The sequence below is a fragment of the Nuphar pumila genome, chromosome 15 (assembly GCF_984573655.1).
Source record: "Nuphar pumila chromosome 15, dmNupPumi1.hap1.1, whole genome shotgun sequence".
Lineage (NCBI taxonomy): Eukaryota > Viridiplantae > Streptophyta > Magnoliopsida > Nymphaeales > Nymphaeaceae > Nuphar > Nuphar pumila.
In genome coordinates this window covers 74385554-74457642 of record NC_143263.1, presented here as the reverse complement: position 1 = coordinate 74457642, position 72089 = coordinate 74385554, and the positions used below count along the sequence as shown (strand labels likewise).

Genomic DNA, 72089 nt, shown 5'->3' with positions numbered 1-72089 from the left:
GCAGACGAGGTATGTTCTCACACACCCCTCCATATTGTTTCTCATTTGCGTCTAATAGTAATCACATTCAATGAGTGCTAAGGTCCGCTCCTGACCTTGATGACTAGGCCATAAAGTATCATGGCACTCCTTAAGTAGTTTGCTGCGAAGGCTTCCCCACTGCGGCACCAAGATGTGTCCCCTTTTAGTCACGAGGAGGTCATCCCAGAGTCAGAATCATCTAGTCTTTCCTGCCTGCGCCAGAGAGACAAGGTGTTACACTGTTGAGTCCTGTTGCATTCCTTCGCGAATGTAAGCCACTAATGCGCCCTCCTAGTGAACTTTATAAGGCTTCGCTTGCACAACTGTCAGTTCAACCTTATGCAACTCCTTCAATTCAGTCGATCCCATGGGATAAGGGACCCTGGCAAGGGGCTTCACTCTTGGGATCAACTCTATCTTGTGGTTGACCTTGCATCTCAGCAACAGACGCTTCGGCAATTCCAAGGTCATCACTCTTCGAAACTCCACCAATAGTGGGGCAAGAGTCAGCGTCATTACTGCCTTCACCTTCCTTTTTTCATTGTGCACGACAACCAAGAATGCATGCTCTCTCCGCTTGACACCCTTCTTCAATTGTATAACAGATATCATTGAAGTCTTGCTTTCAAGATTAAGGCACTATACCGTGTGCAAAAAATTTGGCCCTATGATCATCAATGAGTTGAACTTCGGCAACATCAACACATTCTTGCTGCGAAGAAACTTCATGCCCAAATTCATTTTGAAATCATCCAGTGACACCACTGAAAAGTTGGCTTTGTCGACCCAACTCCCAATTTGGATATTCACATCCCTTGCTTCACCAAGGATTGGATTGGCCTCAGACTTCACCATCTTGATGATCCTTTGCTTTGGTCTAAGCTTCAAGCCCAACCACTCGGCCTCTTCTCGTGAGACAAAGTTATACATGGCCCTAGAGTCTACCATTGCCATAATAGACTTCTCATTCACAATGACTTTCAAATACATTAGTTCTTTGCTAACCGGTATGCTTTTGACTACATAGTTTCTAACTGTGTTTATGGTTTGCATGACTCCCATCCTAGGTTGCGTGACCTCGGCATCACTACTCTCTACTTATACTGCATTGGTCTGCCCATCGTCCTTCACGAGGTGTTTTAGACATTGCCTTATGATATGTCTATTGCTACAAAACTAACAAGTCACAACTCGACCTTTGTTGTCATTATTGTTGTACTTCTTGTAATTCTGCTTCTTATCAAAATGATGTTGGGTTGACGTCTCACCCTTGTTATCATGCTGGTCCTCCTTCTTGCCTCTGTGGTCTAGATTCTTCCCCACCTTAGTCGATGGAGTGAAGGACTTATGTTATGTATCCACTAGTCGTTCGATAGTCATATATGCATCTTCTAAAGTCTGGGGATTGCTCATTTCCACTTCGGACTGTGCCCATGGTTGTAGTCTCACAATAAACTAGTTGTGTCTGTCTTCATCTGGCATATTGAACGTCCTAATATAGTCTATCAAGGCTCTAGTATGCTTCAATTCCAATACCATCTGATAAGCTTATCGTTGTACATTTCGTGGCATAAAGTAGTTTTGTAGCTATGTTCTGAAGGCTTCAAAGGTATCAATTACACAATACCCTTTTTTCATGTCGTTGCGCTTTTGTCTATGCCTGGCTATCGCATCTCCATCAAGTAGAGTTGGTGTTGTTTTCACCCTAAGATCCTCGACCAATACATTCTGGATGTCCAAGTAGTCCTTCACCTAGAACAAAAAGTTCTTTATGGCCTTGTTATCCCTTAAACTATTAAACTTCGCTGACCTCGGCACATCTATCTTTGATAGCTTATCATAATTTCTGCCATTCAGGGTCACTATTTGCTGCAAAATATGGTTTTTCAACTGGAGCACTCCTACTTCAGTTTGTAAGGTGGTTATTGTCGTATTAAGAGAAGTAACATGTTTCATCAACAAGTTCATCTGCTCTCGCAAGCTCGTCACCTCATCGTCTAGTCCTCTGAACGACTCAAATAAGCATGAAATTGCTTTCTCATGTGAAGTCACATCAACCATTAGTATGTCGACAGTCTTGGCCTTCTGCTCATGGCTCCAAGGCGAACCCATCTCCTCAGTCTCGGTGACTACCTTACTTTTGGTTCTATACAAGTTATATTGGGGCACCACGATGTCTTGCTCACAAATCGCGACATGTCAGTGCGTCTCTCAACACTGACTCTGAAATCCCTTCTCCACCTCGAGAATGAGCCCTGATACCACTTGTCACAGGCTTATTACTTTAATAGGTCAGTGTGATATGACAATCCTTACTTACCTCCACAAGCCTTTTAACACTCACTTGCTACTACGAAAGCTTTGATCATAGAAAGTACAAGAGAGCGAGAGAGGAGAATAAAAAAAATTGCAATCACTCAAAAGCAATTACAACGAGGGTGAATAAAGAAAGATCAATGCATTTATATTCATTCACAATTTTGCCTGCAACCAAAGTGCATAGGTGACCTGAAAAAAGCTACAAGTGACTCCACACTTACATCAAACCAATGCAAAACAGACTCTGACAATACAAAGTAGGTCACGGGGGAACATTTTAGTATTGTGTTTTTTTATTGTCATGTTTTTTATCATAATATATTGATTTGATTTCCTTATCAACTGCATCTCTGTGTGAACCAATTGCTAAATATTTTAGTTTTTTATTCTTTTACATATAATTCTCCTATCTTTAATTTATTTATGTCTCCAAATATTTTGCTGATAAAAACACGATAAATATAATGGTCTGCCCCCTGCCGTTCTATTTCCGTTTAAAAGGACGCCCTCCTTTTCAAGTATAACGCAGCTGCTGAATCTGCACACACACACACACACTAAGGTTGGGGATGGCCACACAAGCCACGGAGAGGCTAGCGAGGCCAGTAGCGGCGGTGGTGAGGGAGGCACTCTACCGTCGGCTTTTCAAGGAAGGGAGCGCCGAGCGGAGCGTCGGCAGGGAGCTCAATCGGTGGTTGAAGGAAACCAGGCGTTTCAAGAAATGGGAGGTAGGCAAATCAGTGAAAGAGCTCCGCAAGCGCAACCGATTCACTCACTCTCTCAAGGTAAACCCCCCTTTGATTTTCGTTTCTTTGTCTTTTCTTCTCCAAATTTTGTGGGTTTCTCCTTGTCGCTTTGTTTTTTATTGAACGGTTGTGAAATTTTAAGTGCGTTTCTGGGCGTTTGTTGTTCCGTTGATGATCCAGATCGTTTTTTTTTTATATTTTTTTGTGGTTTTTAAAATGGGTATTTGGGTTTTGGCGGAAATGATGGTATTGCTACTATTGCGACTCCTCTCTCTCTCTCTCTCTCTCTCTCTTTGTTGCTGATGTTTGCACTGCTCTTATTTAGGCTGTTAAAGTGAAAAAAAATACCAGTATTTTAGCCTGGTACATGGGACTTTTTCTCATAGTTCTGTGTTTTGGTTTCCTTGAGTTTTCTTAGTGGGTCTTTTAATTCAACAAAACTCGCACATTGCATTGTACTCCAGAAATCAGCGTGTGTTTTTTTATGTAAAAGAAAAAAGGAAGCCACTAGGTTTTATGTATTAATACTTCAAAGTGCTCTCATGTACAAACCAGCATGCTCATGTAAGTGTATAATGAATAGAACGTAACGAGGATTGGAGAAAGTGATAGTAAAGTGTCTATAAGTGAGTACCCTAGAAAGCGTGAAAGTCTACAGCCTTTTCTTATGTTAGAGAACATTTCTAGCACTTCAATGTTAATAATGAGACGTGGTGAGACAAAATTATGGGTGTACATGACCACATGCCAGTTATGTATGCAAACACGTTTTGTATGCGTCTATCTTGTATTATTGCCATCAAGTTGGTGAGTGCACTATTTTGTAAAAGCATGGTGTGGCGGGTACATCAGTATAATATTCAATGACGGGAGTGAATTTAACAAAATGCTAAGAAGTAAAGACTTATAATTAGCATAAGAACTGTCAATGTGAAATTATGGATAACTATGTCAACAATATTCTTGTAACTAAAGATCAACTAACCGTATCATCTACTAGTGTCTTAAAATGAAGAAATTAATACCATCATGCTAACATTCTAATAGAAACAAAAGCCATTTGGCATATCTAAGCAAAATCATTAGTTTGGGATAGCATATTCTTTTCTTAATTAAGGTAAGCTTTGATGATCTTCTATCCTTTATGATGGCTGACTACACTTCCTCCTGTATTTGCCATTATATAGTTGCTCGAGGAGATATTTTACAATGGCTTGAATTTACTATGATAATAACAAGTTAACAAAGATTGTAGAGTATATTTATCTCAGGTCTAGTTTAAACAAATGGATCATAAACAATGTTGTATAATTCTTGGAGTCGAACAATGAGATGAACATACCACATCTTTCCTACTATAACTAGTTGATGGAGATGGGCCATTAATAGCCATGAATAACCAATGCTATGATCTTCTTGTTATGCTAGTTGGCCTAAAAGTCATTTTGGTTTCATCATCCAAGTTCTTCAAATGTGTGTCTTCTAATTTCAAAGGATTTTCTCTAACAAGGAGGCCATTGAGTTGATGTCCCATGTCTTATTTGGTCCTTTGGATGGACCAATACACCTAAATCATTCTAAATATGAATGCATATCACATAATCTTTAAATATGAGGAGTGTTACCAAAACACTAGCTTCACTTAGAAAGTGAACTTCTGAACGGTGACTTAGAACATGTTTAAATCACAAACCATGGTTCCCTTGCTGAGGAAAGCACACTTTCATTCACATGCCAATTGTGCTTCCTGCTACGAAGTGAAACATTTTCCTTTAGGTTTTTGGCGCTAAACTTTTGGACATGAATGGTTAATCGTTATTTTAGGTTGTTAAAATACTAAACGATGTCTGTGATATAAGCTGATGAGGATATATTCGTAATTCAGTCAGAACTTCTTAATCTCCTAAATTTCTCAAATTCTATATGTTCTAAAATGTAAACCCTAAGGCCCAACCTAGAACCTTGCTGGTCCTCAAAGTTGACAACCCAGTACCAACTTTTTGGTGAGATTTTGATGTTTTTTCTTTTTAAGATAAGAGCTCAGTTTCTAGGTTTCTTCTCTTGATATTTTATTCTTTCTCCTGCTTTTTTCCGGATAGCTTTTTCCCTTTTACAATCCTTTCAGTTTTTCCCCCTTATCTCCTCTCCCTTGTTTCCTGCTGGTTATATATATATATATATATATATATATATATATATATTATGATGTTTGCATGTATCATTATTTTTTGATTTATAACCTCATTAGGTTTTATTAAGTCTTACTGATTTACTGCACCTTTCATACATATGATATAGTTTTCACCAAGAATGAATGCACCATTCAATGGCTGATTGTTGATTACTAGTGCTTTTGGCTTCACGTAGGCGAGTTGTAGCTTGCATATGAGCTGAGGAGAGATTTTTGGAGTAAGGCCACCCTCATGGGATTGCAACGCTTCATCTTGGCCATTGTACCACATGTCACCCAGTATATGAAGAATGGAAAATAAAATGTGGACATATGAAACAATTATTTATAGATAGATAGTTACATAAAGTATGTTATATATCGTGCTTTTCCACATCTTTTTGTTAGAAAAATGAGCCACAGCAAGGACATTAAACACCATGAATTTGAAAAAGGATAAAACTTGCTGCATAAAGTAAAAGACAAGTGAAAAGAGACCAAGAATCACTTACACCTAGAACTACTGCTATTCAAAAATTAAGGAGATATTTGTCAGGCTTTTTGAATATTTGAAAGACAACATATAACTTGTGTGTTTTCTTTTTTTGTTTTTTTATTGAGATTGAATGATGCTAGCAATTAGTCTTTAACATTTTGAATAGGGGATCTTGGGTTCAAATAATGTAGTGACCATAAGTGCGGGTGTCGGTGCAAAGGGTGCAACACGGCATTTTCAAAAAACTTGGTTTCAGGGTTGCATATATACATATATATATATATATATATATATATATATATATATATATATAGAGAGAGAGAGAGAGAGAGAGAGAGAGAGAGAGATGAACATATTAGGCCCCTTTTTTCGTTAGGTCTCGTTAGGCCCCATAGTTTGAAGTGTTTTATGATAGATCTGAACCGTTAGATGTGTTTATCATGCTCGATTCAGTAGGAATCAACTCTTGGATCATGTTTTTCGACGAAAAAAAGTTTTTTTATGAGCCAGGAAATTTGATGCCTTAATAGCCATTGATTTTTGGATCACCGGAAAAAACATGTATATAGGTCAGATTCCAGTGATCCAAAAGCCGGTTCCCACTAAACAAAACCTATAGATCACATCTATGGTGTTAGATGTGAGAAAAAATACTAAAAACTATGATTTTTGAAGGGGCCTTAAGGAGTGCATTACTCATATATATAGTGTATGTGTAAGTATTTATGTATATAATATAGATAAAATTGGACTTGGTTATTGTTAACCGAGTCCAGTTTCAGATAGAAATAGACCCCTGTATGGTTGACTGCACCTGACACTATGAAAGCCATGTCCAAGTGTCACACCTTTACTGATGCTGGTGCAATAAGGGTTTGTTGCTCTTTTAAAAGTGTCTGTGTTATATAGTGCAGTGTGCTTCATTTGTCACCTTTTTGTGATTGTCTCATGCATACCAGCTGAGCATACAAAGATTGCAAGCCTCATTGATTGAATCCCAGGGGCATGCAAGTTGAGCTCAGTGGGTTATTATATGGGACATTTGTTATGATGATCTTAAGCAAATATCGTCTTCTGTTACAAATACTTTTATTGGTAAGGATGTTTCATAATTCCTGTTAGAACTCTAATGGCCGATAAGGCCAAATTATCTTCTTCTCTATAAATTATCTTTGTTTAGTTTAATAATAAAATGGTATTTGGCATTGAATATAACCACCACATTATAGTAAGGGGTGCTTGCTCTATTTGCAGTATTCTAATTGCATCTGTTTTTTTCTGGTTCAGAATATTGGGTTATTTCAGTTCTCTATGTTGAAGAGTTGTTTCACTGAGCATGTCTTTTTCGGTTGCTTTATTGAAGAAAATCTCCTTGCTGTGGTGGATGGTATGCACTGAGGTTGATTCTTTGTTTGATTTTACAAGAGCAAATCTTGTTGTGATGGCCATCCTTTCATGCAGATGCTTGCTTTGCAAGTTGCTTTCTCTTTTTTTTTCCTTTTTTTGGTATCTCTTACTTTTGGATAAAATTATTTTGATCTCCTTTCCAGTGACAGCAAGCCATGTCACATTTTTGATGGATATATTTGTTTCAAATGTGACTCTGTGACTATTAGAAGCCATTACTCCATGCCTTCCTTGTCCCATGAACATCTATGACATTTATTTATCTCAGCTGCTCCACCACTCCAATACCGCTGATAATTGAACATTAGACTGAAATTAGCATCTTCAGTCTTCCTATATGCGTTTTTTTTCAAGTGTTCTCTCTCTGAGCATTTGTGTAACTTTACTCACTGGAAACTTCCAATTGTATAAGGAGTTTTAACGTTTTCTCTATTGTCTCCTTTAGTCGATTTGAAAACATTATACCTCATGAAGATGATTGTACTCGGTATCTTTTCTTTCTTGGAAATATTATACTCATTATCTGTCATTAATGCAGCTTCTAGAAACAACCTCTAAGAGGGGTATGAATTTGACGGTGAGCGATCAAGCAATTCACCTAGATCTTATATCCAAAACCAAGGGAGTTGTTGCTGCAGAGAAATATTTTCTGGATCTCCCTGAACCTTCAAAAAGCCATCTAACATATGGAGCTCTTCTTAACTGTTACTGCAAGGAGAAAATGACTGAAAGGGCTGAAGCCCTCATGGAGAAAATGAAGGAACTGAAGTTTGCTTCCAGCCCCATGGAATATAATAGCTTGATGACCCTCTACTCTGAAAGTGGCAAGCCTGAAAAAGTTCCAGCAGTGATTCAAGATATGAAGGCCAATGATGTCATGCCAGACATATTCTCATACAACGTTTGGATGAGGAGTATTGCTGCTGTTGGTGACATTTCTGGAGTAGAGAGGGTTTTAGATGAGATGAAGAGGGATGGCCGAGTAAATGCTGATTGGACCACTTACAGTAATCTTGCTTCCATATATGTGGACGCAGGTATGCATGAAAAAGCAGAGAAGGCACTGAAAGAACTTGGGAGTAAAATGGATCTTCATTGCCTCCCTGCATTCCAGTATTTGATCACGTTGTATGGCAGAACGGGTAATTTAGTGGAAGTTTACCGTGTTTGGCGATCTTTAAAATTGGCATTCCCCAAAACAGTCAATCTTAGCTATCTAAACATGATACAGGTGTTGGTTAAGCTTGGTGACCTTCCAGGTGCTGAGAATTGTTTCAAGGAGTGGGAGTCTGGTTGCTCGAAATATGATATCAGATTGTTTAATGTGTTGATCGGTGCATATGCAAAAGCCAACAGAATAAAGAAGGCAATGGCAATGCTTGAGCGAGCAGGCAAGCGAGGTGCGGAACCTAACACGAAGACATGGGAGATTTTCACTGATTATTATTTAAGAAACAATCAAATCAATGAGGCAGTTAAGTGCATCGAAAATGCAATCTCTGCATCAGGAAAGAGTGTTAAAAGTAAATGGAAGCCGGCTCAAGCAACAGTGGAGGCAGTGATGGCGCATTTTGAAGGGCAACAGGACGTAGATGGGGCTGAAAACTTCTTTGAGATCCTGAAGAAGGTTGAGTGCATTGATGCTGCAGTTTATGAGTCATTAATTCGAACGTACTTTGCTGCTGGAAAAAAGAGTCCGGCAATGCGCCAGAGGTTGAAGATGGAGAATTTAGAAGTGAGCCCCGAGACTGAAAAGTTGCTTGAAACAATGTGTTGAGTTATTTTTCATGCACTGATTCTGTTTATCTATGTAATAATAACCAATTGGCTGATCCTTCGGTGGCTGAGCTTAGCTTTTGTTTGTGGTCTGCCATTATCCAGGGATTTGAAAGGAGATCCAGAAAAAGGAATGAGATAGACTTTCTATTTGTTTTTCTTTTTTCTGATTATCGTGATTTATTATATTCTGGGTGAGATTAAGTGTGACTTGCTAAAAGTATTTGTATGTGGTGCATGTTTGTGCACACGTGTGTCTGTGGTGTGTGCATGTGTGTGTGCGTGCGTGTTGAAGACAAGAAAGACTTTGAATTGTCTTTGTTTGAACTAAAGATTCTAACAAGTTTGGTGAAGGTGTGGAGTCAGTGATTTCTTGGTGTTTGCAAGTTGATTCCTGGGTTTCTCACGAGGGCTCTGCACACCTGATTAGGTGGGTCAACTTAAGGCATTCAAGTTGAAATACTTAAAAGAGTTTGATATGTGAATTGTGTGTTCCTGGCTTGAGGCTGAATCAGCAAGATCTCTGGTGGACAAGAGGGGCGGCCAAGTGGCTTTAACCGCTTGAGGGTGGGCCATGTTGCTGGGCATCAATCTCTATCGGGACCCACCACTTGAATAGCTTCCTTCATTGTATATTAAAAAAAGAAAAAGAAAAAAGAATCGATTCTTGTCTTGACTAGTCTTGTTTGTGCCATTTGAACCCTGCAAGTTGATTCAAGGCCTTAATACTATGGAAACTTAGCTCTAATTTTGAGATGACTAATCATGGTTTACTTGAGTCATCCCAGTCTGATTGTGTGCCAGTGACGAGTGTATTCAGCTTATTACTGGACAAAGGTGGACTGAGTACCCTGTTAGAATTGCCTATTCCAAACTGTTTTTGCTGCGAAGAAAAAAACCTGTTCTTGCTGAAGGTGCCATGGACTTGAGCAAGTAGATGGTCCAACTTAATAGGCTACCAAGCTGTGTTCCTGTACTGCATTCATGGACTTGGACAGGGCTTTTCTGGTCCTCCCATCGGTTAGGCAAGTTGAAACACATCAGACCATGGGCATCCCAACAGCATCCACTAGCTAGTGTAGGACCAAACAGATCCATGTTCAGTACAGATTCAAATGGTTCTGGTTTTGGCTTGGGATGTGGGTATTGCACAATGCTATGCAACTGGATATGTACGAAAGATTTGGATACGGAATGACCATCTTGGAAGAGCCCCTCTGGATTTGGGGTCCGGTGAGGATTTAACTTAACCTGTTCTGATTTTGCACAGGCAGAATTAGATCTTTTCAGAATTGGCTTTTTTTTTTTTTTAGTTTTCCCCAGATTGAGTTATGAAAACCCATACAAGATCCAACTTTCTATTAATGGAATGTGTAATGTAGTCCCTTGGTGGATATGTGATCCAGATCTGATCCATCTGCATTGTCAGTGATCAGGTCTGAGTTCTTCCCTTCCAACTAATTTGACTAAAGTCTTTTCATTTTTCATGTTCTAAAAATGCACATCCAAACTATATAGATCTGAGCCCATGTCATAAACACCTTAACAATGCCCAGGTAGCACCAGTGGTCTTTGAATCATGTCCGACCCATCATGCAAGGCTAACTTATAGTTGCCACAAAGCACCTTACAACCCTTGTCACAAACATTGGCAAATATGACCATATTTTCAAAGTATAATCACAAATAAATGCCCCTTTTATTTTATTGCGTTCTTCTTTACATGTTCGTATTCTTTCTTTATTTTTAAAATTTTGTGTACGTTGATACTTTTCATAATCTTCTCAAAAAAACAAAAAATTGTAATTCATTTTGAACCTATATATGTAAAGGCATTTTTAGTGAAAAACACCTAATAAAAATACATTTAGATGCATTTTCAAAATGTCGTTTGTATCATAGTTACCGAAAATTTCTTGTTACAAGGGAAAACTCGTTTAGAAAGCGAAAAACTCCTCGCTTCCATGAAAGGTGGAGAAGCTTTGGGAAATCTGTTTCCAAAATATGGAAAACTTGATTCTCTTTAGTGGAAAGCCCGCTTCTTCTTCGTTTCCCAAATCGTTTCCCTTTCACTTAAAGTTTTCCTCTTGCTTCTTGTCACTTCTCATTTTCCCCTCACTGCTTAGGTTTTAATAATAGAAAATTCTAATTTTTTTATAACAAGCTTGCATTGGCTCGCGCTTGATATTGCTTTCTATGTGTTTCTATTTTATTTTTCACTTACTTGCGTAGTCACTTTATAACCGTATCACACTTCACACATTATACTACATTTTAACAATCTCTTACTGCTTTCACTTCACACATCGCTTCTCGTATCTATTTCGTTTCTTGGTAACTATGTTTTGTATTTCGAGCCCATATTTTCCTCATGCAGTTACATGAATTGACATTCATCTCATTGAGTTACCAAGTGAACCATAAATGCATGCACAAGAAACGACATATATATCTCATGCAAAGAACTATTGATGTCTAGAAAACGCTTTCTAAACCCACTTATCACTCTACTAACTATAATTTGACTTTCTACAAAAAAAAAAAGATTTTCAAAATCTGATAATATTGGTATGAAAATCTGGATACTGTTGCTGTTTTTTATAATCTTGCCTATTTGCAACAATCATGTATTCATGTTTTTTATATTTTTATATTTTAAATATTTTAATTACAGAATGTGCCAATGTTTTTCCAATATTTTCTTAAGAACAAAAATTCCAATTATCGCGCCTCTAAAAAAATTTCAATTATTTGCTGAGAAAATCCTAAGAACAAAGTTTGTGCCTATGGGTGGCATCCATTAGGTTCTCAGTTGTCTGTATCCATTCAATAGAAGTCGAGTTCAAATGGAAGTTTTCCCATGGGAGATAGGTCGTTGATCTTAGGGATGGTTTCTCTGTGTAAATATCAAAAAAAAAAAATGCAAGTTTTCCTAAATGAACCTATACGCTTTACGGCTCATCTAGGTTGAGCCTTCAGCAAGAAAAGCAGAGCTCGTGATGAGCTGAGCTGAACTTGAGCTTGCTTGTTCCAAAAAAAAAAATATTTTATTTTTAAATGTTAGCAATAATGGGAATTTTATATTCAAGGCCTCTAGTTAAAATTTTACCTACAATGTATTATTTAGTAAAAACTGCTAGTTTTTGCTGTTTTTCTTTTCAAATCAAGCCCTATGTATATGATTGTGTTATATTTATTCAAGGACTTTGTTAAAGTTTCAATGATCGCTCATACTGCACTACAATCCTATTAGGGATGGCAGTGGATCGGGCCCCACCCCACCTCGCCCAGTTTGGACCGCTGATGGAGGACATGAAATGAGGATGGAGGTTAAAATCAAAACCCGTGTGGGTATAGAAGCGGGGATGGACTTAGCTTTCCCCCACCCTGCCCCATCCCCGTCTCGATTCCCGCCTTTCCCCGCCCTGCCCTGTCCCCAATCATTCTTTAGGGATGGCAATGGATCGAGGAAAAATGGGACCCCACCCCGCTTCGCCCCATTTGGACCAGGAATGGAGAACATGAAACCAGGATGAAGGCGGGGATGAAAGTTAAAATCAAAACCTGTGCAAAGATGAAGGGCAGGATTTTGAGATGAGGCGGGAGTAGATACCTTGTTACCTGAGCTGCCGCCCCAGTCCACTGCCATCCCTAAATCCTATGATTAAAAAAGTGAGTTTTAAACTGCAAACCAGTCAATCCAAAGTGTAATTATGAACAGCTTGCACCTTTGAGGTGCTACTAGAGAGTACTGTATGGTTGACTGTAGCTAATATAATTTTCCTACAAAGTATAAAACTAGGGATGCAAACGGTTTGGATCAGGAGCAGCTAAATATATGTGGATTCAGACTAGAATCAGACCCAGAACAGCTAAAGATTGCAAAACCCCGATCCTGAATCCGACCCATTTGCATCCCTACTACAAACAAGCAAGTGCGGACCTCCTAATTCTTTGCTCCTTCTTGGCTGGACACATCCTAAGCAACTTGTGGCTCATCCCGTCAGGCCTGGCTTGATGAGACCCAATCAACTGTTCGGGACTGGGTCAGATATCCAACTGAATCCGATCAATCAGATTCAGATTTGGTGTGCAGCTTGCATAAAATCCAAATCTAATGGATAATCTGACCCGATTACATATAAAATGAATCTGTTCGTTAATCGGATCCGATGCAGTTTACTTTTGGTCTGTGTGAATCCAAACCCAATTGAGCTAGATTTGATTGGGTCGGATTCTGTAATGCCTAGATCCGATCCGACCAAGGGGAGGTTGATACGTTAAGACGTTATAAACTTCATTTGTTTCTTCGCAATCGCAGGAGAGGTCGCCCTCTCGTCTCTGCTTGATGAGAGCTGTCGATTCTAAGCATTCGAAAAAATGGGTCTCAAGATTGTCGGAGAAATTGAGAGATTGGACGCTAAGCAACTCAGTTACCACGAATTCGTGGAAAACTATATGAAGAAAAATCAGCCGTTGATCCTAACGGGGTTGATGGATGGATGGCAGGCTTGCAAGGATTGGGTGAAGCAAAATGGTGAGCCGAATCTTGACTTCTTCTCTAACCATTTCGGGGAATCTAAAGTCCAGGTGAGCTTTTCCTTCTTTAGTTTCACTGGATTCCAAGGAAAAACATGTTTGTATCTTTTATGCTTGGAAGAGGATTTCCGTTGATTTTTGCTACTCCTTTTTCTCGTTGCTAAATGGCCACATTCTGTACTTCGAAGTTTGTTATTAGTGTGTCTCTGTCGTGGGGATGGAGTGACAATTTTGATTAGTTTTTGGTGGTGTTTGTGGGCTTTAACATGATTGATTGTGCTTCCTGACATGGTTTCTGTTTCAGATGGTTTGTGGGTGTGTCCGGTTTTTGGAGAGCTGGGTCTATTGAGTTGCATTATAAGGGGTATTTCTTGGTGGGCTTTAAAATTTTTATTCTATTATGGTGGAAAATAGTGGGTTCTTGGTTCTCGGTTCTATTCATGTTATACAGAATCGTTGGAATGCCACTTGTTTTGGTGTAAGTTTAAATGGGTACTTTATGAGCTCGTGAACTATGGAGTCCTTTCTTTTCCTTTTTGTTTTTCCGGTTAATGCTTAAAGTTGTTTTTCCTTGTATTTTATGATTGTTTTCATTTTTAGGATTTTTTCTGATTTTTTATTTTTGCAATTTTCCAAGTGCCGATACGATTTTTACATTGGTTAATGCAGCTGCCTAAATAGTGATACTTTTCAGTTAATGCATTTTCTAACGTTCCCCAACCCACTAGTTCTGATTAAGTCAAATGGCCCGTCAGCTCTATGATTTCCATGACTAACTTTTCTGCTACCGTTCCTAAAGTTTATTACCTACACCGTGAAGGCTATTTTTAGTTTCTTCTCCTGTCTCTTATTGAAGCAAGAAAATTTATTTGATGTTTCAACAAACTGACTTCCTAAATGTATTTTTTTCTAATATATACTTGAAACCCAAAGTTGAAAACGGTGAACAATGGGAATATATGCTGGCATGCTAAACATACTAAAGTTATGTCTATCAATATTAGTTACTGCAAATTATGCCACTTTCTTTTAAGTTATATCGCAGATATTTGTGTGGCAGTTCCATTACCTTGAGTTTCTTAGTGATGGCTTCTTGTGAATTGCTGTGTGCATTCAAATGTGCCATCTGAGTATCAAGGACTTGTACTTTACGTCATGTATTTTTTTTTCTATAGTCTCTCTTCATTTTCTTTTCTAAAAGTTCCTGAACTGCATAACATGCACAAGTTTATTGAGTGGGTTGCTTGTTCTCAGCTATTCCTTTATTTTGTCATATTTCTTCAACAAGCGTTGCTTTTGTATAGGTTGCGGACTGTGGAAGAAGAGAATTTACAGATCAGAAGAGGAAGGAAATGTCTGTTTCAGAATTCATTGGCCACTGGCAAGGACTTCTTGACCGAAGTGGTGACGAGTCACTACTATATTTGAAGGATTGGCACTTTGTTAAGGTAGCGTGGTAATTAAAACTAGTGATTTAATCCCTTTTAGACGTTTGAGCTTTGTATGTCACTGCAAGTATCTTTGATGATATAGGATGTTCTATTGGGCTGTTCTTGTGCTTCAAATAAAAGTGTAGAGCTATAGTACAGCGGAGCAAAGTGGTGGAGGAGGTATACCTTTATTTTTCATAATGATTAAGGGTGGACATCATGAGAGGTAGTTCGTCACTGAAGTTTTGCAGTTCTTTAGAGCCTGAGCCTGATAAGAGTGCTGGATATTTTAGTGAAAGCCCTCTGCCTAAGCCATGCCCTATGTGCATAATGAGCTCCATTCTAGACAGAGGTCTGAGGATTTGGAGACGGGCCTGAGCACGATAAGACTCAGCCCAGGATTTGGGCGTTCTGGCTTTTCAAAGCTCTGGCAGGACATTTTGGGTCCAATGTTAGCCAGCATGGCCCCTTAATTATGATGGGAAGATCTAGATATAGGTCCATTTGTGTGCTGATTTTAGTAACAAATGGTAATCCTTGGACATATGGAAGATATTGGCAGAATCACCATCATTTGTTTTGGTTCTGTTGTGCTATTTATTGTTCCTTCTCATGTTCATCAAAATTGTTTATATGTCTCTCCTTTTTATAAGAAAATAAATGCCATATAGGAGGAGAATTTTTTTACTTTAAGGACTTTGTTGAAGCCAGTTTCATTGGTGATTCTTTAAATTTGTTGTTTGCAATCTATAAGTTTTTTTTAATGTGAGTAATGCTCAATTAAATGTTTTATCATGCTGTTAGAACATGTTAGTTGTTTTGGACATCAAGATTTTGCTTTCATGTTTCTGTTTATGTTGATCAATCATGCCTTAAATCTCCTAAGAATTTTTTTTTCATGCAACCAAAATTATTATTATCTCCATTTTATGTTTTTGTTTTCTAATATTCTTATTGTGATTTGCAGGAGTATCCTAACTATTTAGCCTATGTTACACCACTTTTTTTCTTGGATGATTGGCTCAACATGTATCTAGATAGTTATCATATGCATAAAGATGCAGATGTGGGTCATGATTCATATGAACTGAACTGCTCTGATTATCGCTTTGTGTATATGGGTTCTAAAGGTACTATTGGTGTTATATCATTGCTACTGTTTTTGTTTTCTTATCGTCATCATTATTGTTCCTATGTATGTATGACCGTTCAACTTCTTTTACATCTGGATTCATTATTTTCTGCAGAATAATAAATAAATAAATAACATGCATGTATGTATGGGGAAATTTTTGGTATAGTTAACTGTAGCTGTCATCTAGTAAATCCTATGGATTCTTTCATGATCTAATGGTTATCTCATGGATTACACCATACAGATGTGATGTACATAGTTTATTTAGTAATAAGATATTCTATGGGTCATGTGAATGTGATATGTAAACATGTTCTTCAAGAAACTTCAAAACTCAACTGCCAACTATGCACTAAAATTCCATAATTAAGAAAAATATGGATTTTATGTGAGAACATTCAAGTTCTGAGAATTGAACATGGAGCTTCTCAGATCAAACTTAAATGTTGTCACTCCTTCATACATACCTTTTATAAGAACCAACATTAAACTGTATATTGATGTGAATTTTGTGGAAATTTGCTACAAAAATATATATCCAAGTTCATTAACTAAGTGCTATCATAACAGGCACAAAGATACACATCTTACTGTATGTCATATACTTAGTTCTCAAGTTTCAATATGAGTTCTAAGGAGTTTTATTTTGTGTAGAGATGAGAGTTCTCCTGTTGTTTTGAGGTTGTCAGTGACTTCCTGTTCTCCATTTCTTAGCCCTAGGATTGTTTTCTTTTACTGATATTTGTAGAGAGCTTCTTGCCTTTCTATTAAGCAGCCATCCAGCTTCTTTGACCATTTTATTTACAGATAAAAAGTGTTCTCTGCTGTTGTCTAGGGACTTGGACTCCTTTGCATGCAGATGTGTTCAGGTCTTATAGCTGGTCAGCAAATGTTTGCGGAAAGAAAGTCTGGCATTTTCTGTCACCTTCACAATCTCACCTTTTATTTGATAGGTACCTTCTTGTCCTCTAGCATAAGTTATTCAGAAGGTATATCTATATCGAATGGTTTAAGGAGGCACCATGTAAACTGTGATAGTAAACATGGATTATTATTTTGGTAGAGATGAATATTCCAGTTACTTGCAGGTGTATAAACACCCTCTTATTAAACTTTGCTTCAAACTACATAGGTTGAAACTTAAACACAACGTACTATTGATATTTGGTAATTCAGTTATTCATGGTACAGATCTAAAATAGTAGATTATTATGCATATAAGGACACATAAATATGTGTTCAGCATCTCCTAGCACTATTGTGAAAGATAAGCATATGAGAATCTTCAACTAAGAGGGTTTAGGTTTGTCCTTTTACTATTAGAAAACATTCTGTGGAATATCTAGGAAAAGATACTTTCCAGGGAGTCGTGACAAAGCTAGGTTAACCATTTCCAATGTTGTTGTGATAAGGCTTAAAATCTTTCTGATAAGGTCCGAAATTCGGTGTTTTTATATTGGACACATGCTTTAAACCTTTAAACATATACAGACAGATTTCAAGATTTCTTACAGCCTGTTTGGATGAAAATCCAGGTATTTAGTTTAAGTTAATTTTTTTTTTTGTAGAACCTCAAACTTTTAATCTCAAAAAAGTGGTCTGGCTAGATGTTTTAACTCTATTAGGACTGTTTGATGTACGGTTGACTCCTTTGACCCTCCTCTTTTCTTTATAACAAAATGTTTCCTCTTTCTCGAGAAAAAGAAATCCAAATGGCTGCATTTTGAAATTTGGAAAAAATATTCCGGCTTTAGTTCTATTGTATTTCGCATCTCTCTCTCTCTCTGTCCATGCAAACATGTGTGGATAAATTCTTTCAAGACAGTATGATGTTCTATGCTATCATAAAATTAGAAATCAATCAGCGTGTTTGATCACAATGAGCAATAAATTGAATGAATTCACCATTGACACACACATATCATTGATACGAGTAAATGTGACCATTATGCTTTTGACTTCTCACATCTTACCTTTTGAGTCTGTTGTTTGAACAATGTCAGGAATTTGAAAAACTCCGTGTACAACATTTTTGAGGATGTTTCTGATAGGCAATTCCCTGGCTTTAAAAAGGTATCCTACTTTTTTTTTTGAGTTGTTTCTTGTTAAGATATTAAATTTTACATCCTAAATGATGTGTTTCTGCAGACTGTCTGGTTAAGGTGTACCCAAGAGCGAAATGAAATTATTTTTGTGCCTAGTGGCTGGTACCACCAAGTCCAGAATCTGGTATCCTTCTTAAGCTCCTTTTTAATTTATTTTTGGAACACGATATAAGGGACAAAAACCTAGGAAAGAAGAAGAGAGAAATATAGCTGCTTGTTCAGTCTTCTGCACCTCCCTTCGAGTTTATATACTTCTAATTAGTAGAATCTGCTGCTTTTGCATCAAGTCCTGTTTCAATTCTTCAGGCTTGGGCATCTGGTCATTTATCTCTGTGTTTAATATGTTTAGTGAGCTGGCCTTCAACACGTATCAGGTGGTCCATTTAAGTTAGGATAAAGGAATAGATTGAAAACTAAGGTTCAACCCATGGTTGCCAGTTGAGGAAGCGGGAGCGGGAAGCGATACGGGAAGCGGGAGCGGGAAGCGAGGCACTTTCAAAATTTTAGGAAGCGGGGAAGCGGGGGACCACTTAGGAGCGATTCGGGAAGTGTCTCGGAAGCGACCTAGGAAGCGTCTCGGAAGCGACATAGGAAGCGTCTCGGAAGCGAGGGGGAAGCGAAAAAAATAAAAATAAAAAATAAAAAATACAAAAAAATTGAAAAAACAGGGGAAGCGTGGGGGAAGCGAGGGGAAGCGAGGGGGAAGCGCGCTTCCCATTAAAGGGAAGCGCGTCCCCCATTAAAGGGAAACGCGTCCCCCATTAAAGGGAAGCGCGCTTCCCAAAAAAGGGGGACGCGCTTCCCAAAAAAGGGGACGCTTCCCCCCACGCTTCGGAAGCGCGACGTTCCACGCTTCGGGTCGGGGAAGCGCGCTTCCCCTTTTAGCTAGGCGCTTCCGGTAACTCTGGTTCAACCATGTTATATGACAATCCAGATGAACCAAAGAATTAAACAATACAGGACAAGGCTAATGTGACAAGTTATCTTAAATATATCAAAGGCTAATGATTACATGGTACTTGAGAAATTGAAGTCCATGCTAGATATAGAAGTTGTTCATGGTCCATTGGAGCAACATTTTCTTGTAAATTGATTTTTCATTTTCTACCCCAGAGAACAAAAGATAAGATTAAGAATGTTGGGCTGCTTTACTATACGGTACGGAATGTTGGGCTGCCAAGAGACATCATATTCAAAAAATGAGTGCAGCTGAGATGCGTATGCTGAGATGGATGTGTGGAAATACAATAAAAGATAAGATTCAGAACGAGGAGATACGTAAGAAGGTAGGCGTTGCACCCATTGAAAATAAGATGAGAGAGAATCGTTTACGGTGGTTTGGACATATTCGGCGAAGACCTAATGATGCTTCAGTTAGAAGGATGGAGAAATGAGAAAATATATTAGTTAAAAGAGGTCGGGGTAGGCCTAGGAAGACATGGATGGAGGTGATAGGAAAGGATATGAATGCTTTGAACCTCACCGAGGACATGGCATTGGATAGAAATGATTGGGGGAGAAGGATTCATGTGGAAGACCCATAATGATTTTCTTTTTTGGTTCATATCGCCGACCCCAATTATTTTGGGATGAAGGCGTAGTTGTTGTTGTTACCCCAGAGAACAAAGAGATGGAAATTCTGGTTTTGCCTCTAAGTCTTCTATTGTATTATGTTTTTCTGGTCCTGTATTTTGATGATCTTCTGTATGTGAAACCTTTACTTATCCAATGAGACTCTTTGCTTGGAAAAACTTGTCAATTGAAAATGTAAAATTTAGTGTTGGCGTTATGTGTTTCTTTTGCAAAAGAAGCAAAACTGTTCAGTTGCGTTTGAATGCCTCGGATCTGAGATCTGTGTATTTGAATCTAGCATGAAATCCTGTTCCAAGGATGGATGTAAACAAAAGCTGAATCTCAGATTCTGCTTAAAAATGGGGATCTGAGATTCATCTTTCTTGAAAGTCACATACATGTAAATATCCTATCATATGTAATCTTTTAATTGTTTTCTAGTTTAGTTACATTAGGACTAGTTAGTTTTATTTTTTTGGTTTTTGGACTAGTGCAAGTTTATGCTTTTTGACCAAGTCAAAAAGCAAATAACTTTGGACATCCTTTAGACTTTTGCTTTTTGACCAAGTCAAAAAGCAAAAGCATGTAAGAGCTGTTGGACTGTCCAACGGCTCTAATAGAGCTGTTGCACTCTCCAACGGTTCTAATAGAGCTGTTGGAGGGTCCAACAGCTCTTTGTAGCCCCTTCTTTCACGTATAAATATGGGGCCATACCCCATGCATTATGTATTCTTTTTGGAGTGGGTTTTCCCCACATGAGTGATATATTTATCCTCTTTTCCTTCTTGGTGTATATACTCTTTTGAGTATTTTTTGTGGTTCTTGTGAGTATATTGAATGAACTTTTGTGTTCATTAAGAGATCCTTTGTGAGCTTGTCTTCGGAGTTGCTTTTGAAGTTATATTTCCTTACATGGTATCAAAGCTTGGTTGAAGCAAGTTTTTTGGTGCATTGGGAAGCGTGCTACATAAGTTTTTTGCAAGTGATCTTCCTTGAAGGGGTGATCGTGTGGAAGCGTAAAAAGCTTGGAGAAGTATTTTTTTACTCACTCTTCTGGTAGAGTATCCTTTCACTTTTTGTTTCTCTTTCACTCTTACCTACTTCACTAAAAATTGTAAAATGGATGACAATGATAATGTCACCATTAAGCCCATCAAACTAAATGATTTCAACTATGTCACATGGGCTTCAATCATGAAGCATCTTATATGGGGGAAGGGTTTATGGAGATTAGTAGATGAAACCTACTCTAATCCTTGCAAAGGTTGAAGGGAAAAAAAAAATACCTCTTACGGAGGTAGAAAAAGTTAAGGCCATAGCCACTTACGAGAAAAAGTGGAAAAAATGGCGTATGGAACATGCCAAGATCATGTCTTGGCTTATTTCGAGTGTTGGTATAAAAAAATGCTCAAGTTTAGCAAAATTTGAGCATGCAAATGAAGCATGAGACTATCTTAAGAGAATATATTCTCTTAAAGATATTGCACATGTGTGTAACTTTCAAAATAAAATAAGAAATATGGTTCAAGGGGACAAGAGTATTATAATGGCTTGTCGGAATTATGAGAAGAATTAACTCTTCTTGAACCAAAGTGGCATTGTCCACATGATATTGAACTCCGTCAAAACCAAATCAATGCGGAGCATTTCTTTTAGTTTATCAGTGGATTGAGACCGAAATTTGAATCCAGTAGGTCTATTCTTCTTCATCGTGGAAAAGTACCATCAATTGAAGATACAATAGAGGAATTGAGTATGGAAGAGAATAGACTAAAAGGTAGAATTGCTAAAAGCGATGACGACTCAGTTCTAGCCGTTTCGAAACCTGAAAACTTCGTAAGGACTTATAGACCTAACTACGGAAGAGGAAATGATGATTTTGAGAAAAAAAAATCATTTGCTACTATTGCCATGAACCTGGACATGTGAAAACTCACTGTCCAAAATTAAAAAGGCCCTATGAGAAGAAAGCAACATCTGTCGGACCACCACAAGAATCGAGTGAAACTTTCATTGGAAGTATGTCTCTCGCTCAATTGGTGGAAGCACTTTGACCTCTATTCAAAGGAGCATCTTCATCTATGGGAGTTGCAACCTCTTCCGTGAGCACCTCTGATCCAGGTAAAACTCTATGGCTTCTTGATTCAGGTGCTTCTTTTCACATGACTTCAAATATTGATATATTATCTGAATGTCATAACTCAAAAAGATCAAATGTTTTTACTGCCGATGGAACATCACTACAAATCGAAGCAATAGGGAATTTTGAAAGGGTTTATCAAAATTCAAAAGGATTTTATGTTCCACAAATTAGATATATTCCCAAATTAAATCTCCATCTCCTGTCTGTTTCTCAACTATGTAATCGTGAATATAACATTTTCTTCTCTTCTTGTGATTGTCGAGTGCAGGATTGTCAGCTAGAGAAGCTTATTGGGGAAGGCCATAGAGAAGGAAGCCTATACTACGTGGATTTTTTGGAAATTCTCAAAAATACTTTTTGTTTTAATGTTCAGAAAATGAACTTAAATATATGGCAGAGGAGACTTGGTCATCCTAGCATATCCAAGCTTCATTTGTTTCCAAATATAGAAAACTTTTGTAATTCTGAAACATTTAAGCGTGAAGAATGTATCTTGGGAAAAATGAAGAGATTACCTTTTCAAGAGAGAAATTTTGTTTCATCTCGGCCTTTTGAGTTAGTGCATTCAGATGTATAGGGTCTTGCACCGGTTATGTCTGAAGGAGGTTTTTCGTATTATGTCATTTTTGTAGATGATTTTACAAGGCATACTTGGATTTACTTTCTCAAAAATAAATCTGAAGTATTTTTTCATTTCCAAATATTTCATAAATTAGTCAAGAATCAATTCAAGAATGATATCTCTATCTTTCGCACTGATTCACGAGGAGAGTTTTTATCAAAAGAATTTAATGATTACCTAAAATTACATGGAATCTCACACACCCCTCAACAAAATGGTCTAGTCGAAAGGAAACATAGGCATATCATAGAAACAACAAGAACCCTACTCATTACTCATTTAATACCAAATTTTTTTTGGACCGAAGCCGTTCTAACTGAAGTATATCTCATTAATAGAATGCCATCATCTTTATTAAGCAACATTTCACCTGTTGAAAAACTCTTCAAACAAACCCCAGATTTCTCAAAGCTAAGGGTATTTGGTTGTAAATGTTTTTTTTTTCCCAACAAAAATGACAAACTCTCACCTCGTGCTATTTCATGTGTGTTTTTTGGTTATGCAAGCGATCAGAAAGGCTATAAATGCCTTGATCTTAAAACTAGGAAACTATATGTGTCACGAAATGTATCCTTCTTAGAAAATGAAAGTTTTTTTTGAAATTAAAAACTCTACAGAAGGTGATGAATACTCTTTTCTACTGGACCTAGTTCCAAAGATAAATGAAGAAGCTGATCAAGAAGATCAAAATGTGGTAAGTACTGAATCGTCTCACCCAGAATGCATTCAATATTTCAGATGGGGTAATCTGGAGCAACCTTGTGCTCTAGAAAAATATACTAAAGCATAAGATCATATGAAAACTAGAAGATCATCGAGGATGTCAAAATTACCTAAAAAATTTGTATCCTATGAGTCATTTTCACTAAAGTACCAAGCATATATTTCCCTATTACATTCCTAAGTAGAACCTTCTAACTATGATATTGCAAAAGAACATCCCGAATGGGTTGAAGCCATGTCAGCAGAGTTAAGCGCCTTAGAAAAGGCAAACACGTGGCCTACTTAAGATATTCCACCTATAGGAAGAAACCTATAGGATGTTGTTGGGTATACAAAGTTAAAACTAAGAGTGATGGTACCCTGGAACGATTTAAGGCTCATCTAGTGGCTAAAGGCTATTCCCAAGAATATGAAATAGACTATAATGAGACTTTCGCACCAGTAGCAAGAATGACGACTGTAAGAACCTTAATTGTTGTTGCCTCTATAAAGAAATAACATATATTTCAGATGGATGTCAAGAATGCGTTTCTTAATGGTTGTTTAGCTGAAGAAGTCTACATGGAACCACCCCTGGCATCAAGATTCTTCAAGGAAAAGCCCTTCGTTTACATAAGGCCTTATATAGACTTAAACAAGCCCCAAAGGCCTGGTATGATAAATTTAGTCAAGTTATGCTTACTTTTTGGTTTTCGATTTTGCTTTACTGACACTACTTTGTTCATTAAGAAATCTAATGCAGGTATTATTATTCTTCTACTTTATGTGGACGACATGATCATCACAGGAAGTGATAAACAGGGAGTTGACAACATCAAAAAATTTCTCAAGACTAATTTTGAAATGAGTGACTTGGGTTTCTTAAGATTTTTTTTTGGAATTGAAGTAGCCTATTCTCCTAAAGGTTATTTATTAACTCAATCAAAATTTGCTCTTGATATTATCAACAGGTCTGAAATCACAGATAAAAAACATGTAGATACTCCTGAGATCGTAAATAGCAAAATGAAGATGGATGATGAAGAACCACTTGAGAACCCAACACCTTACAGACAACTTGTTGGGGTCTTACCTTGCCATCACTCGATCGGACATTGCACACGTTGTTCACATAGCAAGTCAATTTCAGTATGCACCCACTGTTGTCCATATGGGAGCAATATTGTGAATTATTAGATATCTTAAAACCTCTATTTGTAGAGGATTTTTTTTGTCTGCTTCTTTTTTCGTTAGAACTAACTACTTATACTGATGCAGATTGAGGATGTGATCCAAATGATCGACACTCAACTACTGGGCTTTGTGTGTTTTTAGGAGAATCATTGATCTCATGGAGATGCAAGAAGCAACAGAAAGTCACTTTTTCATCAACATAAGCCGAGTATAGAGTCCTGACTACAACCACTATGGAAGTAGTCTGGTTAAGGTGACTGCTTCAAGATATGGGTGTTGAGAGCACAAAAGCATCACGGTTATATTGTGACAATAAAAGTTTCATTTACATTGCCAGCAATTGGACATTTCATGAACGGACAAAGCATATCGAAATAGACTGTCACTACGTACTTGAGGAATTTCTACATGGCATCATTGAGCTTACATATGTTTCCTCTGAATATCAACTGACGGACTTCTTTACCAAACCTCTTGCTGCTCCACGGTTTCACTTTCTTTTGGACAAACTTTCGGTTGTTCAATCGTAAGTTTGAGGGGAGTGTTAAAAGTTGTAATCTCATATGTAAATATCCTATCATATGTAATCTTTTGTTTGTTTTCTAGTGTAGTTACATTAGGACAACTAGTTAGTTTTATTTTTTTGGTTTTTGGACTAGTGTAAGCTTATGCTTTTTGACCAAGTCAAAAAGCAAAAAACAAATAGGACTCTCCAACAACTTTAATAGAGCTGTTGGAGGGTCCAACAACTCTTTCTAGCCCCTTCTTTCATGTATAAATATGGGGCCATACCCCATGCATTATGTATTCTTTTTGGAGTGGGTTTTCCCCACATGAGTGATATATTTATCCTCTTTTCTTTGGTGTATATACTCTTTTGAGTATTTTTTGTGGTTCTTGTGAGTATATTGAATGAACTCTTGTGTTCATTAAGAGATCCTTTGTGAGCTTGTCTTCGGAGTTGCTTTTGAAGTTCTATTTCCTTACAGGAGGGTGGTCAACCTGGAGATATGTGTCTAATCCTTGGATCTCAAATCCGAGTTCGGGATCTGAGCAGTCAAATGCACCATTAGTTTCTGACACCTCTATTTATTTTTCTTCTATTTTATACAATGATTGTATCGATGTCCACCTTGGTGATTTATCCATTCTTCTTTCTTTTATGTTAATTTTGGTAATATAACTCATGGTTTGCATTGTGTTCTTTAGTGGAATCATGTGTAAGAGGCACCATCCTTAAATAAATACATAGACCAATAACTACAAGATCACTCCAGAATGAAAGGGGTAAATGATGAATAAACTATATCCTGATACAAGTTTAGAGAATATCCATAACATCATAAACATAGAGAACAGTAATAAACCTAAATTACTTACGGATTCATAGGTCGATCTCTCTTGTTTTGATAAATCAGCTCTTATGGCTACTTTATATCTCTTTCAATCCATCATATTGTTTTCCTCCTAGCTGGTTTTAGATGTTGTGGACTATTCTTTTATAAGAAATATTTGTGTGAAGTAAATATTCTTTGAAGTTGAGAATCAAGGTGGACCTCTGACTCAAACATGTTGATTGAGCTTACTTGGTTGGCTCAAGGCCAAGATGTAAGTTATTCCACTGGTAATTATGTTATTAGAGGGATATACAGTTCCTTCTATTGTTGTTATCAGTATTTGAAAAATGACATTATTGTTTCATGGGTTCAAGTTGACCTACAATAGATTAGTGACCTTCTCAATGAATTGGACCTGCTATCGTTTGCCCTTCACCTTGATAAACTGGACTTGAATTTCCATCCATCTATCCAAGAGCCTCCAATTCCACACAAGAAAGCAAGTTAACCCTAATTCACTCCAAGGGTCAACTCACTGCTTCTGCTGCTTCCCCATTCACAAGCTAAAGATGCATCTGTCATTATGGCTTTCCCTTCAGAGCTTGATTGACTCTGTAAATGCCACTGCTTCTCTATGGAAAGACTGGATGTTTACTTCTACAGCCATCAAATATAGTCTACTAAAAATTGGTTGACCCAATCATGAGATGGAAGGCTGGGACCTTTCTTTAAAAACTCCCAATCCTTTTTGCTAGAATTTTTTACTGTTTCCCGTCATATGCAAAGTTGCAGACTTTGGCCATGTGGGTTGTGGTTACTGGGACAGAAGCCTGATTCCTGGAAAATGCTATAGCATGCAACCATGCTTGAAGTATACTCAACAGCAGTGTATTAGAGTTTGGTGTGCAACAGGTTGCAGGTCTTAACCTAGAGCAAAGAAATATGTTAACTGAATTATGCAGTCATCGTTCCTGCATCCTGAAAGCTCATCTGATTACGGCATGGTTCCTTGCCAATATTTTTAACCAAAAATTTTCTGAAGAAACATTGGTTTGTGAAAGCATTCTTTAATATTTGTAGAACAACTGCAGAGCTTCAATCTTATTATTTTTTCATATATTATCATTTGAAAATATTTAATACTTTTGGATTTCATCCTATTTCCCATTTGAAAAGAATATGTTGCACAGAAGCTCCATTTGTCTCCCGTTCAGCTTCCCCTTATATACCATACCAATCATATTAGGAACCTAAATGGCCTTATTCCCTAATTTGCATCCGTACCCATGTGACAATGAACCTTTTGTAATTTGGATGACAACATTGAAACTGTAAAATATCAGAATCGTCCAAGTTCACATAGAGTTACTGTAATGAGATATTGCGGAAATATAAAGAGTGCATACAAGCACATACAACAATGAATAAAAGAGAAAATATCACAAGTCCACGAAGGGACAATACAAGCACAAGCCTTTAAGAAGGCAACAATATACAAAGCCTCTTATTGAAAAGAGAGAGGAGCTCTCCAAGATGAAAATACACAAGGGGATCACCCCTATTTATACAAGAGAAGGAGAAGGAAAAAGGAGGGCCAAAGGGCCTCAAAAGGAGAGCCAAAAGGGGGCTCCCATAGAGTTGTTGGGAGCCCCCAACGGTCACATTTGTGACCGTTGGGGGCTCCAACGACTTCTATGTTGGAGCCCCTTTTGGTCCTCAAAAATAATAAAAAAAGAAATGAAAAAATAAAAAATAAAAATTACATTTGATCAAAAAAGAAAAAAATAGTTGTTTTCTAAAACAACTGTGAAATTACAAAAATACCCCTATCGGGTATTGATGTAATAAACAGAATATATATATATATATATATATATATATATATATATATATATATAATAGGTACATTTTAACACCCCCCCTCAAACTTTACGGGGGAAGGACGAAAAGTTTGCCGAGAAGAAACATGAACCGAGGAGCCGGAAGAGCTTTAGTGAAGAAGTCTGCCAACTGATATTCTGAAGTGACATATGGCAGAGCAATAGTTCCTCGTAAAAATTCGTCACGAACATAGTGGCAATCCATTTCGATATGCTTCGTACGTTCATGAAAAGTATGATTGCTTGCAATATAGATGGCACTCTTATTGTCGCAACACAGCTTGGAGGCTTCAGTAATATCAACTCCCATATCTTTAAGCAAACTGCGAAGCCATACAAGTTCCATTGTTGTGGTTGCCATTGCCCGGTACTCAGCTTCAGTGGATGATAGTGAAACTTTCTGCTGCTTCTTGCATCGCCAGGCAATCAATGAGTCCCCTAAAAAGACACAAAAACCAGTAGTTGAGACTCGATCATTGGGATTACCTCCCCAATCTGCATCAGTATAAGCAAGAAGATTCAAAGGGGAAGAGGAGGATAGAAATAGCCCTTTATTGATGGTATTCCGAATGTAGCGAATGATTCGGAGAACCGCACTCATATGCACGGTTGTAGGAGCATGCTGAAATTGACTGACTGAGTGAACCGCATGAGTGATATCTGGTCTGGTGATGGTTAAATATGTAAGAGACCCAATGAGTTGTCGGTACGGTGTAGGATCTTTCAGAAGAACCCCATCCTCTAACCGTAACTTGGCATTAATAACCTCGGGAGTCTCTACCTTCTTATCATCAGAAATCCCAGACTTAGAACATATATCTGCAGCAAGCTTCATCTGTGACAAAATATATCCTCTAGGAGAATATGCAACCTCAATTCCAAGAAAATATCTGAGAAAACCTAAATCAGACATATCAAAATTATCTTTTAACATATTTTTAACATTAATAATACTACTTTGATCATTTCCAGTGATAATCATATCATCAACATAAAGCAACAAAATTACGATACTAGAACCTGCATTTTTAACAAAAAGAGCAGTGTCAGTATAACAAGAATGAAATCCTAATTTTATCATGATATCACTAAAACGATCATACCAAGCCTTAGGAGCTTGTTTAAGACCATATAATGCCTTTAAAAGCCGAAGTGTTTGACCTTGCTTAATATTTATTCCGGGTGGTGGATCCATATAAACTTCTTCACTTAAACTTCCATTTAAAAAAGCATTTTTTACGTCAAGTTGATAAATAGGCCATTTTTTGGTTGATGCGACAGCTATTAAGGTTCTGACACTTGTCATACGAGCTACGGGGGCGAATGTTTCTTCGTAATCAATACCATATTCTTGGGAGTATCCCTTAGCAACCAATCTTGCTTTATATCGTTCCAAAGAGCCATCGCTTTTAGTTTTAACTTTGAAGACCCAACGACAACCAATAGGTTTTTTGTGTGAGGGTAGATCAACTACTTCCCAAGTATTGGCCTTTTTTAAAGCATTTAGTTCAACTTGCATTGCTTCAACCCAATGAGGTATAGATTTAGCTTGATTATAGTGGGTTGGTTCAAAATAAGAGTGTAGAGTTATCAAACATGCCCGATAGTTGGGAGTTAAAGAGTCATAGGAGACAAACCTATTTGAGGGTATTGATATTCTAGAAGAATGCCTAACTTGTGGTTCCTCAATGGATTCGGAAATTTGAGAGTATTTTTCGAGGGCACTAATAGGTTTTTCTTGATTTCTTCTTGAGTAAACATTTATATTGGCATTGCTATCATGAACATTTGTATTTGAATTATTATCATTTGAGAGTGTTATGTCAAGAGGGGATACCTCGTGAGTGTCATCTATGTTTTCAAGAGAATCTTCTTGTATGTCATCAATAAGATCATATAAGAATACATAATCAATTTCATTTGTCTCTTCTATTTTATCAAAACCGTTTTCTTCTTCGAGAAATGTTACATCTTTTGAAACATATAGTTTATCATTCTTAAAATCATAACATCTATACCCTTTTTGATTTTCACCATATCCAAAAAATACACATTCAATTGCTTTGGGAGATAACTTATCCCTTTTATGTAGTAGGACAAAACATTTGCAACCAAAAATACGAAGTCGATTAAAATCGGGTGAAAACTTAAAGAGTTTCTCATAGGGAGAAGCATTTTTTAACTTAGAAGAGGGCATTCTATTGATTAGATAGGTTGAGGTAAGAATGGCTTCTGCCCAAAATTTTTTTGGAATATTTCTAGACACAAGCAATGTTCTAGCGGTTTCTATAATGTGCCTATGTTTCCTTTCTGCTAGGCCATTTTGTTGAGGAGTCCTAGGACATGACTTTTGATGACAAATGCCATTTTGGTTTAAATAGTTTTGGAATTCGTGAGATAAGTATTCACCACCGGAATCGGATCTTAAAATAGATATGTTACTTTGAAATTGATTTTGAACCTTTTTATGAAAATCTTTAAAGAAAGTAAATACTTCCGACTTATGACTAAGGAAATAAATCCAAACATACCGAGTAAAGTCATCAACAAACGTAACATAATATGAATAACCCCCTTTAGACATAACCGGAGAAGGACCCCAAACATCCGAATGCACCAATTCAAAAGGCCTTGATGAGAAAAAAGATCTAGTTGGAAAAGGAATAGACTTCATTTTTCCAAAAATGCAATCTTTGCAATTAATTTCTTTTTCCTTACAAAATTTGTTTCCAAAAGGAAAGAGATACATTTTGGAATAACTTGGATGACCAAGTCTTTTATGCCAAGTTTCCATATTTTTTTCTTGGACATAAGAACAAAAAAAGTTTGTAGGGAGATCAAGATGGTCCATATAATAGAGGTCTCCCTTTCTATGGCCTTGCCCAATCCGCTTCCCGGACCGGAGATCCTGCACAAAGCAACCATTAGATGAGAAAGATATTTCACATCCATGGTCGGCAATTTGAGAAACCGAAAAAAGGTTTAAATTTAATTTGGGAACAACTCTTACTTTTGGAACACAAAAATTTTGAGAATCTTTAAAAGAGCCAATACTTGAAATTTTCAAAAAAGTTCCATCGGCCGTTGAGACACAAGAGTCCTTTGAATTGATGCAAACATCACTAAGTGCATTCTCATGAGGGGTCATATGAAAAGAAGCTCCGGAATCAAGGATCCAAGAATACGTACCGGGTGATGATGTCGAAGCAATGGCCGCACCCGATGTGGAGGAAGAAACTTTAAGCATTTGTTGGAGAGCCATAGATATTTGTCCAAGAGTTTCTTTAATGTCATTGTTTTTGCCTTCATCTTCTTTGGAGGTGGTTTCTTCAAGAGAGGCTACTTTAGGCTTGAAGGCTCCCATAAGCTTTGGACAAACGGGTCTAATGTGACCCGGCTCATTGCAATAATGACAAACAATCATTTTTCTTCCTCCATTGTAGTTCCCTTGTTTCCCAAAATGAGGAGGCTTATAGGTTCTAACATTGTTACCCGGTTTGGATACGGCAAGGACTTCATCCACATGCTTACTCATGCCAAGCCTTGTCTCCTCTTGAGTGATTTCGGCAATAGCATCCTCAATAGGAGGAAAAATAGATCTATGGAGAAGTGAGGATCTCACTTGCTCAAATTCGGGGCGTAGCCCAAAAAGAAATTGAAACAATCGCTCTTGTTCCATTTGTTTTTGTCTTAAATCAACATCTTCCATAAAAACCCACTTTGGCTCTAAAAGAGCCAATTCATCCCATAGTGGGTTAAGGGCACTATAGTAGTCTTGAATGCTAGAATCACCTTGCTTGGTGGTTCTAACTTTTTCTTGCAAGAAGTATGCTCTTGCAAGATCCTTTTGGGTATACATACCCCTCATAAAGGACCAAGCCTTATTGGCTCGACGAAATTTAGCTATATTAGCACATACCTTAACCTCCACATTGTTCATAAACCACGCAAGGATTTTTGCGTGATTGCTTTCCCAATCTTCTACTTCCTTTTGATGATTTTCAATGGCCTTGAGACGAGCATCTCCCTCAAGAGCTTTTTCTTGATCTTCTTCCATTTTTGTGAGCATAAGCTTAGGTTCCGGAACGGTCCCCATGACATAACCCCAAAGCTTCTTCCCTTTGAGATTATTCTCCATTGCCGATGCCCACATCATATAGTTCTTTCCATTGAGTTTGAAAGAAAGATCAATCTTTGTCTCCATGATGTTGCCAAGAAGTGAGAAGATGTCCACCAAAATAAGAGATACACGAACCACACCTTTCCTTCAAGAATCGAGTGGCTCTGATACCATGTAATGAGATATTGCGGAAATATAAAGAGTGCATACAAGCACATACAACAATGAATAAAAGAGAAAATATCACAAGTCCACGAAGGGACAATACAAGCACAAGCCTTTAAGAAGGCAACAATATACAAAGCCTCTTATTGAAAAGAGAGAGGAGCTCTCCAAGATGAAAATACACAAGGGGATCACCCCTATTTATACAAGAGAAGGAGAAGGAAAAAGGAGGGCCAAAGGGCCTCAAAAGGAGAGCCAAAAGGGGGCTCCCATAGAGTCGTTGGGAGCCTCCAACGGTCACATTTGTGACCGTTGGGGGCTCCAACGACTTCTATGTTGGAGCCCCTTTTGGTCCTCAAAAATAATAAAAAAAGAAATGAAAAAATAAAAATTAAAAATTACATTTGATCAAAAAAGAAAAAAATAGTTGTTTTCTAAAACAACTGTGAAATTACAAAAATACCCCTATCGGGTATTGATGTAATAAACAGAATATATATATATATATATATATGTATATATATATATATAATAGGTACATTTTAACAGTTACCTCAAATTTATTCGAGGTTGCAGTTTTCCTTCAGGTTATCATGTCAAGTCAAACGTGTGGAAGATTTTCAGCTGATCATTATCCTGTAGACCTATTCCTTTTTAGAGCTTCTATTTTTCATTTTATGTTATTGCTTATGATTTTTCCATTGTCTTAGCTTTGAATAATTCATGTCTTAACCTGAATTTTTTCATTAGTTTTAGTGTCGTAAGGATATTCTTTTCTCTGCTAGGCTTAGGCTTCTGACACTGGCATCCCTTTGACTTGATGCAGGAAGATACAATTTCCATAAATCACAACTGGTTTAATGCTTACAACCTTTCTTGGGTGGTAAGTAGTAGGATCCAGTATCTGAATTTAAGTATACTGAGAGGATTAGAATATCTTTTAATGTGATTATGTCTTTTTGGACTTTTAAACCAAACCTGGCTGGTTTGACTATGCCATGCTAGTTTGCTCACCAGAAGGCATGCAACCCGTGACACACACATGAAGCTGGTTCATAAATTTTTGACTTCATCCTGTGCCATGAGTGGTGGTGTGGTTCTCAGTTTGGTTGTTTGGCCTTCAGCAGTGTGAAAATATCGATTGGATGAGAGAGAATTGGACAAGTTCTTGACTTTTTTGGTTTCAGTGGAACCTGTTAGTGAAAGACTACAATGAGGCAAAGGAGTACATAGAAGACATACGCGATATCTGTGATGACTTTGAAGGCCTCTGCCAACGAAATCTTGCTGCAAACACAGGTAAAATAGATGTTGCTCATGGTCCTTTGCTTTCCTTGACATCTAGCTTATTGGCAGTTCCTTATTGCAGGCATGAATTTCCCAGATTTCTTCATTTTCATCACACGTTTCGCAGTTGTGAACATGACCAAACTCCATCAACTCTTTGAAGATAAGAGATTTAGTATGATTTCATTGCCCAAAGCACATCATTTCACTTCTAATTTATTATCTATACGTAAAGTTGCAGAGGAGATGAAATCAGCGGAGTTTTTCAAACGAGAAAAGCCTGGTAGTGAATTGGTTGAGAATGTAAGTGTCTTTTCAGACATCAAAAAATTATCCAAGGAACCTGAGTTTCACGAGCTTAGCATGACAGTCAATAGAACATACGACACCATAGTTTATTCTCGGAAACCAGATAATGAAATGGCTAAAGCTTTGAGATGCACTGCACAAAACTTTCTACCAATGAAAGATTTGGAAGGTGATGGTGAAGACTCGGATTTTATCGGTGATCATGATTGTGCTAAAGATACGACCTTCAGCATACTGGATCCTGAAGAACTTATCAGAACTATTGACTGCACAGTTAGGAAGTTTACAAGATTTGCTTGTGTGTTGGAACCTAGTTCCCAGTTTTCCAGTGAATGAAACTGAGACTTTGATTATTCATGGAGGCTATGTTGGTTTTGGTTGGTTATGTATCATCTTGTATTTTACCATATTTGGTTAGAACACCAATATCAGAGAAACTGCACAAATACAATTGGCTTGTGTGGAAAGAGGGCTCATTTCATATGAAAATGAGTCCCTTTCCTCATTCCAAGCTGAAACTGACGCACCCTTAGATAGGGATGGCAATGGACTGGGGCGGGGGACAGGGTCTCCACCCCCGCCCCGTCTCAAGATTAGAACCTCCATCCCTGCACGGGGATGGATTTTAACCTTCACCCCCGCCTTCATCCCCATTTCATGTCCTCCATCCCCGGTTCAAACGGGGATGAGGCGGGGTGGGGCCCTGTTTCCCCGTAGTCTATTGCCATCCTTTAGAATGACTGGGGATGGGATGGGGTGCGGCGGGGAAAAGTGTAAGTCCATCCCCGAACGGGGATGGATTTTAACCTTCGTCCCTGCCTCCATCCCCGGTCCAAACGGGGCGAGGCGGGGCCCCACTTTCCCCCGGTCCACTGCCATCCTTACCCTTAGATACGGTTGATGCCTGCAGTTTTCCTGTGAATCTACCTGGAGCAATTGGGTCGGTTGGACCTGGATCTAGCTGAACCAAGCAATTGTACAGCCTGGTTATTATTATTGATTATGTAGCTGGAATCCACTCATATGATGCAATGGGGAAAGTGGAACCAGCAATTGAATGGCAATGTTGTGTTGGATTCGGAGCCTATCCACGTGGGTAAAAGATTTTGGGCTCCGCCTTTTAAGCGAAAGGAGTTAATGGGATTATGGTAACAGCAAGCGACCAATATCCGTATCCATTAACAAAGACATGACATGTCATTGCACTTTACAACACACGCACACAACTGTCATACAAGTGGGAACTCAACCAGGCTTATATTGAACTTTGCAAGGTGCTGATTGGATCAGATAAAGTTCCCCAACTGCCGGACCCAGAGATGGACCCGAAATGAATATGACCAGTTTGCAGCAATAGAGAAGAGCTCACCCTTTTGTGGTGTTCGTCCAAATTGAATACACGTTACTGGATATGATAAGCTCCATCCTGTGGTTACCTAAATTGTCATATCTGATATGAGGCAAACCAAAAATTCCATAAAATTTTGGGCAATAGCTAAAACTCTATAGTGATGTTGCTTTACATTGAGGGCCTGTTTGGAATCTCGGCACTGGGGTGGACGTTTATGCATTTGGTGTTCCCATGGCAAAATCTTGGTCAAATGCCCATGGTGGTTCCGTTTGGATTCTCGGCGCTAGGATGGGTTTTTATGCATTTGGGATGGGAAGTGAGGCCCTTTGTCCTTTGTATTTACACTAAAGGATGGATTTGGCAGCTGCCACTTCCTCAAATGCATAACTCTATAAACGCTCATCCCAGCTACCGATCCCAAACATCCCCTAAGGCCCTGTTTGGAAACTAGGAGCTGAGATAGGAGTTAATGCATTTGGCAAAAACTTGGTCAAACTACCTTGCGGTGGTAGTTTGGAAACTGATAGCTGGATAGGTGTTTGGGCATTTGGGATGGGAAATGAGGTCCTCTCAACTTGGTATTTACACTAAAGAATGGAATCCATAGGTACCATTTTCAACAGGTGGTAGCTGCTAAATCCATGATTTGGAAATTCCCACTCCCTCAAATGGTACTTCCTATCCCAGCTACTAGTTTCCAAACAGGGCCTAATTTAAAAAGTGGAAGCAGCTAGCTGTTAATTTCATCCTTTAGTGTAAATACAAATGAGCTCACTCCCCGTCCCAAATGCATAAACACCCATCCCAGCTACTAGTTTCCAAACAGAGCCTTAAATTTTGATCTAGTTGAAGTTTTGTCACATCCTATGATAGTGAGCAATAAGAAAAATATAGGGTGCTAATCTATGTAAAATATCTTCTTATCAGGATTTTATCGCTACATTTTATAAAAATCTTGCAAACATATCACCCTCTAAGATTCAATTTTTTTTTTTAAATATAAAAGTAATTTTTTTTTAAATATAATTCAAAAGCATGCAAGCATCCCTTGAAGTTGTAATCTTTCAAAAATAGACGGTCAGTTAACAATCATCTTTTTTTGGTTTGTTAACATGCATGATTTTATCACAATACTTTTAAAATATCGTCGATACTTGTGACTGTGGTTCTAGCCAGTGCTACTCATACTTGAACCTGGTAAAGGGTCTCCCCACCAAAGTTCGAATAGTACGGATCATGTTACACTAGAGACCATATTAGATAGGATTTGGTTAACTGAACACCAACCATTTGCTTGCATAGTTTTGATTCATAAAGTCAGCTTTGTGGTCCGAGTCAAAGCACTCCAAAAGGTCAAGTAGAGTTGTTCACCTTTTTCTTTTCCAACTATGCTTGGGGTTCGGTGCTAGTAGGTGAGGATGTTATCCCACCGACTCAGTTGCTTTGGTCTAACTTGACGTCCACGTTAAATTTGCTTCACTTCTATATAATAACATAAACCAGCACTAGATGCGTAGCAACCATGTTGGTTGGTTGGTTTGGTTTGGTTAGTTAATGAAAATAAATATGAATATTTATGGCTCTTGTAGATAGTTGAGAGGGTGACAACTGACAACGTCTCTTAGAATGCAAGGAAAAAACTTTGATGTTGGTGACTAACCATTGGGAATAATGCACCAGATTGAATACAAAATTTGAATTGGTTAGAAGGTTTTGTGTGGTTAGAGGATTAAAAGAAATGAAGAATGTACTATATTTTTTCATGACTCATCAAAGTGCACATTTTTTTTTGGAGTTACAAGAGTATGCTTCACAGCTTATCTTCAAAAAAAAAAAAAAGAGTATGCTTCACAGCTGCATTGTTCTACAACAACTTTTTAAATCTGTGCTTGGATGAGATGAAAAATCTGTTAATTCACTAGTTTTGTAATTCTAACAGTGAATTATGCAAATGCAAACTTAGCTAGTTGGTGATGCTAGAGGGAAAGGAATTTTTGGACCATATTAATTATATTTAACCATCATGCTTTGCACAACTTTGAAGTATCTACGTGTTGGAAGCTTATAAATACTAATGTCACAAATCTCGGTATCTAGATTTTCTTGGTCAGGGAAAACCTGGAGATTGTTGACACTTTCGGGGAAACTCCCAGGAAAATATCAGCATATTTAAAATTTAAAAATATATAAAAACTAAAATATATAAGATAAAACTATGTTCATATCAAGATAAAATCTTGATACTTTAAAAAATCATTATGACCTTGACTAATACTGCTTTGATTGCTTACTTGTTAGTTCTTTACTTCAATAATCATTTTAATAAGATAAATAGGAGGACAACTGTATACATTTGTGATTTCAAACCAACATACTCTCATTAAGTTAAAAATTTGGGTTTATTTTACATTTTTAGTTGTACTCTATTTTATTTTTTGAAAAACAGAAACCCCAGGTGGGGTCACCGACAGCTAGGGCTGGGAAACAAGCCGAGCCGCTCGTGGCTCAGCTCATGTTCAGCTCATAAAGTGCTCGTTCAAACTCGTAAAATAGGCTTGGCAAGAAGAATATGAACAGTAGGTACTCAGCTAGGCTCAACTCGTTAGTTAGTAAGAAATATATTTTAGATATATATTTACATGTATTTTTTTGTAATCCTATTTCTCCCTGCTCTAAATCATTGTATTTTTTTTTTATAAACAAGCCAGCCCGAACTCCGCTCGTTTAACTCACCCATTATGCCCTCGATCTTGGCTTTGCTAGCCACAAGAATGAGCCAAGCTTGAACACTTCAAGCTCAGTTGGTTTAGCTCGTTTACTGGCCCTACAGACACCCAAGCCCTTATAGAGTCCATCAGTTAAAGACACCTGCACACCCGTTGGGAGTTGAACCTGGGAAGAAGCACCTTCTCCCATGCCTGCTGCCACTCGAGAGACTTACTCTAGATTATTTCTACCTTCCATCAAAATTAGTATAGACGACTTGTGAACATTATCAAGCAGACAGGAATTCAAGTCCTGAGTTCAAAACCCACTGGTGAGCATCTTTTATTGCAGGTCAAATCTAAGTGTACTCTTAAACATGCAAGCGGACCTAAGTTTTTACGCCAATGAACTCAATGATCAAGGCGGTTTTTCCAATCATCAAAAACATTGTATAGTTAACCTCTCTCTCTCTCTCAAACACACACACACTCTCTCTTGGGGACTGGGGAGTGAATTTACAAAATTTTCTTTAAGGAGAAGTCTTTAATTGCAACATCAAAGATGTACAAAACAACACAAGCCGTTGTATATTTCACTAATTTCTTTTATAAAATTTACATATCATGAGAAGGTGGTATAAAATTAATTAATCACCTTCCTAAAAATTTAAAAGCAAAAAAAAAAAAAATAGTACAATTTATGGGTAACTTTAGGCCTAACAAAGAACCCCACGCAAAAACCAAATTTTCATTTTTGTCATGGACATCTGACATTCCTTCCAGGCCCCCCATAATAGAAATAATTCCCCCACACGGTGTTAATCCCTCCTTGAATATCGTAGCAATTGGGATGATCAGCTAAAACACGAAGATTGTTTGGAGGAATGAGGTTGTTATCCCAATCAACGACCTGCAAATTCCGGAAATAACTGGATTTTCCAAACCCTTCCCCTGAAAAATGGCCACTTCCCATTTGGGTGTTTGTGTGAATTCCATAAGGTCTATTATTAACAATTTCACCACCAAACTGCACCATGCTAGCATGATCTGCAAGGTGGCTAAACAATATCGACGGCCAATATCCAACCAACAATCCTGAGCCAAATTCCAGCCACCAATTTCCATGTTTTGGATCCTGGAAATAGTAACAAAAGAAGGCGATTATTCTGTGCTTCTCAGAAAAATAAAAGGCTTGATAAAAGAGTAAACAGTATAATAACGGCTGCCATTTTCTTGTGAGATTGAAAATTTTAATTTTCTTGCATTTTATCAGCAAAATATCAACAAAAATTAACAAAAAATAGGAAAACAAATATTTACATAGTAATAAAAATACAATATATATATATATATAACAATTAGGAAAATTAGTTTCTGTTGATATTTTGCTTTTAAATTGATACCAAATATCACGTTTTTTCACCCTTTTGTGTCACTGAATTGAGGCATACTTCAAGAAAGTATAAACTGACATGGCAATTGTTTTTGTTTTTCTTTTCTTACCTACCTTGTATATCATTTTTCTACAAAGTAGGTATGCAATGAATTCACTAATGAATTGAGAATCAAAACCTGCACATTACGTTATGTGATAAAATAAAAGTCATCATCCTAGGTATCTCCATGTCAGTTCATGCTGGTTCTTTGATTTGATATCCAATAGTAGGCCCCACTCAATTCAGTTTTTTTTTTTAGAGGAAAATATTTCATTACTCTAGCAGAAACTCAATCAATGCTCGGCCTGTAAAGATACAAAACACTAAATGCAGAGTTGGTGCTAGTGATAAACATGCACTTCATATTTTTCACCATACCACACATGCAATGTCTTTTGCCTTTTTTTTTATCTATGATGAAAAACCCTTGCTGAAGCCAGAAAAACATCAGGTGAGGCCCTACGACCACCCTGCCTTACGCGGCCCACCTCTGAAAGCTATGGACACACCTGTGTGCTAGTGAAGTTTGATCGGGTGTCTTCACCTCAGAACCTTCACAAGCACCCCGCTGGCCACACGGGCGACCCCACATGCAATGTCACTACCACATATGGTTTCATTCATGAACACCACTAAGCATTTATGTCTGAAATATATACTGCAGTTAAATAAACTAAAACTGCATCCTCAACTATGTTCAAAAGTAGCCAACTTATTCCTCATTATTATTATTATTATTATTGTTATTATTATTATTATTATTATTATTTTGATGGCGAGGAACTCTCAGTGCAAACTGGCTCACTTAATGAGCCCATCCCCCTACGAAGTAAACCTCAGGCAGATCGCATGACTGTTTTCTAGCGATCGCAATCATGTGACAAAATGGTTCTTCGGAGAATCATTATCTCAAAACTAGAGATGATGCATGATTCTCTTTTGAGTAGCGATTTAAACACGTTGGATTCAGCTTGGATATATGCATTACTGAATCTGGCCTAGTCGAATTTCGCATGATCAGAGTTGGATTCAGCTTGGATATATGCATTACTGAAAAGAGCTAAAACGAAAATCTGGATGTAATATTATATAATGAATCCAGATCGGATTATTAATCGGATCTGACTTTCATGACCCAATCCAACTAAACGGATTTGGATTCAGTCAGATACCTGAGCTGAATCCGAATCCTTTACATCCCTGCTATTGAGTGTAAGCAAACGTGCCCCAAATAACCAGAATTTTGTGTGTTTCTAGTTTCCTAACAGTATCATAGATCTTCATCTGCAATCACAATTTGTCTAGTTCCTAAAGGTATTTGGTTCCACCAGGATAAGTTGGTATACTGCATTGTGGGCACAATGCAATAGGCAATAATATGCAATATCTGAAGTTACTCCACCCATTTGTTGAATGGGGAGTACGGATCCTGTGCTTTGACATAGGAAGGATTCCATCCTACATCCAATCCTGGTCGCCCAATGAACGGCTAGGATTGGTCCACATTTTCACTTGGATCTGGACTGATCTCAGCCATCCAGATGCTTCCTTTGGATGGCTAGGATTGACATAGGATCAAACCCCTCCTATGTCAAAGGATGGGATCTTTTTTGTTGAATGGATGCATCCAAAACCGAGAGCAGATCCAGTCATCAGTTGGGTACCCAAGGAAGGGAGGATCAGGTGCAATGTGATTGCAAACTTTTAGTGTGCTGCTGCACCTGATTATGACACATCTTTGCTCGCCCAATGACTGAATGCCATGTATCACACCCCGCTTCCCGATGCGTGGCATCCGGTGATTGGACCTAGTGCAGTAATAACATATTTCCAACCTAATCCGAATTAGAATCGATATATGAAAATATAAAACAAAAAAGTAGGACAAAGAAGATAATTTACCTTCCAAACCATCAAACTGATGTCAAATTGGCCACCATTGTAGGTGGAGATGGGAGAGATGGCTGCACCGACGGCGATCCTGTTGTTGGTCTGGACGAACCCAGAGCACAGTAGGTTGTAACAACCAGTTGTCTGGTATGCGTCCGTCTGTTGAAATTACAAAAATACCCTTATTACTATAGGTCATTGAAAATGTAAGCCACCCAAACACCACCTTACTTGAGTGGGCATATTTTCAAAGCCCACCTGTGCGCCACCGAATTTTCAGTGAAGGCCACATCAATTAACAAGCTTCCTAATCACCACTATGAATTAAAAAGAAAAGGGGGTCATGCTTACCGTCCAATACGTGAAGAAACGGGGGCTGTGGTCTCCATACAACTGCGGACTAACCTGTATGGAAAAAATAAATGAGATTTTTTTTTTATCAATAAATGATAATTAAAAAGTTTTGGTGTTCTCTCAGACTACAGGTTGTAGAGAATTCATAAAATCAAGAAATTCTAGATTCTTGGTAGCGGTAGATAAACGTACATACTATTTAATAGTGGATTAATAGAAAGAGTACTAACTTGCCATCCAGCTTCAATAGTATTGAGATCCTCCCCAAATGCACCAGAGATCACCCACATCTGTGATATACTGAACTCATTGGGATTGTTCACAAATGGGGCCCATACATTCAAGCTGGCTTTGGCTCCATAGTATTGATCCCCAGACACGTACCCAACTGCATGCTGTATTCCAACAATAGGTCATAACATAAAGTCATAATTTTGATGATAATAACAACAAAACATGTATGTTCCTATTGCAGAGGGCCTAGCAGGGCATGTTATTGCACCCACCAACCTAAATACGCAAATCAACGTGGTAGATAGGTTCATCTAGATACAGTAATGGACCTTCCCACCCCAATGTGCCAGCAAGAGTAAGGAGTGGTACCATTCCGGCCATGATAACCCCATGCAGAGTCCCCTGCCGTATGACCTACCTCCAAGCAGTTATAATCCCTCAGCCACCCACCATCGCCCACAGGGAGTTTGCTTTGCCCTTGCGGCAAGCGGCTACTCAATTCGGGGGTATCGAACTTTCGACATCCTTTTAGCTTGAATGAAGTAAGCCGACACCCTTAACCATGTGCGCGGAGCCCTTGTGAGCCACTAATGCCACTTGCATCAGTGGAGATGGAGAATGAAGAATGCAGGCTGCAGTTGCAGGTGACCAACCACTATTGTTGCCTGTGCTCCCATCTTTGTGATTGACCAAGCACACTAGCACAGTGTTATGGTACTGAACAAACACGGCTCATTAAGAATAGTACGCTTGCTAGCATGTGCCCTTGGTTCAAGGGCAGAGCTGCTGCATGATTCCGTGCAATGCAAGCCTTCAACATTTGCTGTGTCCCATGAGTCATCGGCTATACAGAGATCATGACTAATGTTGCAAGACTTCACTCTTTAAGCAACCGCAATAACTAACCGCCCATCCAAGGTGGATGGTTCATACTGTTATAGCAATGGTGAATAAAGAAGGCACCCTGCTAACTTTTGCAGAAGAATGTACCACTGTATTGACTGCCTGTCATTTCAAAGATGCAGCTCACATGTGGCTCGCTTTCTATTTTGATTTTCTGACTTCAAAATTTTATAGCCAAATACATAGCTTCTTATCTCTTGCAATCCCCCTCCATTTCATTTGAAAAAAATGTTTATTTTTTCGACTTTTAATTTTAATATAGCTACTTCAACGATATATATTTTAAGATTTGAGTTAATCCCTTGCAGTGTTAGGGACAAAATTGACATTTCATGGATGACAAACATTACAGAATTGTCATCCAAATGACACTGACCATCAAGTCAAGGCTGCAGACATCTTCAAACTAGAAGATGCAGGGCATTTTCCAGAAAAACAGGCACATATATGGACCTTCTTTTCTATATTTTAGGATGACCAATCTATCCCTGAAGCTTTTGCAGACTTGGTTGGGAAGTCTGAAACCGTGATACAGCAGAGCAGACTACAGGGAAGAAAAGCAAAAGGTGGTCTAAAATATAAATGTCTGAAAGGGACGTAACTGTTCCTTTCGTGAATTACTTTGGGCAATATCCTCATATGTATTCTATCTTCAGACAACAAAGATTTTCTTAAAGCCAATTTTGTTGCCAAGTATTTTTCCTGAAATGCAATTTTCTTCATGAAAACAAGCATATCCATTAATTTTTCCAGTCAAGAATTTTGCAAACTAAACCAAGAAAACTTCATTCTAACATCACCATCTTTGCAAAAACTCCAAAAGTACCCCTTAATCTGTTTTTTATTGCTGTCGTGAAAAAACTTACCCTGATAAAAATCACTCTTAAATGCATTTAATCAATCAAGAAATCTTAGAAAAACTTCAATCTAAGCAACACCATCTTTGCAAAATCTCTAAAATAACCCTTAACCAAATGTCTTCCTGCTCTCATGAAAGCTTGCTCTTAATAAAAATCACTGTTAAACGCACTTAATCAAACAAGAAGTTTCGAAATAATCCAAGAAGGTTAAGAAATACTTCATTCTGAAAAACACCATCTTTGCCAAATACCCTACATATTCCTTAACTAGACGTCTAGCTGCTGTCATAGAACCCTTTTTGTCCAAACTAAAAATATAACTGCAGACACAACTAACCTCATGACTGCTGCTGGATGTGTCACGCCGGACCACCCTCAGTGCCGGTCTCCTGGCCTTCCTTCCGAATCTTGCAACGTTGCTAGCTCTCAGCATGTCTGCTTCAGTCACCCTTCTGATGGGCACAGTCCCCTCCGGACATGACTCTCCCCTCACATTCCATGACTGAAAGTTTTCTGCTTTTGTGCCGAGTGGAGTACTGTGTCCTGTAGGCCTCTCAGGAGGATCCTGAAATCAGAAAATACAAAAAAAGAAGAAAACAATGACTACAAATTAAATTTTTTAGTGATCTGACTACTTGATGAATGATCCTTCAAAAAAAATACTGAAGGAGGACAATAACATCCTCAGTGAAGGTGCTTCAAATTCTACAACCATTACATGTGCTTGGTTGTTTACAGCAGCACCCCATACTGTCTGAATCAATGGCACCTAATTCTGTTTAATACTTTGCCGTGCATATTTATTATATTTATTAGACGGTTACGCGTCTCCGTCACGTCTAATCTAATTTTGCGACAGTTTAGCCTAACAACAATAACAACAACGATAATGATCATAATGCGAGATTGAGAACCAAAATAAAGAAAAGAAGTGACGGGAATGTGGTGGTACCAATGGCCTTCCTCCTCTCAATTTTGGATGATCAAACGCTGGTTGAAGGTGAGAAAGAACACAGTCAATCAGGTCACCGTCAGGACTCTGATCAAAGATTAAGTAAATGGTTAGAAAGAGAGTATGGTGAATTTGGTGCATCATTTAGTCCATGACAGACTAAGCATGTGCTCATGCTAAAATCGAGTTTCCCTGTCATGTACCAAGATGGATGGTTTTCCGGCAAGCCGGAAAACCGAAATAAAGAAAAAGTAAAAAGAGAGCAGAAGTTTCAGAATTGCCTGAATTGTCTTCACAGCAGGCTTGTTCAACTTCTTGAGTTGAGCTCTGATCTTCCTTATCTTCTTCAATTCATCGCTTGCATTGAACGTCTGGTTAGCAGACGGGATACTGGAATCAGTCGAGATCGACGACGAAGAAACAGGGCAGGTGCAGACAAGGAGGAGTAGATAAATGAGGGAGACAGTGAAGATTGTTGGTGAGATTCTGAGGCAGCTAGAATCCATTTTGGAAGAATTTTGAGTCTGTGAAGGCTAATTTCAACCATCTCTGTTGTCCTCTTGTATGATTATTAAGATGGCCAAGGAGGTCCATCCAAGGAGGGGATAGACACATTGATGAAATCCTAGTTTCATTCTTTTTCACTAATAACAATGGTATAAAAAAGACAGAGCAAGGAAAGGAAAGAGAAACAAGTGAATTAAGAGGGGACAGAGAGAGATATCAGGCACGAGCTAAATTAAAAAACTAAGGATGGGTGAGGTTTTTTAGGGGGGGGTTCATGTGGGTTGTCAGGGAAAATGGTGCATTTACAAGGCCCAATGGCATGCCAACAACTTTAAAGAATGGAAATAATGAAGGGTGGGTGACTTTTTCTTTCCGGGTTCTGTTATTCCTGCTCTTTGTTGTGTGTGTGTGTTGGTGGATGTGGGTTCATGTAGAGAGAGAGAGAGAGAGAGAGAGAGAGAACTGGATGCCGCGTTCAAATTCTTTACTTGGCTTATCTTTCTCACTTCCCTAGATGTTCCTCCAGGGAACCAAGGCTCCTAGCTTCCTACTGTAGCTTGGAGTGCCAAAAGCAAGGGAACATCATTATCAGTATTAATATTATTATTGTGAATTATGTGTAGTTATTACTATGTCGAATCTCAGTGATGATTGTATATTTCTGAACAAAAGGAGTCTTTGTTTTCTTTATAATTTAAAAACTTACTTTTATAATTACATTGATTTTTTCTTTTGAAGAAAAGACTCAATTCTCTTGTGTGTGCTTTTCACATACCAAAAGGAAGGAGATTCTTTGTTTTTTCCTCAGTTCAAGTTCGTTATAGGTTTTCAAGACGAGAGCTTCAATTTAAAAAACAAGCCATGGATGTAGAGCTTACTAATGCTGTTGCGGTTGAGAGCTTATGACAGTAAACCAGTGTTGGGGCTTGTTTGTCAAGCATAAACAATAGTTGCGTGGTTTAAAAATAATATGAAGGGAAAATTTCAAAACGCACCTAAAGTATTGGCAGTAATTAAAAAACAGACCTAGGTTTTTAATATTTAAAAAACCGCACCTAAATTTTTGCAATGTTAATCATAAACAATTTTTCATCCGTTTAACCTATGTTATCACCAACCTAACTTTAGTTAAGATGGTAAAATTATTAATTTTCCCTTGAAACTCTCCATCTTTTGCATTTCCACTTTGTTGGCCTTTCCACCTTCATTTGTTCTCACCTACCCAAGCCTTTTACCAAATAGTTATTAATTTAAAGGTTTTGCCCCCACTGTGAAATTCAAGCAAATGGATTCTTAAACACCTAGTGAAAATGATGCTATGGCCAAAAAGAATCATGAAAATGTCCATACACTTAAAAATGACTAACTTTTTCTATTATAATTCGACATTACTTAGTGAAAAAAATCCAACCATTATTAGGCAATACTGTTACATTTATTACAGTTAGTTTGTATTGAATCCAATCCATGACATTTACTGGTTTGTGTCAAATTAGGTACCACAAGGACAAAGACTTTCATACTTTAACGACTTCTTTCTGAAACTTGTTTTTGAAGAAACTCAAGAGAATGGGTTTTGTAAAAAAAAAAAAAAAGATGACACTGTAGAGATTGCAAGGGGTTTCCCTTGTGCAATAAGAAGAGAAAATGAAACCTCATTGACTGTTTGCTAAGTTACAATATACTTAATGCCTTCCAATTCTATATATTCTATTAGGTTTTATGATGAAACTCAATAGATCTTATTTTAAACAAATAGATTAAGAATTTCCACTAAATTCATTAACTTGAGGGTAAAATAATAATTTAAAATCACATTTAACGACAAACTTGATGGAAGTAAACTCTGAAACTTTTTAATTAGCCACAAAAATTTTTAGCTGCGTTTTTTTTTAAATATCCAAAGCTTGGGTGTTTTTTTTTTTTATTAATGTCAATAATTTAGCTGCATTTAAAAAAAAATATCTAATGTCATATTTGAGTCAATTTTAAAACAAGAAAATAATAAATAGAACATACTAAACATGATCCAATACTTAGATTTTGCTTTTGAAACATAGATCCATGTAAATCAAGTGTATGGTACAGTGCCATCATAAAGCACCCTTATTTAAAACTTAGAACTTATTTAGTTCAGCAAAATTTTCTCCATGGTACCTAAAGTCAAGCTGGGATGTTATTGAGGTATATATACAATAGTGCCCACCCTGACCCAAAAACTCTCTACTAAGGGGTTCAGGTCAAGAGTGGGTAGTGCGCACCCTGACCCAATGAAAGAAGGATTAGGGTGGCAGTGCCTACCCTGATCTTTTGTGTCCCCTTGTTCCCCATTCGACTCTCTCTCAACCCACCGATAGAGGGGTTTGCTAGGGCTGGTAAACGAGCTGAGCTTGAACTGTTCGAGCTTGGCTTGTTAGGGCTACACCCCTGCTCTTTGCAAGCCAATCAAGAGTTGGCTTGTCTTCTAAAATTGTTTAAGTATTTTTTAAAGCTTGATAATATACAAAATATATGTATAATACATATAAATATATGTTTAATACTCATACAAAACATATATAACGTGAATTTTATGTATATAATATATATATTATATGTATAAAATATATAATATACAAGTATATATAAATATATAATATGTAAAATGACCTATACGATTCCATCCAATGGAGCTTGCCATGTTTGTGCTTAGTTCATTTACCTAAATGAGCTAGCTCATAGCTTGGCTCACTCATCTCAATTTCTAAGTCAAGCCGAGCCAAACTACAAGCCATTCATCTTGTTTCCCAGCCCTAAAGTTTGTGCTCACCTAGTTCAGATTCTTGGCTCCGCCTATATATATATATATATACACATTATCTGATGTTGGTGGCTCTTCATTCTTATTAAGTTTCCAGCAGAACCAAGTTGTAGAGAAAATAGTAGATATTTCCATGCTGGTTACCCCACAGCCTGCCCGTTGACAAGATTTCCATTTTTTTCGCATCCAAACGTGCCCATAGTGGAGAAGTGACTCTCTGTTACTAAGTTATTCTTCAAAATACCAACTATTTTCATTTTTATCCCTATTAGCAAAAAAAAATCATAGTCCAGTTATTTTCATAATAATAATAATAATTATTATTATTATTATTTCCATTTTTTTCGCTTCCAAACGTGCCCATAGTGGAGTAGCGATTCTCCGTTATTAAGTTATTCTCCAAAACACCAACTATTTCCATTTTTATCCCTATTAGCAAAAAAAAATCATAGTCCAGTTATTTTCACAATAATAATAATAATAATAATTATTATTATTATCATTCTTTTTTATTTGTTATGTTGGAGGCACCAAGATTGGGCTTTTTCTTGGTTTACTTTTTAGGGTTTCTGCTCTGGCAATGATGCTTCCCACTTGCCCTACACGCTTTCTTATAAGACCCACTTACCTTGCCTGCAAGATTGAAAAGGGAGGGTGTATGCTGAAGTTGGGGGCCCACAGGAAGTTCCCAATGTGAAGAGTTGTCAGAATATATTCTATAACCACCCTCCCTATAGGAAATACCACTCCCAATTAATTTTGCATTAAAAATCTTGTTTCTTACTTTTACCAGCACGAGCACTTGCATTTTTTTTAAATTCAAGTTTAGTTTTCATTTATGAGTCTTGCAAAGGCAGTCCACTCCTGCTCCCCTTTCGTTCTTATTGATCTCTAAGTCAACTTCAACTCTTTGAAAAATGGACAGCTGTGGATTTTGACTTTTTTGAACAACTTAGATTATACATCAAAAAATAAATTCAATGCTTTGAAATTTATTATATCAACAGAAATATCTAGTTTTAATCAGGTTTGGATCTTAAGCATGTGGTAGCGATAAGACCATTAAATAGGCTGCAGGGTTCCATTGGATGGTGGCATAATCATGGATTCATTATTTATTTTAATCTTAATAATGATTTAAAAATAATTCAAAAGTCCGAGTCAATATACAGTTTATTATAGGGCTGGAAAATGAGATGAGCTGCTTGGCGCATGTTTTGACTTGTAAAAGGTTTGTTCGAACACATGAAATAGGCTTAGTAAGCCGAATATGAACAATGAGTGTTCGGCTTGTATTAACTCATATATATATATATATATATATATATATATATATATATATATATATATATATCATAAAGAATAGATATATCATAAAGAATAGATGGTTGAATCATTTGACTTACAAGCAATAAGTTTAGAGTTCAAATCCTATTGTTTAGAGTAGCTAAACAAAGTATTTATATTATAAATGAGCTAGTTTGAGTCATAGTTACAAAAGAGCCTAGTTAAAGGGGGAAGCACAACTTCCAAAGCAGAAAGTGCCAAGCTTCTCCCAAAAGGGTAATGCATGAGGTTAACTCATTTCTCATTAAGGAAAAGCATGCTTTCCACTCACTTCCCAAATCATTTTCCTCTCGCATCATTTTCATTTTTCACATGTTTTCCTTTCACTTCTCACTCACTTCTCGCTCATTTCCTTGTTTTTTGTGTTTTTCATGTTATTATTTATTTTTTTTGTTTTTCACTAGTTTTTTGCTCGTATCTTTCTTGTTTTCTTCGCATTTTCTTTTTTGCTTTTTATACACTTTCATAATCACTTTCAAAATGAATCCCGCTTCACATTTCACACTAATTTTTAACTCGCTTCCCCGCTTACACTTTGATGCATCACTTCACATATCCATTTCACTTCCTGGTAACTATGGATTGAGCTTCACTTAGCAGGTTCAGAGTCTAAACTCTATTATTTTAGTTTTGAAATATATATATTTGTTTATAACAAGCCAGCTCAAATGCAGCTCACTTAACTTGGCTCACCACAAGCTCGAACTTGACTCAGCTTACCATATGAATGAGTCGAGCTTCAACATCCTTTATTCGATTCATTCAGCTCGTTTACCAGCCCTAGTTTTGTAGCAATATCTTCTATCAATAGCCATCATCTCCATCTTGCTACCTTTTCTCCTCAACCCTTTTTTTTTGGGGTGGGGGGGTGGGGGGGCTTAATGAGAGTGAACTGTTATTTGTTAATGACTAGTTAATGCTGCTAAAAGTTAAAAGCAATTTTATAGTCAAGATTAGATAAAGGGTAGCTTAAAGATGAATGGTCATCTTTGTCTTTGTCCATGACAGAATTAGGTTAAACTCAACTTTCTTTTGCTCATGTACAAATTAAGGCTAGGGATGGCAGTGGACAAGGTATCCACCCCCATCGTGTTTCAAAATTCTGCCCTCCATCCCCCTCTTCATCCTCGGGTTTTGATTTTAACCTTCATCCCTGTTTCATGCCCCCTATTTTCGTTCTAAACGCGGCAAGGTGGCGGGACCCCATTTCTCCTCGGTCCATTGTCATCCTTAAAGAGTATTTTAGCATTTTACTAACGAGGATCTCAGGGACAAGGTTGGAGAAATAAGTCCATCCCTGCACGGGTTTTGATTTTAACCTCCATCATCTCGAGTCCAAACGGGGCGAGGCAGGGCAAGGCCCCATTTTCTCCGGGTCCATTGCCATCCCTAATTAAGGCTGCCATAGATGCTTTTCTTTTAAAGGGGTACTAACTTATATACTAAATATACTAACACCCCGTGCTAAGGAAAAGCATGATTCTTCCGAAAGTGCAGACCACATTATTTAAGCGTGTAGCCACACTGTGGCATGCCTGTGGCATAATGACAAATATATCATCAACTTTTTATTTAAATCTCAGGAGAAGAACACCACATTTTATAAGAACATAAATTCGAGATATTTCATATTTTATAAATATCATGATTTATTGTTTAAATGAGAATATTATAGCTTTGATCCTAACTCGTAAGTTCTTATCAGCAAACAATATAACAAATATCATGATTTATCATTTAAAAGAAAATATTATGATTTTATCCAAACGTGCAAATTCTTATCAGAAAAAGCTCAGAAAGTGTTTTTTTTTTATTCACTGGTTTTTGTTTTTATTTTTTAACTTTTAAATTTGTTTAATTTTGTAAAGATTTTCTTGAAAGAAAACAAGATAAGAATAAACATGTAGAAAATTTTGTTGCTATGCTCGTGGGTGTAGGGCTTTGCTCAAGCACGTGCGCACACTCACGTGCCAAGGGGTGGGAGCAGGCTGGCCCAGCCTGACCTACACAATTTAGGCCTTTGAAGATGACCTGGCCCTTTTATTAATGATTTGGACTTTAGCCAAGTCTTTGACAGGTCTGAATCTCAAGAAAATTCCATGATCCGATCCATTGACCCATCGTGCTAACGCGTCATTCAGGTCAAGGTTGAGACATACAAGCCCATGTCTTTATGTGGTTAGCTGTTCCATAGAAACAATGGTCAAGCAAATCCACGCCGTTCAATCAAGCAAATAGATGGTGCATATTCACTTATGGTTAATTTGTGGGTACCACCACAATAAATGATTTGCAAGAAAAGAGTGTTCTTCAAATAAGCCCAAGAGGGCTGGGATAACTGTCACTGGCTGTTTAGACCCAATCAATCTTTAAATGACTTAGGTTTTGTAGACACTTCATTTTTTAACCAAATCATTTTATATCATAATCATATGCTAAAATCCAGTGTCTTTAGCATTATTTTTTAAAATTATTCTAATTTCAACTTCAATTTTTACCTTTTATCTTTAGAGTTTTTGTCCAAAAGATCAAACAAATTAAAAAAAATTAGCTTTCAAACAAAAAAAATCAAGTCCTTTGGAGACAAAAGTTATGACCAAAACAAAGTGATTTATTCAGTAAAAATTTAATTTTTCAGGTAAGACCTATGCTTAAGATGAGATTCAGTTTCTCTTTTTTTTTGTATCTATTTTATTTATTTATTAACAAAAATATGATTTTTTCTAATACAATTCATATTTGTCATGTTTTTTGTGTTTTTTCAAGCCTTGACGGTGGTTCACTCCATTAAGCTCACTTTCTTTGAGAACCCCGTATGAAGTTTCGTACGAGTCACTTGCAAGCTAAACCCAGATATTGAAGATTTCTAGTTTATGGTGTGGCTAATTCTTACTCAGCAAAGGAATAAAGACAACTTGAAGACTGAACTCACTAGTCTGAAATTCAGATTCGGTTTTCAAATCCAAGTAATTTTTGAAAATACACTCGTTTTAGTTTTTAAAATTTGGGGATCCATGGATTTTAACCATATCTAACGGGTTAGGCCTTAAAACCTTGACCAAAACCCAACTTGAGAGGCAGAGAATTGGCTTGTTCCCTCAACCTGCCCAACTCATTGCTCACCTCTGATCTGTGCATGTGCATGTGCACAAGGGACTCCTGCTTTTATTCATGGAGGGTGAGTTAGGGTTGAAGATCAGGCCTAAAGGTGTATTCCTGTACTACCCCTTATTGGTCCTATAGGATGGAGGAGGCTAGGTTAGCCCAAAAATAGATATTAGCAGCAACAGGGGCTCCACCTGTGGCTGGAGCAGTCACTGCAGCTCACCTTATGTTGGGATGTTGCAAGTTCAAATCCCTATGGTATAGAGATCTGCCTAACCCCAGCTTTCTCTGTCAAAAAAAAAAAGATATAGTTCAAGGAGATCTGATGATCTTGTTTTTTTAAGGTAAGAAAGGATATAGAAAATGCCTCACAAAGTGGGATGAGTCGTCACAATTGAGAAAGTTGGTCACAGTGGCAAGTTTCAAAGGAAGACTATTTCTCAAGTGAAAATCATAGTCATGACTCACACTTTTGGGTGTTAGTAAAAACTTGAGAAAGTGTTGTAATTGTGATTTGCATGCGCAGGATCTCGAGAAAAATCTAATTTTCACATGGCAATGAAATTCGTACTTGTTACCTTGCAATGAAATTTGTACTTTGGAAGACAAGAGATATTGCCAATGACAAGATGGAAATAAATGAAAAGTGGCCCCTTGTGTGCATTTTTCTGATGCATTGAATGGCCTACAGCAAGTGCAAGAATAACGTAATGCAGACGTCATCTGCTTTCTGTTTCTCCTTTCCCCCCTTTTTTTGTTTGTTTTCTTTTTCTTTTGGGCGTGCTTGGTGGCCACCAAACAAATTCAGAATTTCTCTCTTCTTTTTAATTTTTCATTTCGTAGCTAAAGATGTAGGAAGACTTGAAATTTTCAACTTCAAGTGTGTCTTAGTAGATGATGAAAAGAATAAGCTGGGGTATTGAATTGCATACTGCAATGCAATACCTTAGGTCCTTAGCTTATCCCATTTTATCTGGATAATTGATTTCATTTTGAATATACTGCAAGTTAGGGCTTCAAAATTCTTGTTATAAACATAGTCAGCAATACGGGAAATGGAAGAATATGATTAAAGAGTGAATACATGATTAAAAAGGTTTTTGCATATAAAAAGCAGATGAAGAAAACAACATACAAAATAAGCTAGTTAAAAAGACAAAAAAACAAAGAGGCAAATAATATTGAGTTCCATTTATTCTCTTGGTTTTCAAAGTTCTACTAGAAAATGCATGTTCTAAATGGAGTTTTGCTAATATGGTAATAAATCGCTTGAATTTAAAATATTTCCAATATCCTTATATTTTTGTGAAGTATCATTGAGTGCTAATGGGAAGTGCTTTTTTCTTAGTGCAATTACATGTGCACCATTAACATTACACCAACTAATGATGGCCGGTAGTTGACAGAAAATTGTGGAAAGGGCGACTTTTGTTTGGGGAAGAGGAAAGCTTTACACTTCAAAGTATAATACTAATAATATTATTATTATTAAATAACAAAAAAGCAAAAAAGAATACCGAAATTGATATGTTGTGACTCGTGAATTTTGGTAGAAAAAGGACTTTTCCTAACTCAAGGGTATCAAATTGTTTCTTAATCAAGGGAAAATATTAGCTGCCATCGACTAAGCCGTACTCTCTAATAGACATATCCTATCTCATCAATTTTTCTTTTATCTTTTGGTGGATCAAGCCCTATGTATATGATCTATATGGTTTGTTTAGTGAGGAACATAATATAGACTCTCCAATTGCATGGTATAAGCAGAGCCTTTTAATGGCTTCAAATTCAGTGTTGTACAATGTGAAAAATGCAAGGTGTACATAGAAATGCAAAAAACGAAGTGTTTTTTTTTTTGTATTAACAAGTGTTATTTATATACAGTAAGTTCTTCATTCAAGGAGTTAGAATACAAAAGAAAAGTTAAGGAAAAAAAATAAAATAGCTCGTCAATAGTTACAGTAGCAAGGGCATCCTTAATCTGCGCAGATCAGAAATTCATAATAGTTTCCATCCTTATCTTGCACATATTTCAAATTTGAACAATATCACAATACTCCCACTCAAACTGGCCATACAGATCGTGTAGACCCAGTTTGTGAATAAGATACTGAAATTGGTCCTTGAGTAGAGGTTTAGTGAAAACATCCGCCAACTGGTCTTGAGAACGAACATGTGCAGGAAGAATGGTTTCATCAGATATTTTATCTCGAACTAAATGACAGTCGATGTCAATGTGATTTCTCTGTTCATGAAATACAGGATTGGCTGCAATGTGGAGGGCTGCTTGATTGTTACAAAATAGTCGTGTTGGTAGTTGCATGGTGATGAAAAGATCATGAAGTAGATAACAAAGTCAGATGATTTCACATACAAAATTAGTCATTGCCCTATATTAAGTTATGCAACTTTTTTAATAAAGCATTTTAAAATAATATTTTCAATAAAAACGTTTGTGCAAACCGTGCATCAAATAATAAAAACCGATTCACACTAGTGGTGAAGTCCGAGTCGAACTCATGAAACGAGAAAAATATTTTGTATTCAAACAAACAATTAACTAGTCTTTATTGCTAAAAATAAAAAAAATTAAATAAATAACTAAGAGAGTGCTACCTTCTGCGGAGGGCTTAAACAAATAATTAAATAATTTTATTACAGACCCAATTAATAAAATAAATAAATAAAATCCTAATCTAAAAAAAGAGAAAACGTCTTCAGTGCTTCGAGTCTTTAGTCCCTTATTTGATTGTGCTCCCTTCTTTATTTCTTCATCATTGGTTTTTAGTCTTTTTATGGAAGGGCTCTCTGAAGGACCTTTTAGAGACTTTAGAGGGCTCTTTGAGAGTACAAAAAGGGGTTCACCACACGTCTAAACGCTTTTCTACAAAAATAGAAGGATGAAACACAAAACAGAAAAAGAAAACTACGAAAAAATTAAAGGTTAATTTTGAGAAAAATCATAAAAATACTAAACAAACTATGAAATAACACTATGCTACAAGACAAAACAGCATAACTAATATGAAACTAACTACTAAAAGATAAAATAACAAAACAAACTAACTAATTAACAATAACAATTTATGAAATAAACTAATATCAAACTAAAAAAAACAAACTAAGCAAATTAATTATCAAGAAGAAAATGTGAAGTGTTAAGAACTAACTAAACTAATATATTATTTTAATCAAATCAAATGTTAATATTAATTAACTAATTAGCAATTAATAAACTAAGGCTAGACGAATTATAAAACTAAAACAAAACTAACTATTACTAACATGCTATGTTATATTAGTAAACAAAATTACACATCATAAGATCATGCAGCACACAAAGGCTTGATGAACATGCAGCAACACTCAGGCATATACTGTATGCCGATCAACTGCAAACCCGAAAGGAGGTGGGGTACGGTTCACGCATAGCTCGGATTGCCCTTCGAATACAAAGAATTATGGCAGCATGGTCGGCTGATCTGCACCATCAAGAGGTCACGCAGGTTAGCTTGGATTCATCGTATCAGCCTCGACACGGTCTGGTCTAACGTGATCTACCAACTGTACAATGCTTGTATTTATGAGTCTATGGCATCTCTCCAACATTTATCATTTACAACCTAATATTAGGTTTTGGGTTTTGAAGTAGATGATACTGACATCAAGAACTTGAGGTGAGGTGACAAATTTTTTTGAAAACTAACAAAGTTAATGAGAGGGAACTGACTACCATGCCTTTTTGGAGTCATATGTGGATCTGATGAAGTATGAGCGTCTGTATAGTAAAAATTACTAAGTAACACAGATGGACATTTATCACTTGTAGACCTTCTGATTGGTTCAAGGTTAGTTGAGGAATTGGTGGAGATAGGATTTGGATCTGGTGATGCAATGATTGGTTCTATTATATCATTAGGAGAATGAGTCTCTGAATAAGACGATGGAGGAGGTTCAATAGGTGAGACAACCAGGTCTAGGTTGGTAGGAGGAATAGGAATAGACAACGCAGGTCCTTGGTCATCTTCTTTATGCTCACAGAATGAAACAAAAATTTCATGGAAAATAACGTCTCTGGATGTAAAAATAGTTTTGGATTCTAAATTATACAATTTGTAAGCCTTTTGCCCAAAATAATAACCAATGAAAAAACATTTTTTGACTTTGGAATCAAATTTAGATTTGTTTGGATTAAAATTTATAGTATAGCACAAATGTCCAAAAACTCTAATATGATGATACATTGGTTTGCGATTGAATAATCCTTTAAATGGAGTTTTGCCTTGCAGTTTGGAGAAGGGTGTTCTGTTGATTAAGTATGCAACAATTAGGACACATTTTCCCCAAAAACGAGGTGGAAGATGGGCTTGAAACATGAGGGCACAAGCAACTTTAAGAAGATGCATGTGCTTGTGTTTACTACATTTTGTTGTGGAATAGTAACGCATGAGTGTTGATGTATAATGTCATTTTCAAGAAAATAATTTTGCATATCATGTGAGAAAAATTTAGATCCATTATTAGATCTAGTATTTTTAATATTTTTTTGAAATTGGATTTGGACCATGGTAAAAAAGGTTTTTATGCAAATATTTTTTTTTAGACTTATGATGCATCAAATAAACCCATGAGTATCTAGAGTAATCATCGATGACACTTAAAAAATAATGTGCTCCATTAATAGAAGCAAAGGAATACGGCCCCCATATATCAACGTGTATCAATTCAAATATAGATGTACTTTTAATGAAACTGAGAGGAAAATGAAGTCGTGCTTGTTTAGCACTGTGACAAACATCACAAACACAAGCATTTTTATTGAATTTAATACTAGAATCATAATGAGAAAATTTATTTATGTGAGAAGTGGAAGTATGCCCAAGTCATCGATGCCAGATGTGTTGTTGTTGATGAGATACGAAGAAAATTGATGGTGAGGGATTTGAGATTTTAAGCATGTACAACCTATCAGATTCTTCACCCACTCCAATCTTTGTTCGTAAGACAAGGTCTTGGATGACACAATGAGTAGGAAAGAAAGTAACTGAGCAATTTATTTGGTTAGTCAATTGACTACCAGAAAGAAGAAGAATTTGAATGAAGGAATGCAAAGACCATTATTTAGGATAATGAAATCTGTAATTTTAACATCACCTTGATGGGAGAGTAAGCTCTTGAAGCATCAGTTAATTTAACGGTAAGATCAGAATTTGCAATGGAACTATAATCAAGAAAATTTGAAGAGCAAGCAATATAGTCACTAGCTCCTGAATCTATGATCCAGGATTGAGAAAAAGGTTTGAAATAGGATGACATACCAATGAAGTTTGTTGTGACTGACTTGTTTTTGATTAATGTCATGATCTGATCATACTCGCTCTTGGTGAGAGTAACGACATTGACACTCGCTGATTTTTTTTTACTTGAAGTTGTCCCACGTAAAGGATCAGAATTATTGAACGTTGTGGAGTCATGAGAATTAGTTCCATGTAGTCGATGGTGTGGAGGATATCCATGAAGTTTATAGCACTATTCTTTGAATGTCCAACTACATTACAATGAGAACAAATAGGACAAGGTTTTTGATTAAATCTGATTTTTTCCATGGTAATATGTTCAGAAGTAGAACTAGTAGAATAAAACACAACCCTACTATTTGTAGATGGAGGTAAAGACCGCGCCTCTCTTTGTTGTTCTTCTTGAATGACAAGATTGTAGGTCTTGGCGACACTAGGAATAGGTTCCATCAAGAGAATATGTCCTCTAATATGATCATATGAATCGTTAAGTCTAATTAAAAACTGAAAGACTTTCTCTTGTTCTCTCTGCTTAATCATATCACTGATAGCTCCACATGAACAAGTAGGGAGAGAACAATATAAATTAATTTCATCCCAATATGCTTTTAACTGAGAGAAATAGGTAGCAACGGACTGTGATCATTGTTGCAAGTGGGCAATAGATCGCTAAATATGAAAGACACGAGGAGCTATACTACGAGAGAATCTATCCTTTAAATCAGTCCATACTTCAATGGCAGTGGTAGCATAAATAATAATATCGGCAAGTTCCTTTGAAATAGAGTTCAATAACCAGGAGAAAACCATACTATTACAACATTTCTATTTGAGAAACTCTGATGAACTAGTAGTTGGTTTAGCAACGGTACCATTAATGAAACTAACTTTGTCTTTAGCAGCCAAGGCCATAAGCATGGCCCTGCTCCAGGTGGTATAATTTATTCCGTCTAGAATTAGAGTAACCAAGGATATACCTGGGTTGTCCGAATGGTGAAGCTAGTAAGGTCCTTCACTTTGATCAGATATAACCACAGGTGTACTCGTAGGATTTGAAGAGAGATTTTCATTTGCCATGAGAGAATCAAGTAAGGCAACTTACTTGATTTTGAGAGAGAGAAAAAAATCCAAATGATCAAGGGGTAGATGATGTGCCTTGCTCCTATCCGCTATGATACCACGTGAGAAATGCAAGGTGTAACGGAGAAATGCAAAAAACACATTGTGCATTTTTTTTATATTAACAGGTGTTATTTATATAGAGTAAGTTCTCCTTCATTTAATGAGTTAAAATACAAAAAAATACTACAAGAAAAACGTGGATTAGCGACGGACATTTGCGACAGATTTTTTTCATCGCAAATATACGATGGATTAGTGAGAAAAAACTATCTGTCACTAATATTCAAAATATTTACAGAATTAGCGACAAAAATATCTCCCTCGTAATTCCGTCGCTAATGAGCGACGAATTAGCGACGAAATTTTTCCATCCCCAAACACTACAAGAAAAAATGCTAATTAGCGATGGATTAGCGACAGAATAATTCCCTCGCTAATCCCTCACTAATTTTTTATTTAAACTGTCCCATCTGAGGCGCGAAATTTTCCTTCTCTCCTGGTTTGAAATTTAAACCGATGACTTCTCAAACGATGACGACTTTTCGTTCAAAATTTTCCCTCTCTCCTCGCCAAGCTGCTCCTTGGCAGCATCCTCCGGCCGATCTAGGCCATCCAACAGATGATCGGACCCAAGTGCATCATCCTCGCGGAGGTCTCCCCCTGCGAGGTCCTCCGCTCCTTCAAGGAGCTCCATCGGCTCTGCATCGAGCTCCCCGACGGCAAGCTCGACGTCGACGGTGGTGCCCTCCTCAAGTGGAAGGCCGAGTTTGGGAGCTCACTCGAGAGTTGCGCCATCCTCATCACACCCTCCTTTCGTCGGTGGCCCGCTGCTGGCTGCGATCTCCCCATCGATCACGCCATTGAAGCCGAGAGGGACCTCAATTGCTGCCCTGAGGACCAAGGAGGCATCCCAGAGTTATTTTACATGAATGGCAGACTGAAGTTGCGCGTCGTCTGGATGATCACCTCACTGATCGTCGCCTCCGTCGGAGAGCGCGCTAGAGAGCACACCGAAGAGCATGCCGGTTCTGTGCAAAAGACCCCGCAGTGGCGGGCCGGGCTGCTCGGGTGCAATGCATGCGTGGTGCGGTACAAGTCTGGCCTATTGCTGCAGGAATACCGCCCGACAGGGAGCAATTTTTTTTAAAATTTAGCGATGGATTAGCGACGGATATTATCCATCGCTAATTTAAAATAGTGATGGACTCGCGACGGATAATATCTGTCGCTAATTTAAAATAACGACGTACTTGCGACGAATCATGTCCATTGTTAATCTGTCGCAAATTAGTGACGGAAGTAGCGACATATAAGTTCTAGTGCTAATTAGCGACTAAGATTATGCGATAGACGTTATCCATCGTTAATCCGTCGTTAAACTGTTTATCGACGGATAATGTCCGTCGCTAATCCACAATTTTTTTGTAGTGAAAAAAGATAAGGAAAATAAAGCAGCTAGTCAATAGTTACAACAACAAGGATATCCTTAATCTGCGCAGATCTGAAATTCATAACAGTTGCCTTCCTTATCTTGCGCAGAGTTCAAATTTGAATATTTCAAATTTGAACAATATCACAATAATGTGTCAAAATTCATAATTGAGAAAATCATGCTTTTAAGTTGAAACCAGTTCCATCAAAAGTAAGTTCCTTAGTAAATGGACCATGCTGAATGCATCTGATGGACAAATTTATCAAATAAAACTTTCATCTATGAATTTCAGCAAGAGAGTAGCCTATATTTTCCCCTAAACACCCTTCAATTCACAAAACACTCTCTCTCATCATGGCATAACTGTTTTTTACTTCCAAAGAATTGTATGTTTCCTAATAATAACCTAATTATAAAACTGGTGTTAGCAGTATTCTTCTTCAATCTATGCAAAGTGTGGTTGACTCCTAGAGATGAGCAGCTGCTAATTAAATAAGGGAGGGCCCATATGCTTAGCACTATCGCAGTGCATACTAAAAGAATGCGTTTGCCATTTAATCAGTACGGAATTGCGTAGATTTAGCTGCATACAATTCATGTTTCAATATTAAAAAATCTTTCAAAAGTCTTTCATCAGTACCTCTTACCTCGAAAGGAAGAATTATCATGAATGATTTACTGTTTGAAAAATTAAAGAAACATTAGTCTTAATAGTAAAAAGCATTTAGAATAAAAACTTGTTCTTTTCTTTACATTCATCTAAACAACGTAGAGAATCCTCTCTCAGATTGAAAGACGCCGATCACATTTGATTGCACAAAAATGTCTCCCTTTGTGTATTTTATCTCTGAAATGCCTTTAAGTTTTCATGCATTAAGGGATAATATTTGCTACCCTTCTGAGTTTCAAACCTCCTAGTGAAAACTTTAACTTTTTATTTATTTTTGTTTGGCACATCTGACCCAGCAGATGTAAACTACATGTTTGGTTTAGTAGAAACCGACCATTGGATCATGTTTTTCCGATGCAAATGCAATATACTGAATTTTTAACCCTAAAAAAACACATGTTTGTAAAGAAAAAATATGATTCAAGAGCCGATTCCCTAATATTTTGACCATGCTAAACACATTCATCAGGACAGATTTGGTAAAAACAACTAGAGGGTTCCTTACCCACCAGGGCAGCAAATATTGTTCCTGAGATCAATGGGACTGTCTTCTTTCTGTTTTATTTTTTGCTTTCTTCTCCCCAAAAGTAAGAACAACAAAGAGGATGTTGGGGTTAAAATAATCCAGATTGGTGAAGTCCAGGTAAAATGTATCTATAATGTTTGATTGCACATGACCGTCACCAAGCAAGCTCTTAGATAAAGATGCAGTTGTCCCAAATAATGGAACCTAAGAATGCTCATTTACTTGGGTTGATAGAGCTCATTCAAATATACAAATAGTCACTTGAAACTTTTCAGGGCACCACTCTCTTGGTCATTTTTTGTATCTATAATGTTGATTGGGGAACACTTCAAGTATCATAAACTGTCCAAAATAGCAAGGGACCTGCCAAGATGTTTGGCCAGCAACATTATTGACTGCTGAAGTAGTAGGAAACTTGCACATCAAATTACCTGGACTCACTGTATCAGATGGTGTATACATGGGTCAAGGTTCAATGGTAATGTCACATTTGAATATCTAAGATGGACGCTTGCTCTTTGTCTTTTCAGTTCTATGGTAAGGTCACATTTGAAGATTTACATGGATGCCTAGATCTATTTAATTTCTTTCATGGTTAGGTCCATGTATATCAAATTAATTAGTTCCTTGTTTCAACTAATTTGGGGAGTGATATGCTTTAGTAGTATTGTTTCCTTGAAGCTAAAAACCAAGTAGAGCAATCTTTTTCATTTTTCTAACATGAGGAAACGTTTTAGGGTCGGGCATAACCAGTCCCAATCACAGGGGCTGTTGGTTGGTCCTCTCTCTCTCTCTCTCTCTCTCTCTCTCTCTCTCTCTCTCTCTCTCTCTCTCTCTCTCTACACGCGTGTGTGTTTCTTGTTTAGAAAGTATGTTGGATTCTTGTCCCGTGCAGTGGTCCTTGATGAAAGAGTGGGAAGGTGGTTGGTTATTATGCTGTCTCTGCAAGGCCACATCAACCACACTGTTTTCATAGGACACATATTACCCATCGGCGCACTTTTCTGTTCATACAGTAATATGACTATTTCATGAAAACGTTTATATTATTTAATTTCATGAACTTGGTTACCTTTCATGTGGCACCCAGGTATAGACTTATTTTTTATGTAATTTTTCTTCTTCCAGCTTTGATAACCGGTTTGCAAGCATAGGGACCATTGAGCCCTCTGGGGTAATTGAATGTCGCCACTTTTGCTCAAATTTATAATGAGCTCAATTTCCTATCACCTTAGTATCTGATGAACGCTGATTCTATTTTTTTTTTATATCACATCTCATTTTAGAATAGTGAAAACAAGTATTACAAACATATATTAATTGCATGATACTAAGCTAAATTGCTACAGTTAGTGAAAACCTTTTCTAATTTCAAATGGAAATGCAGTACTGTTTGTAAACTTGGTTTAGTCTTTCAGATGATGATTTATAAACTGTTGTGGGTGTCTTGAATTTTGGACCTACTGCAAAAATATTTTGATAATCATACAGTGAGAATTTTCAATGAGGTTTGTGGTGGTAGCGGAGGAATCAAGCCGTTAGGCCTGAGACCGGAGCCCATGACAAACCTCTTCTGCGGTGCAGGGTCAAAAGCCTCACGTTGTGGATCGGTCTAATTATGAATTTTTTTCTTTTACATCGGTTAGGGTTTTATGCCGTTCGTCACATGTATAGTTGTCTCCTTTGAGAGTTGGACCTGAGTGTTTCGGGTGTATTAGGGTTGAGGGTTTTGAGAGCTCTGTATTTTCTCGTGAATTTTAGCTCTTCCTTTCGCCTGTGGATGTAGGCCTGAGTCTTGAACCATATAAATCTTGTGTCTTCTCTTGGTTTTTTATCTCTGTCTGGTTTACTTCGCTTTTTGTTGCGGTTTACTTAACAGAAACCCTCAGTAACACATGCAAATACAGAAACAGGCATTCAAGTCTTTTCTTATTCACGATTCCCATTTATTAGAAAAAGATAATTCAACTTTTACCAAAACAAACCAAAAATCTCAGTGGGCTGAGAAAGACCCATGTGGATTATGTAAGAGAAAGTCTTCAGTGGCACACTAGATCACTACAGTTGTGGAAGTGGAGGATCTTCACAAAGAATGTTGAGGCACTAGACGATGATTATGCTGTTAGACTAGAAGCACCAAGAAACTGTTTATAGTGCATCCACTTAAGCCATCATTTTTTTGAGTGATATGTGGACCTCCAGACCCATAAACCCCTTTTTTTTGTCAAGGGGAACTCTAGTTCAAGTGGTGGGGTCGCGTGGGAAGAGATTGCCTCCCTATCGTATGACCCACCTCCAAGCAATGAAAAGCCACTGGCTCACTAGAAAGCTTGCTGCTTTGGACTTAAGGCAAGGGACATGCACCTTGGATATCAAACTCTTGATGTGGTTCAACTTGAGCACCTTAAGCTGACCCATCTAGTCAATCCATGACCATAACAAAAGAAACCCTGAGATCTTTAGACTACACAACTCAATTAGACAGGGGTGTTTGTGTATCACAGAAAAAAACCCTCCCTTTCTGTGGGAAAGGAGGCTTTTTCTGTGGGCCCACACCAATGAAGTTTGTTTGGTGCACACAAACTTGGGAGTTGAGTTCTGTGTCGAAAACCCCTCACCAGCCAAAGGTTTCCACGCCCCACCCCCTTTTTACAACGGAAACAAAGTCCCAGGGGGGTGGAGCGTGGAAATCCGAAGATTTCAGGTTTGACCCTTTCTCATCAAATCTTAAATCCATGCATGTCTCCTTTTTATATCTCAAAAGTGAGGATTTCATATCAGAGCGATCATCGGATCTGAAATCCAGTGTTTGTAGAATCCAGGATCTTAGTGCCACACCAGCACCACATCAACATGTTTGCCCCACCTCTTGCAGGAGTGTGAAACCTACCTTCATATAAATCCTTATTTTTTGTGGATCCAACTAGTTTGAAGGATAGTTTTATAATTTTACCAAAATAGGCTGCCTTATACTCCTTGTATTTAAAGATGACAATCAGCCCTTTGTAGAAAACCTCTCCAATGAAAAATGATCCCAAACCTATCCAATAAAAAAAAATGATGTTTTGTTCAAAATTCTGACAGTACAAATGTGTTTAGCATGATTGATTAACTAGAAATCAACACTTGGATCATGAATTTTTGATAGAAAAAATGGTATTTGGAACCTCAAATTTATGAAAATTGTAAGCCAATGATTTTTTAAATTTATAAAAACCTATACATGCATTGGAATCAAATGCTCCAAGAACTGATTCATATAAAAACAAACAGATAGATCACATCTGTACTGTTGAAATTTTGAAAAAAATATCAAAAATTCAATAAAACGTCCATTGGGTAGGTTTTCATTACTTGTGTGTATCTCAATCTTAATAGTGGATTTCAATGTGATCGTGAACGTAGGCAATTGTTCTTAAACCTCATAAAATTCTTGTTTTTTGTGTAATTGATTTCTTTCTCTTCTATCAGTTTTTGTTTCTTCAATCTATCGATAGTGTGTTGAGTTGTAGTTTTGAAACGCACCCTAAATGTTTATTCAAAAGTTAGTTTTTGAGCCAGAGCTCTAGAGTTGTCAGCGGCTCACATACTGATCCAGGCCAGACCAGGTAAGTCCAGACATTGTCTTGTCAAACTTGATAGGCATCTCACTTCGGTTCCAGGATCCAAAGACCAGTCCGAAACAAGGACATGGGTGGCAGTAGCTGTCCTTCCAAAGTGTAATCCGTTCAACTCTAAGCCCTTCAATATCTAGGACTGGTGCCCACCAAGTTGGTATAAAGCCTGATGCCTGCCCACTGGGCTCTCCTCTCTGACATTATGACCATTTAAACACTAATTTTGCCAAAAACTTCCAGGCATTAAGTGTTTAGATTCCCTAGGTTTTAAGGAAAATTTAACGGAATAAAAAATCTCAAATCCAGAAACCAAGAATAGGACACTCCAAGAAACTTGACTAAAGCAGAACTTTAAAAGGAAAGAGGAGCAAAAAAGAACTTCCTTGCAGGAGACTTCAATGGAAAGGAAGAATATTTGAACATTTTAGGAGTGAGTGGTGGGGTACCACATTATCAAGATTCCAAAATTGATAACTTGAGATTGCTTTCTCTGCTTAAAAAAGAAAAAAGAAAATCTCTCTCTCTCTCTCTCTCTCTCTCTCTCTCTCTCTCTCTCTCTCTTGTGTACCCGGTTTGGTTAGGCATGGCAAAATCTTGCCCTCCAACCCCGCCTCTTTAACCTCCATAGCTGCCTTCATTTCTGCACAGGTTTTGATTTTAACCTCCATCCCCGCCTCCATCTCCGTTTCATGTCCTCCATTCCCGGTCAAAATGGGGTGAGGGGGGGCGGGGGCCAGTTTCCCCTCAGTCCATTGTCATCCTTAGAGAAGGATTGGGGATGGGGCGGGGCGGGGCAGAGAAAAGTGCAAGTCCATCCCCGCCTCCATCCTTGCACGGGTTTTGATTTTAACCTCCATGCCCGTTTCATGTCTTCCATCCTCAGTCCAAACGGGGCGAGGCAGGGCGGGGCCGTTTCCCCCGGTCCACTGCCATCCCTAGGTTAATTTGGGCAGACATTTGCTGTTCAAGCTCAATTATACATTTTTATATGGTAGATACATGAACAAATTACTTACCTTAGTGGTGGATATTTGGAAATGGTAGCAGGGATGAGAGTTTATGCAATATTTAGGAGAAGTGAGACTCTCTTTATATTTGTCTGGCCCACCCCGAGTGGTAAACAGCCCAGGTAGGACCAAAATAAATATCAAAAGAGCTCAGCCTGACCTGGCCTATTTACCAGTCGGGCTTAAAGGACCAGGCCTGACACACCTAGATCTGGCTTGATAATAATCGGGCCCAATGCTGACTGGTAAACAGGATGGGCCCGGGTAGACCCAAAATAAGATATCAAAGGAGCACGGCCCTACCTGGCCAGTTTATTAAGGGGCCTGGCCGACACACCTAGACCTAGCCAGAATAATTAGGTCTGGCCCAAAGTCGAGAGGACCTAACCAGGCTTCAAGCCGCCTAGGGTTGGTTGGGCTGGCCCCGCCCAACCCGATGCCCTTCACTGTGTGTGTGTGGGTATGCATGCGTGTGTATGTGTAAAGAGAATAAAGTTATGCGACTGTAAGCATGAGGCCAGACCATGGGAACAAATGCTTGGAACTTGGAATCAGATCTTTATAGGCCACCTGAGAAAATTCTGAGGGTACCAAAATTCGAGTAGAAGACTCATTCCTACAAAGATTATGCTCTTGTTAGTAGGGCTGGTAAACAAGGTAAACAAATCGAGCTTGAAGTGTTCAAGCTTGGCTCGTTCTTGTGGCGAACCAAGCCAAGTTCAAGCTAGTAATGAGCCCGAGTTAAACGAGCTGAGTTGGAGTTGTCTTATTTATAAAAAAAATACATTGTTTTAGAGTTGGGGAAATAAGATTATAAAATGTTGCATGTAAAATATATCTAAAATATATTTTTTACTACCTTACGAGTAGGGGTGGCAATTGGGTCGGGTTGGCGGGTCAGCATACCTCAACCCGAACCCGACCCGTTTATTAAACGGGTTGGCTGTGGCAAACACTAACCCGACCCATTTAATAAACGGGTAACCCGACATGACCCGCCAACCCGTTTAATAAATGGGTTGGGTCGGGAAAACGGGTTGGCGGGTCGGGTTGGCAGGTTGGCGGGTTGACCCGCCCGCCTAACCTGTTTATCAAACGGGTCAGCCGGGTTGGCGGGTTGGCATACCCCTAACCAGAACCCGAACCGTTTAATAAACGGGTTAGGCGGGTCGACCCATTTATTAAACAGGTTGGCTTAAGCCCAACCCGAACCCGCCTAAGAGGCGGGTTGGCGGGTCGTGTCAGGTTTTGCCACCCCTACTTACGAGCTTTTGCAAGTCAAGCCGAGCCGAGTATCTATTGTTCATATTCAGCTTGCCAAGCCTATTTTACAAGTTTGAACGAGCTCCTTACAGGTCGAACATTAGACGAGAGGTTCAGCTTGTTTCCCAGCCCTACAAGTTAGGGAAGTAAAGTGGCCAATGACCCTGGAAACATAGAAAATGTCCCATAATGCCAAAGTGTTTTAGCAGCTACTGTACCTAACGTGCACAGTAAAAGGTGCTTGTGTTTGAAACGCTTTTATCTTCTTTTTGCCAACCAGTTATTGTAATATCAGTTTTTGGTCGTCATGATGTAGACGAGAGGGTCACTTTGCTATTCTGAAGTAGTTATTTTACTCGTTCTTTGTACAGAAGGGAGAGAGACCGAAGCACAGTTTGAGGAAAATCTTTTGTTAAAACTAGAGAGTTCTTACAGGGTCTAAATGGCATTGATGGTATTGAGAAGAGTGGAGAGTTTGGCAAGACAGTGGATTGGTTTTTGACTATTATAAGAAAAGGTTTTATTTCACAAATGATTATGCCACCAGGACTTGTGCAAACTAAAAATCATGTTACTGAAAGTTTGGTCACCTTATTTCATGTGTGAATTTTGTTCTATAAAGCAAACACAAATGTTAGAGAGAGAGAGAGAGAGAGCATGTGGAAGGAAAAGTTTCAAAGAGACTTGTGAACTGATAGACCCAGCTTGGAGTATAGATGCAGAATACAAGAATTTCCTATAGCCTTTATAGCAAAATGAGAAAATAGGGTGGGGGAACAAAAGCAATATCATGTTGCAATATCAAAACTGCTTCCCCAACAAGAAAATTGTGAGCTTTAGATTCAAAGGTCTTGAGGTGCTTTTTGAAAGTGAGGATGTGAATTCATCCTCTTCCGGGCCCATGTCAATTTCGAGAAGTGTGAGCACTCATAATACCGGTGCATAAATTTAGTCTAATAAATTAGAAAGCCTGCATTGATCCCAAAGAGGTTTGATAAAGGGAAGTCACCTATTGCTTTCCTGGATAAAGGTCTTCTTTGTATGATTTCACAGAAGTACTATCATCTCAACCAACGGAAGATGCAGGAAAATAGTAGTAGTGAATCTCAATTTTTAAACGAATTGAATCAACGGGCTTGATCCACCATGGCCAATAATAAGGATGTCCAACCGAATCCGAGTTTGTTTAGGCTTTGTTTGGGAACCCGTGTTGGAGTGATTTGCAAGGAGTCGAGGGAAGTACAACTACAGTACTGAAAAGAAAATGAATTTCAAAGGGGTTGTGTACTCTCTCTATTGTTTCAAAGCATAAATAACTCCTTAAAAGGATTCAGGCTTTCAACTACTCAGGATTCCTCACCATGTTTGGAATATGTAGCTTGGTATTTGAGTAGAAAAGAATGTATATATATAGAGTAAAATAAGATTTCATATTTTTCACAGGAGTTGTAGCAAATAACATGTAAAATACTAACTCCAACTTGATTAGGAAACAAATTTTAGAAAAGAAAAAGTGAATTGGTTATAAGGCAAAATTGTGTAAACCGTATGTGATTAAACGTGCAGAAACCTTTGTATTGTAGGCCAACCCAAATGTGGTTTGCACACAAACTGACAAAAAAGGCTTCAGACACTGACCACAGTCATTTTGGAGCGCTACATCTTCCTTAAGGCGATGCTTTGCTTCCTTGTTTCTATTTTTTCAAGATAATTAAGCTTTGTCCTTGATATATGCCTTTATTTTATGTAATATAGGGTTGTCACTTTGTTTTCACCCACTTCTACCGTTCCATTGCTACTAATGCTATGTGAAAAATTATCTTGGTAAGTGGTTTAAGTTTGAAATGTAGGCCTCACCAACTGTTTGCTGCCATGTGTGAAGGTATCAGTTTCTTTTTTGCTACTACTTGCATATCCAACATTGACAGAACACATTCTCCTATTAAGAGTAAATGGCTATGTGCAAACAAATGGATTCCACTGAACAATGGGCAGATCAACATTAATCTGTAAAATCTATGTTGCATCAAATTTTCTGCTTTGATCTTCAGGAGACGTCACAATGTGTTACATCAAATCCGACTCTCAACAAAGACATACAAATTAGATAAAGGAAACTACTTCCGATTAAATCAGATTTAGTTTCTGAGTTCTACATCTGAATCTGAATTTGCCAAATGCTATTCCAGCATCCACCTCCATTGAAGGCAGTCTAATTGTGGATACGGAGGCCCCAATTGCCACCCCAGCGCCCTTTGCCCCATATTCTCCATGCTCCCAAACAGCATCGACTGTCATGGAATCCACAACACCCATGCCGGTATTGTAACCCCCCCCCCCCCCCCCCCCCCACACACACACACACACACTGAGTCAACTCAAATTCAGATCAAGATCTAATTATGTTGGATTCAGTAATGTCCACACAAAAACCAAAACTGACACATTTAGATCTCTAAATGTATTAGACTAACTCTGTGGGTAGGTCAACACCTACCCGAGTCGCGTGAGTGGCAGCGGGCTTGGGGAGAAGGTGCTGGCCCCTTCATCCTAGGTTCGACTCACACTGGTTGTGCGGGTGTCTTTAACTGGTGGGCTCCATAAGGGCTTGGGTGTTAATGATCTGTCCAAGGGTTTACCTCGTAGGGGGTGAGCACATTAAGTGACTTGGTTCTCAGCGAGGGTTCCTCTATCATTTGAAAAAAACACTCTTTGGGTAAGTCTATGTCACAAATATCATTGATTTAAAAAATATCACAATTTTATTGTGATATTTTCAAAAACTGATGTAATACTGGAAAATATTGATTTTTGAAATATTGCTAGTTTGAAAATATGTCAAGTTCGTACACAATAAAATAGCATTTTTAGGGCATGTTTATTATTTATATTTTGAATATAATTTTTACATATCGTTTATGGGATTTTTTATATTTATGTATACCAATATTTTTTTTCCAAATTCTTCCAAAAAAAGAAATTCTATACTATCACGATACCTTTTTTGACCGAGATTTACTCGAGAACAAGATTTGCAACATTGGGGCAGACTTACCCGCTCACTCTCATCAACACCATGAATCCTACTCGAGTGGACTGAGTACTTACATGAGCCATACCCGTATTTGGTCTCAAACGATGATGACAACCAAATGCAGCATCTCATGTCATGCCGAGCACCAAAAATTGCAATGTTGGTGTCATCAGAAAAGAGCTCTCTCTCTCTCTCTCTCTCTCTCTCTCTCTCTCTCTCTCTCTCATAGGCCTGGCCTAGGAGGCCTATAGGGATAATGGTGTCAAGGAGGCATAGCCAACTAGTGAAACAGATATAACTCAAGTGCATCTCATCCAGAATGCAAGGTGACTTGAATTCATGATTAGGTCAAACTTCAAAGTATGCTTGTACTTGAAAAGAAGGCATAGCATGGTGGCTTGCATAACAACGTTGTTTGCCTTTATCCCTTCACGAAGCATGCTAGCGATGATTGTTGTGCATGAAAAGCATAACCATGGTGATTTACTACCACAAGCATATAGCCTGTGCTTATGATTTCTATGCCCTGTGCTACTCAAATATTTAATGTGTATGAGTTCACTCCATGGGGAGATTGCTTTAGCTGCAATGTTCCATGGCATTTTAGCAAGGAAGGCTAAGTTCATCTCTCCAAGGCATCTTAGTGCAAACCGTATATCATATGGTTTGCAAACCATTTCTCAACACTATGGATGCACAAGATTATGTAATGAATGTCCACACCAAAGGAAATGCCTAATTATCATCTCTAATTTATGGAAAACTACTGTGGAAAGCTTAAAACTCATCATCCAAAATATAGGAAAACAAGAAAGTACAACTGTAATAATAACAATTCTTCTTGCAAGAGACAACTTGCCGTTCTAATATTAGATTTGCTTTGATATCCTGAAAACTAAACAATTATAATGGCTTCTTTTAAGCTTTCCAATGAAAATTGGCAAACCAATATATCTTATTGGCAGTGCCCTTACTTGCCAAGCACACCAACTTTGTACTTGGCTAGGCTAGTTAGAGAAACATTAAAATGAATGATAGCTTTTTGCTTACTGACAACAAGCCCAGATTTGGCCTCGAAATCCTTAAGATGAGAAAAAGGCTTCAATTGATATACTATCTTTAATAAAAAGGAGTTTATCATCTGCAAATAGTTTGTGACTAGGGATGGCAGTGGACCAGGGGAAAATGAGTCCCCACCCCACTTCGCTTTGTTGGAACCAGAGATGGAGCACATGAAGCGGGAAAGAATGGATCAGGGATGAAGGTTAAAATCAAAACCCATGCGGGGATGGAGGCCGCAATGGACTTACTCTTGCCCCCCACCCTGCCTCCATCCATTTAATTGATAAAAATAATTATTTGTATTGTCGTCTTATGTGCATTAAATATGATTTAATTACATGTTGAATATATATATATATATATATATATATATATATATATATATGTATATATATATATATATATGTTTCATATTAATTATCTTGTTCACATTGTTGCATGCATAAATTTAATTAACTCCTCTTTTCTTGAGAGTTCTTTTTTAGTGTTATACTTTATATCCATATTTTTAGTATAAATTAATGATTTGGTTTTTTTTTAATTTAGAATATTATTAATACATCATTATTTATCTCTTCTTGATAATTGATATGTTTTTTTAGTGATTAAGTTTTCTTATGATTAATATTTATATTTTTTTTCAAAAATATGTTGTTTTCATAAAAAAATCCTCTTTTGAGGTATGCTCTTCCTATCTTTCTTAATGGTTATCTAATATTTCTAAAAATTATCACTACTTTGCTTAAAAAAAATTCTTGGGTATTATTCTTGTTATATATATATATATATATATATATATATATATATATATATATATATATATATATATATATATATATATATATATATATATATATATATATATATGTTTTGAAACTTCATAACTATTTGGTTAAAATACCTTCTTCTTGTAGTTGTTTTCTTTACAGGTTCTTAAAGATGGGATGGATTCAAAAAGAAATATCTTTGATGCATCATGAAGATGGAGATAGCCGATAAAAGCGATTTGGGATGATCACCAATGCAAGACATTTGAAGACTAGTATTTGCAAAACTTTCTAATATGTCATAAAAATAAAGATTTTCATTAAAGACACTTGAAGATTTGGATTCTTCTCGTTGAATCTTTGTTGTATTTTT

The 72089-nt window shown here is 37.6% G+C and overlaps 3 protein-coding genes across 3 annotated transcripts; 2 read left to right on the top strand and 1 right to left on the bottom strand.

The window, feature by feature from the left end:
• Window positions 1–2906: 2906 nt before the first annotated feature.
• Window positions 2907–9094, top strand: LOC149815622 (large ribosomal subunit protein mL101 (rPPR4)-like). Its single transcript, XM_089988883.1, has 2 exons — window positions 2907–3125; window positions 7698–9094. The coding sequence occupies exons 1-2, from the start codon at window positions 2910–2912 to the stop codon at window positions 8934–8936; spliced, it is 1455 nt and encodes a 484-aa protein (XP_089845009.1). The 5' UTR covers window positions 2907–2909; the 3' UTR covers window positions 8937–9094.
• A 4221-nt stretch (window positions 9095–13315) lies between these two features.
• Window positions 13316–33880, top strand: LOC149815621 (2-oxoglutarate (2OG) and Fe(II)-dependent oxygenase superfamily protein). The gene is made up of 9 exons (XM_089989997.1): window positions 13316–13525; window positions 14779–14922; window positions 15872–16034; window positions 16875–16992; window positions 18043–18112; window positions 18188–18268; window positions 32706–32762; window positions 33067–33178; window positions 33249–33880. Exons 1-9 carry the CDS (start codon window positions 13316–13318, stop codon window positions 33809–33811), a joined length of 1518 nt encoding a protein of 505 aa, XP_089846123.1. The 3' UTR covers window positions 33812–33880.
• Window positions 33881–38102: 4222 nt separating this feature from the next.
• Window positions 38103–44666, bottom strand: LOC149815620 (protein neprosin-like). Its single transcript, XM_089990586.1, has 7 exons — window positions 44442–44666; window positions 44161–44247; window positions 43546–43773; window positions 41442–41606; window positions 41209–41262; window positions 40870–41016; window positions 38103–38666 (listed from the first exon to the last, which is right to left on the bottom strand). Exons 1-7 carry the CDS (start codon window positions 44664–44666, stop codon window positions 38289–38291), a joined length of 1284 nt encoding a protein of 427 aa, XP_089846712.1. The 3' UTR covers window positions 38103–38288.
• Window positions 44667–72089: the final 27423 nt, after the last annotated feature.

Excerpts from the sequence above, each read along its gene's own strand:
- LOC149815620 (XM_089990586.1), bottom strand. The coding sequence starts at position 44,666 with ATGGATTCTAGCTGCCTCAGAATCTCACCAACAATCTTCACTGTCTCC. Across the intron at positions 43,774-44,160 it reads TGAGAGGAGGAAGGCCATTG|GATCCTCCTGAGAGGCCTAC; the intron begins GTACCACCACAT and ends TTCTGATTTCAG. Across the intron at positions 41,263-41,441 it reads CTATTGAAGCTGGATGGCAA|GTTAGTCCGCAGTTGTATGG; the intron begins GTTAGTACTCTT and ends TTTTCCATACAG.
- LOC149815621 (XM_089989997.1), top strand. The coding sequence starts at position 13,316 with ATGGGTCTCAAGATTGTCGGAGAAATTGAGAGATTGGACGCTAAGCAA. Across the intron at positions 13,526-14,778 it reads TCGGGGAATCTAAAGTCCAG|GTTGCGGACTGTGGAAGAAG; the intron begins GTGAGCTTTTCC and ends GCTTTTGTATAG. Across the intron at positions 33,179-33,248 it reads AAATCTTGCTGCAAACACAG|GCATGAATTTCCCAGATTTC; the intron begins GTAAAATAGATG and ends TCCTTATTGCAG.
- LOC149815622 (XM_089988883.1), top strand. The coding sequence starts at position 2,910 with ATGGCCACACAAGCCACGGAGAGGCTAGCGAGGCCAGTAGCGGCGGTG. Across the intron at positions 3,126-7,697 it reads GATTCACTCACTCTCTCAAG|CTTCTAGAAACAACCTCTAA; the intron begins GTAAACCCCCCT and ends TCATTAATGCAG.